Raw genomic sequence first — 71483 nt, forward strand, 5'->3', positions numbered from 1 at the left:
TGTCTTACCGGAGTCAGCCGTTTTATCCTGCCGATGTAGCGTATATCCCGTCAGTTGTATGTTGTCCATGTCGTCGTTTAGGCACGACTCTGTGAAACATAAGATATTACAGTTTTTAAAGACCCGTTGGTAGGATAACCGTAATCTTAGGTCATCCAATTTGTTCTCAAATGATTGCTCGCCGTCGTATCCTGACAAGGCACCCGACCTACGTCCACGATATCTCCGTCTCTTTCTCATGCGAATTACGGGGATTTGGACCTTGTCGGGTGTCTGTAGGATATCCTTCGCGTCCGGCTCGTTGAAGAAAAAATATTCGTCCAATACGAGGTGAGTGATCGCTGTCCTGATATCCAGAAGCTCTTTTTGGTCATAAGAGCGGTGGCAGAAACATTATGTACAGAATAAATTACAAATAACGCGAAAAAACACACATAATAGTACAATTGGTTAGAGGGCTGTAAAACGGCAGCCATCTTCTCTGGCGCCAGTATAATCTAACTGCACAGTCCAATTTACAGTAGCTATTACAGCGAAAAAATACCATGCCATTGTTTGAGGAGAGTGCACAACAACAGAAAACTTATCACAGCAACTGGTTTGATACATTCACCTCTGAAGGTAAATATTGTACTTACATTCAGTAATCTTGCTCTGATTTGTCATCCTAAGGGTCTCAGAGATAAAATGTAGCATAGTTTTGTTTGATAAAATCAATTTTTATATTCAAATGTAGGAATTGGGTTCTACAGTTTGAACCCCTGCTGTCTTTCGCTCCACACCCACCCAAAAACGACCATCTAGATGTGTGAAAGTTAGTGTATAAGCTAATGATCCATCATGTATGACATTCCTTGGAGTGTGTAAACTTACATTTTGCATTACCATATCATTTTTGTATGTTCTCTGTAGTTATGTACTTGAAAATATATCAATTGATACAAAATAGTCCAGTATTGCAATGCTTCACTGGATTAATCTGAATCTTTGCACACACACTGCTGCCATCTATTAGCCAAAATCGAAATTGCGCCTAAACTGCAATATTATATTGTGGCCTTTCTCTTGCATTTCAAAGATGATGGAACAAAACAAAAATTTGAAAACGCAAGTTATTTTTGTTGTTGTATTATCTTTTACCAGATCTAATGTGTTATATTCTCCTACATTAATTTCACATTTCCACAAAATTCAAAGTGTTTCCTTTCAAGAATATGCATATCCTAGCTTCAGGTCATGAGCTACAGGCAGTTTGATTTGGGTATGATATGCCACACCTGTCAGGTGGATGGATTATCTTGGCAAAGGAGAAATGCTCACTAACAGGGATGTAAACAAATTTGTGCCCAAAATTCAAAAATAATAATATTTTTGTGCATATGGAACATTTCTGGGATATTTTATTTCACCTCATGAAACATGGGACCAACACTTTACATGTTGCGTTTATATTTTTGTTCAGTGTATTTGTCATTAGGCTATGTCCTTTGCTAGCAAAAACATTCCCCCTGGTCGTCACTAATTAACACAGCCACAAAGTAATAATTATGTCTAAACCCTGCCTATTTCCGCAATGTATCTTCTTAAAATTTGATTTGAAAGCTAACTCAAACTAATGATGGCTAAGTTTGATGCGCTGGTCCACCAGACCTGCTGTGCATTTGGGCTAACATTTGACTAACATGACTTCACTTTAGAGTGTATGCCATCCTTCAGCACAAGTCACCCTTTATAAAACACATGTTTATATCATATTCGATATAGTGGGTTATGTCACATTTGACATTGGTAATTATGTCACACAGTTATGCCACATTTAAGAACCCTTTATAAAGCACATTTATAGGCTGAACATTTATGTAGTGCTTAAGAAGGCTTTATAAAGCCTTTATAGGCTGAACATAATTTCAAGCAGGACCCCAGAATCAATAGCTATTGTCATAGAACTTACTCCATTACACACATAGATTGCCATATTATTTCTGACTTAAAACCCTGTTAAGAACAAACTATCTGCTACATGCTACTAGGATCCTGACTATGGACAAGATATTTGAGAGTGGATCCAATCATAACCAGGATCTTGCCTAGTATCTTGCTTCTTATTAGAATCTTTGCAGGATCATTAAAGACCCAACCTACAGAATCCTGGGAAAGATGTCCAGAGGAGGCGGAGGGACCTCCCGCACCTAAGACTCCTGGAGCGGACCAGCCACCACCGGCCTGAAGAGAGACACATGAAACGAAGGGTTAATACGGTAATCATGGGGGAGTAATAACCTATAGGTAACCTCATTGATACTCCTCAGGACTTTGAACGGCCCCACAAACCGCGGGCTCAGCTTCTGGCAGGGCAGGCGGAGAGGCAGATTCCGGGACGAGAGCCAGACCCGATCACCCGGTACGAAGACCGGGGCCTCACTGCGGTGGCGGTCAGCGTTGGCCTTATGACGATGCACGGCGCGTTGGAGGTGGACGTGGGAAGCGTCCCACGTCTCCTCAGCGCGCCGAAACCGGTCATCCACAGCAGGAGCCTCGGTCTGGTTCGGTGCCAGAACCAGTTGGTGACCTAAAACACATTGGAATGGCGTTAGGTTAGTAGAGGAGTGACGGAGAGAGTTCTGGGCATATTCGGCCCATGGCAAGAACTGGCAGTAGGACCGCAGGAACCTACCCACATCCTGATTTACCCGTTCCACCTGCCCATTAGACTCGGGGTGGAAAACAGAGGTCAGGCTGACCGAGACCCCCAGACGTTCCATGAACGCCTTCCAGACCTTGGATGTGAACTGGGGACCCTGGTCAGACACTATATCCTCTGGTAACCTGTAGTGCCGGAAGACGTGTATAAACAGGGCCTCCGCAGTTTGCAGGGCCGTGGGGAGACCGGGCAGAGGAAGGAGGCGGCAGGCCTTGGAAAAGCGGTCCACAACGACCAGGATGGTGGTGTTACCTTGGGAGAGGGGAAGATCGGTAAGGAAATCAACACTCAGGTGAGACCATGGTCGTTGTGGAACTGGTAAAGGTTGTCACTTACCCGCTGGGAGGTGCCTAGGTGCCTTACTCTGGGCGCACACCGAGCAGGAGGAGACATACACCCTCACGTCCTTAGCCAAGGTAGGCCACCAGAACTTTCCGGTCAGGCAGCGCACTGTACGACCGATACCTGGGTGACCAGAGGAGGGTGACGTGTGTGCCCAGTAGATCAACGATCACGGATAAGAGCAGGCACTTACTGCAGCCCAGCTGGACACTGAGGTGGAGATGGCTCTGTGTGTAATGCCTGCTCTATATCCGCATCCATCGCCCATACCTCCAGCGCCACAATGCAGGAGGCCGGGAGTATGGGGGTGTTGTCTCTGGCCTCTCCTCTGTGTCATACAGCCGTGACAATGCATCTGCCTTCACGTTCTTCGTACCCAGGATGTATGATAGTGTGAAATCAAACCGGGTGAAGAATAGGGCCCACCTGGCTTGGCGAGGATTCAGCCTCCTCGCTGCCCGGATGTACTCCAGGTTACGGTGGTCCGTCCAGATGAGGAAAGTGTGTTTCGCCCCTTCGAGCCAATGCCTCCACACGGTCAGTGCTCGGACAACAGCCAACAGCTCCCGATCACCAACGTCATAGTTCTGCTCCGCCGAGCTGAGCTTCTTAGAGAAGAAGGCACAGGGGCGGAGCTTGGGTGGTATACCCAAGTGTTGAGATAGGACAGTGCCTATCCCTACTTCGGATGCATCCACCTCCACTACGAACTGTAGTGATGGATCGGGGTGGGCCAGTACCAGGGCTGAGGTGAAAAGACCCCTCAGGTTACTGAAAGCCCTGTCAGCCTCAGAAGACCAGAGGAGACAGGATGGCCCACCCTTCAACAGATGTAATGGGAGCTGCGACCTTGCTAAAGCCCCGGATATACATCCGATTGTAGTTAGCGAAGCCAAGAAAGCGCTGCACCTCCTTAACCGTGGTTGGAGTCGGCCAATTACGCATGGCTGAAATGCGATCTCCCTCCATCTCCACACCTGAGGTGGTAATGCGGTATCCGAGGAAGGAGACGGACTGCTGGAAAACAGACATTTTTCTGCCTTGGCATAAAGGTCATTTTCTAACAGTCGGGCCAGCACTTTGCAAACCAGGGACACATGCTTGGCGTGCGTAGTAGAATACACCAGAATGTCATTGATATAGACCACTACACCGCGACCAAGCATGTCCCGAAACACCTCGTTCACAAAGGACTGGAAGATGGATGGAGCATTCATCAAACCGTAGGGCATCACCAGGTATTCATAATGCCCCGTGGTTGTGCTGAATGCTGTCTTCCACCTCTCGGACATGCACCAAGTTGTACGCACTCCGGAGATCTAATTTGGTGAAGAAGCGCGCCCCATGCATTGACTCGATCACTGAAGGAATGAGGGGGAGAGGATAACTAAATCGTATCGTCTCCTTGTTCAGTGATTGATAATCAATGCAAGGGCACAGACCGCCATCTTTCTTCTTCACAAAAAAGAAACTCGAGGAGGCGGGTGAAGTAGAGGGACGTATATATCCCTGGCGCAGGGACTCGGTGACGTATGTTTCCATACACATAACTCTTGGGAGGCACAGCGTCTACCCAGAGGTTTATTACGCAATCTCCCGCCCGATTAGGTTGTAACTTGGTCGCCTGCGTTTTGGAAAACGTGTGCGCCAAATCGAAGTATTCGGGGGGAATGCGCACGGTGGAGGTACTGTCTGGACTTTCCACCGTGGTTGCACCAACGGAAACACAGAGACACCTACCCTGACACTCTCGCGACCACCCCATGAGAACCCTCTGCGGCCATGAGAATGTGGGGTTGTGGAGTGCTAACCAAGGGATACCTAGTACCACAGGGAAAGCAGGAGACGCAATAATAAAAAATGTGACTTGCTCGCAATGAGTCTCGTGGGTAACCATGGTTATTGGTGCGGTAACTTCCCTAACAAACCCGGACCCTAATAGTCGACTGTCAAGTGCTCTGATGGGGAGTGGAATGGATAGGGGAACCATTGAAATACCTAGACTGTGTGAGAATGCCCTGTCCATAAAGTTCCCAGCTGCGCCTGAATCGACTAGCGCCTTACACTGGGGAACTACAATGTGATCAGGAAAGTGGATGGGTAGGGTACAGTGCGCAGCAGAGGGCTCTGAACAAGTGTGGGTGTTCGATACCTGGGGTGATGCGAGAGTGCCATGCCTGCCCCTCCAGACCCAAAATAACGCTGACGACAACGTGCAGTGTAATATCCCTTCGTGCCACCAGAGTGACACTGGCGCTGTCATCCTCCGCTCTCTCGGATCGCGGTTCCACCCAGCTCCATGAGCTCATGATCCGAGTCGGCCAGGGTGGGAACGGGCAGACCCCCTCCAGGACGTCCTCTGCCGCCAGCAGGTTGTCCAAACGGATGGCCATGTCCACCAGATTGTCCCGGCAGGCTAGCTCCCTTCGGACGTCTTCCCGCAGATGGCACCGGAAGTGGTCGATAAGGGCCCGCTCGTTCCACCCGGAACCAGCTGCTAGAGTCCGAAACTCCAAGGCGAAGTCCTGCGCAGTCCTCGTCCCCTGCCTCAGGTGGACCAGCCGCTCGCCCGCCTCTCGACCTTCGGGTAGGTGATCGAAGACAGCCCGAAAGAGGCGAGCGAACTCCCGTAGTTTTCCAACGCAGCTCTTCCTTCGTTCCAGACCGCGTTGGCCCACTCCAGGGCTTTCACCGAGAGGCAGGAGACGAGGGCGGACACCTTCTCCCGCTCCGATGGGGCCGGCCTGATGCTGGAGAATTAGAGCTCCAGTTGGAGGAGGAATCCTTGGCAGAGAGCAATTGTCCCGTCGAACTCCCGTGGTATGGATCCCTCTGGGTGCTGGGGTGTGGGTGGCTGGATCTGGTTGCCCAACTGGTCTCTCCAGGCGTTGGACGACCTGGAGAACCCGATCCATCGCTTCTCCCAAGCTGGCTAGCATTGTTGAATGCTCCTGGACCCGTGCCACGACTCCAGGCATGCACTCCTCTCCCGCTGACTCCATAGTTAGGTTGGGTGATTCTGTAATGCGTGATTTGAAGGAGTCAAGCGCAGGAAGGTAAATCACAGTATACAGAGTTCATTCAGTAATCCAGCATAACCAGTCCAGTGCGTAAAACAGGCACACTGGAACAAACATGCACACGGGGAAAATACCCCGGCAATACAAAAGACTGAGCTCAACCGAGCTACTAATCCTCACAAAGAACAATCACCCACAAGGACAAGGGGGGCAGAGGGAACACTTAAACACATACTAATGAGGGGAATATGAACCAGGTGTGTGTAATTGACAAGACAAGACAAATGGAATGATGAGATATGGAGCGGCAGTGGCTAGAAGGCCGGTGACGACAAACGCCGAAGCCTGCCCGAACAAGGAGGGGAGGAGCTGTCTCATTGCTTAGAACGCTGCTGTAGTCTTTGTTGTGACTGACTGACTGTACTGCACTTTTCCACCCCAATCTCTTGTAGGCCCATTTGATCAATCCATTAAGCAATGCTCTCCCTCTGGCAATCTGCTCCAAGTGCTGGGCTCAATGGGGGAAGCTGGCTCTGGGGTCAACCCGCTTCAGTTTGGGGGGGGGGGGGGGGACAGAGGGATGAACAACCGCCTCATCAAACTGTCCAAAGGTGATGATGACGTTATAACCACAGAAGTCCTGGAATAAGATATGTGTAGATATACTATTTGTAATACTATAGTTATAATATTACATTCTGTGCCACAGCCACGCTTCCAGAATGCCATTCCCATTAAGGTTCTGGTAATTATATTTCTATGGCCATTCATAGAATATGGTGATACCTTTCAATAAATTAACATAATGCTATAGCCATGGTGTGATCCATGTTATATAACCTCTACTGTATCTGTGATGCATATCTGTATTCCCAGTCATGTGAAATCCATAGATTAGGGCCTAATACATTTATTTCAATTGACTGATTTCCTTATATGAACTGTAACTCTGTAAAATCGTTGAAATTGTTGCATGTTGCGTTTATATTTTTGTTCAGTATAATTTGCTAGCAGAGAGGGTTGCATGATGTAATCTTTTCGTGGGCTGTGGAAGATGCACTCTCTTGAGACTATTCTACTCCGAGGCTGTTCGTTCACACTGACATATGAGATATTGAGATGCTTTTAAATGCACACTATTATAAATTCCTTGTGCCTGGTTAAACTAAAATACACACATTTAGTGTAGTGTGAGGTTAGCACATCTGAACAGTAATAATTTGGCCGGTGTTCTCAATAGCTGCTATAGTTTTATTTTTTTTGCTCTCTCAAAAGCAACACAGGCTTAATATGGTAGATATTTAGTTGCATGCTATTTTATGTCAATCATATTGCTGTTTGTAGCCTATAACTAACTGAAAGATCATCTTCAGAAAATGGTCTTATGCTTTGTGGTCTTATGCTGCCATCTATTGGAAATATTTTACAATAGCAGTATATTTACCTTGATTTTTTAAGCCCCTAGAGTCGATGTCTTTGCCCCCGCGGAAATCTAATTAGCATAATAATAATCCCTATCAAAATCCGTCAGTTTAAGGTAGAGCTATCTGTTTTTAGCAAGGGCTTCGTCTCAGTCCACCACATCCGCCGATGTTGCCCTTCTGCATTTGTGGTTAAAGGTGGCAGAGCTAGAGCGGTTTTTGTGAGACCATGAGGCATCCCAAAAATTGGTCTTCTCATGTAAATGCCTGTAGCCGGTTTGGCTTTTAAAAATCTCACAAACACAAGAGTGTGACAAGACTAGTCTGAAGCTAGCCAGGTACCAGTTTAGAAAACGAATGGAAGTATTTACAGTTGTAGTCGGAAGTTTACATACACTTAGGTTGGAGTCATTAAAATTCGTTTTTCAACCACTCCACAAATTTCTTGTTAACAAACTATAGTTTTGGCAAGTCGGTTAGGACATCAACTTTGTGCATGACACAAGTAATTTTTCCAACAATTGTTTACAGACAGATTATTTCACTTATAATTCACTGTATCACAATTTCAGTGGGTCAGAAGTTTACATACACTAAGTTGACTGTGCCTTTAAACAACTTGGAAAATTCCAGAAAATGATGTCATGGCTTTAGAAGCTTCTGATAGGCTAATTGACATCATTTGAGTCAATTGGAGGTGTACCTGTGGATGTATTTCAAGGCCTACCTTCAAACTCAGTGCCTCTTTGCTTGACATCATGGGAAAATCAAAAGAAATCAGCCAAGACCTCAGAATTTTTTTTGTAGTATATATATATATATATATATATATATATATATATCGACATAACCTGAAAGCCCACTCAGCAAGGAAGAAGCCACTGCTCCAAAACCGCCATAAAAAAGCCAGACTACGTTTTGCAACTGCACATGTGTCACACCCTGGCCATGAGAGCCCGAGAGCCCTGTTGTCTTTAGTTGGTTTGGTCAGGGCGTGAGTTTCTATGTTATATATTCTATGTTTATGATCTAGTTAGTCTATTTCTATGTTGCAGTGCTAGGTTGTGTTTCTAGGTTTGGCCGGGTGTGATTCCCAATCAGAGACAGCTGTCGCTCGTTCTCTCTGATTGGGGATCATACTTAAGTAGCCCATTGCCTACTGTGTATTGTGGGATCTTGTTCCTGTTAGGCTGGTATGTGTATAGCCCTTTGTGCTTCACATTACATTGTTTTCTTGTTTTGTTGTATATTTATTTGAGTTAATAAACATGTACGCTTTTCACGCTGCACCTTGGTTTGACCCGTCTCTCAACGTTCGTGACAGAAGCAACAGGAGTAACAGACACCCTGGACACAGGTGGGGAAGTCATTTTGGACTTGGGAGGAGATATTGGCTGGTGGAGGACCCTGGGCAAAGGAGGAAGCCCAGACAGGAGAGGAGAAACGGCGACCCAAAAGGACTCGGTCACGGAGAAAGCCCGAGAAGCAGCCCCAATAATATTTTTTGGGGGGGCTAAAGGGGTGGTCGGGGATCGAGAGAGAAGAGCCCCGACCACTGCATCCGGTGGGGTTCCAGTTGGAGTCCCTACGACCATGGGAGCAGGAATGGGAACAGTTTTACACTGAGGGGTCGGAGGATGACGACGACGAGTTTCTGTTCCCTAACTCGTGGGGGCTCCCAGAGGAGTCCTCACTGGAGGAGGATTGGGAGCGGAGAGAGAAGGACTGGAACAGTCGTACATCTCCAACGCCAGTTCCCAGCCCGGTACGCCCCGTGCCTGCTTCTCGCACCAAGCCAGTGGTGCGTGTTCCCAGTCCAGCACGGTCCGTGCCTGCTCCTCACACCAAGCCAGTGGTGCGTGTTCCCAATCCGGCACAGCCTGTGCCTGCTCCTTGCACCAAGCCAGTGGTGCGTGTTCCCAGTCCGGCACGGCCCGTGCCTGCTCCTCGCACCAAGTCAGTGGTGCGTGCTCCCAGTCCGGCACGGCCCGTTCCAGGACAGAAACACGCACCTAAAATGGAGTCAGCAGGTACAGTCAATCCGTCCGGATCTTTGGAGGAACGTATCCAATGGCAGGCGAGCAGGATCCAGGTGCTCGGCAGCGCAATGGAGCGCGTGGTGAGTACATTGGAGCGATGGGAGAGAGGTGGCATTTCTACACCTCCTCCAACCACACAACTCACCCGACCTCCAGCGACGGTCCCCTGCAGGGAGCACTTTAGCGTGTCGGTGCCCAGTCTGGGGCCGGCAACCAGCCCAACTACAGGGTTTGAAACAACCTCTGTGTCGGTGCCCAGGGTGGGCACGAAGTACAGCCCCGTTTTGGAGCAGGAGCTCCTAAACGTGTCGGTGCAAAGTCTGGGGCTGGCAACCAGTCCTATTACAGGGCTGGAATTGTCCTCTGCGTCGGTGCCCAGGCTGGGCACGGCGTTTAGTCCTGCTCCAGAGATGGGGATGGATACGGGTCCGAAAGTTTGCTCCACTCCGGAGCCAGAGCAATCCGCTCCACCGGTGCCTGATCCAGCTCCGGTCGGTTGCTCCACTCCGGAGCTAGAGCAGTCCGCCCTACCGGTGCCCAGTCTAGCTCCGGTCAGCGGCTCTAATCCGGAGCCAGAGCAATCCGCTCCACCGGTGCCTGATCAAGCTCCGGTCAGCGACTCCATTCCGGAGTCAGAGCAGTCCGCTGCACCGGTGCCAAGTCCAGCTCCGGTCAACGGATCCATTCCAGAGCCAGAGTAGTCCGCTCCACCGGTGCCCAGTCCAGCTCCGGTCGGCGGCTCCACTCCGGAGCCAGATCAGTCTGCCCCACCTGTGCCCAGTCCAGCTCCGGTCAGCGGCTCCACTCCGGAGCCAGAGTAGTCCGCTCCACCGGTGCCTAGTCCAGCTCCGGTCAGCGACTCCACTTCAGACCCAGAAGTCAGCCCCTCTCCAGGTTCGGGGCCTCCCACACCAGGGTCCAGACAGGGCTTGGTGCATCGCGGGAGGATTGCCGATCCAGGCCCAGACGTCAGCCCCTCTCCAGGTTCGGGGTCTCCCACACCAGGGTCCAGACAGGGCTTGGTGCATCGTGGGGGGATTGTCGATCCAGGACCAGACGTTAGCCCCTCTCCAGGTTCGGGGTCTCCCACACCAGGGTCCAGACAGGGCTTGGTGCATCGTGGGGGGATTGCCGATCCAGGCCCAGACGTCAGCCCCTCTCCAGGTTTGGGGTCTCCCACACCAGGGTCCAGACACGGCTTGGTGCATCGTGGGAGGAAGGAGAGGGGAAGCATCGCGCCGAGGTCCAGACCAGACCAGGGGCGCAACGGGGAGGCAGAGTGGAATAAGTCGTCATGCCCGGAGCCGGATCCACCTCCGGGGCTGAAAGCCCACCTGGACCCTCCCCTAATTAGTCAGGTTGGTGCGGCCGGAGTACGCACCTTTTGGGGGGGGGGGGGGGGTACTGTCACGCCCTGGCATTGAGAGGCCTGTTGTCTTTAGTTGGTTTGGTCAGGGCGTGAGTTTCTATGTTATATATTCTATGTTTATGATCTATTTAGTCTATTTCTATGTTGCAGTGCTAGGTTGTGTTTCTAGGTTTGGCCGGGTGTGATTCCCAATCAGAGACAACGAGCGGCCCATTGCCCATTGCCTACTGTGTATTGTGGGATCTTGTTCCTGTTAAGCTGGTATGTGTATAGCCCTTTGGACTTCATGTATGTTTGAGTTAATAAACATGTACGCTTTACATGCTGCACCTTGGTCTGACCCGTCTCTCAATGTTCATGACAACATGGGGACAAAGTGTCCTCTGGTCTGATGAAACAAAATTAGAACTGTTTGGCCATAATGACCATTGTTATGTTTGGAGGAAAAAGGGGGGTCTTGCAACCCGAAGAACACCATCCCAACCGTGAAGCACGGGGGTGGCAGCATCATGCTGTGGGGGTGCTATGCTGCAGGAGGGACTGGTGCACTTCCCAAAATAGATGGCATCATGAGGAAGGAAAATTATGTGGATATATTGAAGCAACATCTCAAGACATCAGTCAGGAAATTAAAGCTTGGTCACAAATGGGTCTTCCAAATGGACAATGACGCCAAGCATACTTCCAAAGTTGTGGCAAAATGGCTTAAGGACAACAAAGTCAAGGTATTGGAGTGGCCATCACAAAGCCCTGACCAGGAGGATATTCACCCAACTTATTGTGGGAAGCTTGTGGAAGGCTACCCGAAACGTTTGACCCAAGTAAAAAAATTTAAATGCAATGCTACCAAATACTAATTGAGTGTATGTAAACTTCTGACCCACTGGGAATGTGATGAAAGAAATAAAAGCTGAAAGAAATCATTCTCTCTACTATTATTCTGACATTTCACATTCTTAAAATAAAGTGGTGATCCTAAATGACCTAAAACAGGGAATTTTTACTAGGATTAAAAAACGTAGTCTAAATGTATTTGGCTAAGGTGTATGTAAACTTCCGACTTCAACTGTATGTTGATAGTTTAGTGCCTAAAATAAGGGGATAAATAGGTTCATTTTCTTTCTTATAAATTATCTCTCAGATATAGTAGAGAAACTTCAGAACACATTTCCTTTAGATTTCTTTTACTATCTGTTATCCATGTATGAAGCTGTTATTCAATACGCTTATAAGGGCTAATAGCAGTAAGGCCAAATTCAATGTTTCATTAAATAATTTGTTTATTTATTTTTTGATACCTTAGGGGTCCTAAAATTCTAAATCAAATAGCTAAATTATCCTTGGTATGACAATCTTAAAACAATTCCATATGTTAGCTTAGTCTGAGGAATGGACTTGTGAATATTGAAAAGTTAATAATTCACAGCACACTGTAAAGATATTGGGGAGGCAGCTGAGAAATAAAGTATATTTTTCTTACTAATTCTAGAGATTAGTCTATAAAATAATAAAATGTGGCTGGTTTATTAGAAGTGTTCTGCCTTGCATTAATAAATACCATAAAATAAAAAGTAATAAAACAAAAACAGCAAATACTTGCATAGGTTTTGATTTATTTATTCTTACAATTAAAATGCTATTTAGTACTATAATGGTATTTACTAACATATTTTTTTTACTACATTAGCCAACTGGTTAGACAATGGGCAACAATGACTGGCGACTGGTTCATTTTCAGACAAATATTTTCAACTCATCGTTAGTAGTAATTCACTGGCCACAGCATTTAGGAGGATAGCTAATTACTGAAATGTAGCTACAGTGAGGGAAAAAAGTATTTGATCCCCTGCTGATTTTGTACGTTTGCCCACTGACAAAGACATGATCAGTCTATAATTTTAATGGTAGGTTTATTTGAACAGTGAGAGACAGAATAACAATAAAAAACTCCAGAAAAACGCAATTCAAATATGTATGTTATGAATTGATTTGCATTTTAATGAGGGAAATAAGTATTTGACCCCTCTGCAAAACATGACTTAGTACTTGGTGGTAAAACCCTTGTTGGCAATCACAGATGTCAGACGTTTCTTGTAGTTGACCACCAGGTTTGCACACATCTCAGGAGGGATTTTGTCCCACTCCTCTTTGCAGATCTTCTCCAAGTCATTAATGTTTTGAGCCTGACGTTTGGCAACTCGAACCTTCCGCTCCCTCCTCAGATTTTCTATGGGATTAAGGTCTGGAGACTGGCTAGGCCACTCCAGGACCTTAATGTGCTTCTTCTTGAGCCACTCCTTTGTTGCCTTGGCCGTGTGTTTTGGGTCATTGTCATGCTGGAATACCCATCCACGACCCATGTTCAATGCCCTGGCTGAGGGAAGGATGTTCTCACCCAAGATTTGACGGTACATGGCCCCGTCCATCGTCCCTTTGATGCGGTGAAGTTGTCCTGACCCCTTAGCAGAAAAACACCTCCAAAGCATAATGTTTCCACCACCATGTTTGACGGTGGGGATGGTGTTCTTGGGGTCATAGGCAGCATTCCTCCTCCTCCAAACACGGCGAGTTGAGTGGATGCCAAAGAGCTCGATTTTGGTCTCATTTGACCACAACACTTTCACCCAGTTCTCCTCTGAATCATTCAGATGTTCATTGGCAAACTTCAGAAGGGCCTGTATATGTGCTTTCTTGAGCAGGGGGACCTTGCGGGCGATGCAGGATTTCAGTCCTTCACGGCGTAGTGTGTTACCAATTGTTTTCTTTGTGACTATGGTCCCAGCTGCCTTGAGATCATTGACAAGATCCTCCCGTGTAGTTCTGGGCTGATTCCTCACCGTTCTCATGATCATTGCAACTCCACAGGTGAGATCTTGCATGGAGCCCCAGGCCGAGGGAGATTGACAGTTCTTTTGTGTTTCTTCCATTTGCGAATAATCACACCAACTGTTGTCACCTTCTCACCAAGCTGCTTGGCGATGGTCTTGTAGCCCATTCCAGCCTTGTGTAGGTCTACAATCTTGTCCCTGACATCCTTGGAGAGCTCTTTGGTCTTGGCCACGGTTGAGAGTTTGGAATCTGATTGATTGATTGCTTCTGTGGACAGGTGTCTTTTATACAGGTAACAAGCTGAGATTAGGAGCACTCCCTTTAAGAGTGTGCTCCTAATCTAAGCATTACCTGTATAAAAGACACTTGGGAGCCAGAAATCTTTCTCATTGAGAGGGGGTCAAATACGTATTTCACTCATTAAAATGCAAATCAATTTATAACATTTTTGACATGCGTTTTTCTGGATTTTTTTGGTTTTATTCTGTCACTCACTGTTCAAATAAACCTACCATTAAAATTATAGACTGATCATTTCTTTGTCAGTGGGCAAACGTACAAAATCAGCAGGGGATCAAATACTTTTTTCCCTCACTGTAGCTACATTTCAGTAATTAGCTATCCTCCTAAATGCTGTGGTCAGTGAATTACTACTAACGATGAGTTGAAAATATTTGTCTGAAAATGAACCAGTCGCCAGTCATTGTTGCCCGTGTCTAACCAGTTGGCTAATGTAGTAAAAAAAAATATGTTAGTAAATACCATTATAGTACTAAATAGCATTTTAATTGTAAGAATAAATAAATCAAAACCTATGCAAGTATTTGCTGTTTTTGTTTTATTACTTTTTATTTTATGGTATTTATTAATGCAAGGCAGAACACTTCTAATAAACCAGCCACATTTTATTATTTTATAGACCAATCTCTAGAATTAGTAAGAAAAATATACTTTATTTCTCAGCTGCCTCCCCAATATCTTTACAGTGTGCTGTGAATTATTAACTTTTCAATATTCACAAGTCCATTCCTCAGACTAAGCTAACATATGGAATTGTTTTAAGATTGTCATACCAAGGATAATTTAGCTATTTGATTTAGAATTTTAGGACCCCTAAGGTATCAAAAAATAAATAAACAAATTATTTAATGAAACATTGAATTTGGCCTTACTGCTATTAGCCCTTATAAGCGTATTGAATAACAGCTTCATACATGGATAACAGATAGTAAAAGAAATCTAAAGGAAATGTGTTCTGAAGTTTCTCTACTATATCTGAGAGATAATTTATAAGAAAGAAAATGAACCTGTTTATCCCCTTATTTTAGGCACTAAACTATCAACATACAGTTGAAGTCGGAAGTTTACATACACCTTAGCCAAATACATTTAGACTACGTTTTTTAATCCTAGTAAAAATTCCCTGTTTTAGGTCAGTTAGGATCACCACTTTATTTTAAGAATGTGAAATGTCAGAATAATAGTAGAGAGAATGATTTCTTTCAGCTTTTATTTCTTTCATCACATTCCCAGTGGGTCAGAAGTTTACATACACTCAATTAGTATTTGGTAGCATTGCCTTTACATTTTTTTACTTGGGTCAAACGTTTCGGGTAGCCTTCCACAAGCTTCCCACAATAAGTTGGGTGAATTTCCTCCTGACAGAGCTAGTGTAACTGAGTCAGGTTTGTAGGCCTCGATCGCACACGCTTTTTCAGTTCTGTCCACAAATGTTCTATAGGATTGAGGTCAGGGCTTTGTGATGGCCACTCCAATACCTTGACTTTGTTGTCCTTAAGCCATTTTGCCACAACTTTGGAAGTATGCTTGGGGTCATTGTCCATTTGGAAGACCCGTTTGTGACCAAGCTTTAATTTCCCAAGTTGTTCAGTGATGCTTAACAGAGCTCCACAGCGGAGGTGTCATAATACCCATAACACCTAGCAATCAAACAGGGAAATGGTTCCAATTGTTTTTCCACCATTCATTTTTCCCATAGGGGATTTTAGAAACACTTAAAATAAGGGCTGTGTTTCGTGTAGGCTTACCCTGGCGTTACATGGTTTTGATAACCATGTAAATCTCTCTCGGACAAGGTGACTTTTATCCGCCATCTTTCCTCCTCACACCTCAGTCAGCTCAGGATCAAAACTCTGAACAGTAATATTGCGCTGCTCTGTCATTTTGTCAACAAGGCAGCATGGTGGATCGTCCAGAAACATACAACATATATTTTCCATGAAATAAATGTTTGATTTTTCTAATTCCTTTTCATTGGAAATGCAGATAAAGCGTTTTTTATCAAAAGCAATCCGTTTTGTAAGGGAAAACACAGAATCCTAGTAATTACTCCACGTGCTTAATTATGTCACTTTCTCTCCTCTTTCTAGAGCTCTGTCTTTCCGACCATAAGATCACTAACGTCACGATATGACCTAGGTTTTTTTTCGAGTTCCCAGTTGTCGTGAACGTACCACTAGAAAGAGGCTCGAGTTCCCGAGTTGGAATTCCGATTTGATGGCCGTTCAAAACGATTTTTCCCAGTCGGAGCTCGTTTTTTTACTCCGAGTTCCCAGTTGCTTGAACGCACTGAAGTCAAAGATTTCCGAGTTCCCAGTTGTTTTGAACGCGGCAATTATAACCAAAGATGGTGGCACAAAGAACGTCAACAGTGACGTAAATGGTCCTAAAAAATAAGGCTTGAAAAAGCGCCTATTTGGTTGGATGTATGTGCATAACTTTATGAGGTCTTTCAATTATTATGCATGTAAAAAAATATTGGTGATGGAGATGCCTAACTGGAATCAATATTTGTTCGAAACAATGGTGATAATTTCAAAATCATGGGTCAATCCAATCCAGGCTTATGTTTAGACAGCATTATTTCAGGCCCAAGTGTTTTGGCGTCGTTCAATCATGGCGGAATGGAAGATCTATTGAACTGAGGTGGATCCTCTGTAAAGAAAAACATGTATTTGTCATTTTGGTGGGTGCAACTTCCTTTGGAATAATATGTAGCTAATCTCTTGATCCTGTAAATCAGGATCATAACGACGTTGTACTCATCTCAACACTACATGGTAAGTTGGAAGCTTACTTGCTCCATTTTCCTGGGGGATGCTTGCACAATTTTAAATGCTTGACAACAACAGCTATGCAAACACTGTTTAACTTTCATGTTAGCAAGATAATATACGAATATACATATACTGAGTTACACCCCCCTTTGTCCTCAAAACAGCTTCAATTAGTCAGGGCATGGACTCTACAAGGTTTCGAAAATGTTCCACAGGGATGCTGGCCCATGTTGACTCCAATGTTTCCCACAGTTGACTAGTTGGCTGGATGTCATTTGGGTGGTGGACCATTCTTGATACACACGGAAAACTGTTGTGTGAAAAACCCAGCAGTGTTGCAGTTCTTGACACACTCAAACTGGTGCGCCTGGCATCTACTACCATACCCCGTTCAAAGGCACTTAAATATTTTGTCTTGCCCATTCACCCTCTGAATGGCATACATACACAATCCATGTCTCAAGGCTTAAAAGTCATTCTTTAACCTGTCTCCTCCCCTTCATCTATACTGATTGGAGTGGATTTAACAAGTGACATCAATAAGGGATCATAGCTTTCACCTGGTCAGTCTGTCATGGAAAGAGCAGGCGTTCCTAATATTTTATACACTATGTATATTTGCGGTAATGTTGTTAGTTAGTAAGTAATATATGGCACCTTATAGCTTCGGACCGCAATTTGGATCTAGACTAGGTAGCTAGCTACAGTCATAACGGGATATGTGATTCTCCATATCGCAGTTACAGCTTCGCTAGTGTAAAGTTTAGCAAGGAATTTTTCAACTAATCTCTTCTTGTCTGGCAGCTAAAATGGCGAGAGAACTCATCTCTCAGTGCAAAAGGTGGATATAATATCTTTCTGAATTCATTATTATTTTTATTTATTTATTTTTTAGAGCCACCTGCAACTGGACACGGACATTTATGATACAATTTTCTTCTGACTCGAGAAACGACAAAAGTAAGTTTCAAGTTTTAATGTCACATGCACAAGTACAGTGAAATGCCTTTCTTGCAAACTCAAAACCCAACAATGCAATAATAAATAATAATGTATTACTAGAAAAAACATATGTCTGCTGCTGATGTTCGTGTTTACATGGCTAGATCTTGATGGGACATTGAGCTTAAGTGTTTATTTTTTATTTTTTTATTATGATTATTATTTTAAAGAAAATTTAAGGGGTAGATCAGCTTTAATATTGCAGATAGATTGTAACTTCCATCAATGTAATTGTCTGCATCACTTCCAATCCCCCATGTTTTTTTCTTTCTCGCAAATATGTATACATACATATACACACATGCATACATATAAATACATATCCTTTAAAAAAATATATTTCCCTTTATTACTTTCCAACCCCACCACCCCTTCCCTAATTGGAGTAAACTAGTGAACAACAATGCTTAGGCCTCTACTTCCAGCTTATACATACTATATACATTTTATGGACACAGTCAATTTTACAATAATTCTATTTTGTTTGTTTTTACTCCTGAACTTCCTCTACCCTCAACCTCTCCGATCATTTTCATGATGTCCATCCCATTGGGCTTAAGTTAGATGGATTCTTAGCTCTAGTTTGTCTTCCATACAGGGTTCTAGAGCGATGTGCCCAGAAGAGCGTTGCACTACAAGTCTACTTGTAAAAATGTCCATTCTTTAATGCTTTCCTTGTAACTATGTTTGTCTTGTGTAACTGCATGCTTTTTTTAGTTGCTGAAATCTGTAGTTATTTAGTTATTTTAATTTTAACATTTGTCAAACTGCGCCCCATAATCCACTGTTTTCCAATGCAATAGAGTAGGAAGGTAGGACTGCAAGCGTTCACTACCACTCAATACTTGTATAAATGTCCATTATTTAATGCTTACTGTGTACCTGTGCTTGTCCTGTTCGTTATAGAGTTGTCGGTTGCATTCTTTGCGTCCCCTGTCAAAACAAAGCAATGACGGGCTTCTCCTTCTTCATCAACAAACAACGGCTCCCTTGGCAGAGGTCACTTAAAATGCTACTTTTATAAAAAGCTACGGATTTCAGCACCGAAAGAAAAGTTTGCAGTTACTTAGGACAAACATAGGTACAAGGAAAGCATGAAAGAATTGACATTTTTACAAGTATCGACTGATAGACTCGATGTAGTCGGTGGTACACTCCACCGACACTCATCGCAACTAAACTCCGTTGGAAGGAGTTGAGTTTACTAAGCTAATGGATCCTAAACCCAATGTTCCGTCGATCCTATTTGTGGTCCGAAGCTAGGCACCCGTAGGCTAGACCCGTAGGCAAAGTTAAACAAACCATACAACAATGCACAAGGACTAATTTTAACAATTTCCACTGAACATTTTATGAAACACATTTATTTGAATAACAGTGCAGATGCAAAGTTTGGTAACATAATGACTGCACCAACAGCACATACTGTCTTACTTAGCATCTGCACGGTTCTTCAAGTAAATGTGTTTTTGTAAAATTTTCTGTGGAAATTGATAGAATTATTCGTTGTGCATAGAGTTGTATGGTTTGTTTAACTTTGCAATCATTGGTTTTTGTTTGGCATACATTTTAAAGGGGAAAATCAGAAGCTCAGCCTCACTCTGTTACTGTGTTATTGCCCCTAGGCTCCTGAAAGTGTTATTTAACTAGCTATGCCAATGACGTCTAGAAGGTAACCATATAGCTAACCCTCATTTTTGGAGGCTTATTTAAACCTCTTACTGAAAGCAGGTTCCAACTCAGGGAATAAGCGTACTCATAACAGACCTTAGGTTAGTTAGCTTGTTTCAATCTAGCTTCGGACAGCAACTAGGATCTTGATGGGACATTCTGTGCCCAATATCCCGTCAAGATCCTTGTTGCAGTCTGAAGCTAGTATCAATCCTGATTTGGAAGCTGCTGGCCGTGCTTGTTTATGGTAACATCCAGAGTTGAAGAAACTCATTCATATTTCAAATGAAGGATTTGTAGTGTATGGATAATCTACAACAGTGTTTTCAACCCTGGTCCTCGAGTACCCTCAACAGTACACATTTTTATTTTAACCCTGGACAAGCACACCTGATTCAACTTGTCAACTAATCATCAAGCCCTCAATGAGCTGAATGAGGTGTGTTTTTCCAGGGCTACAACAAAAATGTGTACTGTTGGGGGTACTGGAGGACCAGGGTTGGGAAACACTGACCTAGAAGATGACATATTTGCCATGTCCTCTCCTCTTCTGCTCACTCTAAATGTAGTTGATGATTCAGCAGGTGAAACCGCATCTGGCTGTCACCATGCCTGTGGTGTGGCCCACCCTCCTTGACCTGGGCAGGGATGAGTGTAAGAGAATCCTCCGTAAACTTGGTAAGACCCTTTCAACTTCTCCGGCTTGCCTCTTGCATTAAGTTACTTTTTTTTAATTATTTTTTTATTTAACCTTTACTTAACTAGGCAAGTCAGTTAAGAACAAATTCTTATTTACAATGACGGCCTACCCCGGCCAAATTGTGCGCCGCCCTATGGGACTCCCAATCACAGCCGGATTGTTATACAGCTGGAATCGAACCAGGGTCTGTAGTGACGCCTCTAGCACTGAGATACAGTGCATTAGACTGCTGCGCCACTTGGGAGACCTGTCACTTTCAAAGAACCCAAAATGTTACTGATGTTTCAGAGTGAAAGCGAAGTTGTTTTTAATGATAGCCCGTATTGTTTCAACAGAGCTGGAGGCGTACGCCGGCGTAATCAGTGCTTTGCGAGCCCAAGGCGACCTCACCAAGGACAAGAAGGACCTCCTCGGAGAACTCACTAAAGTCCTCAGGTAAACCACCGAAGTCACTGTATTTTTTCCATAGCTAGAGGAACCTAGGGAATATGGGGCCCTTTTCTTTGTAAAAACAAACTTTGCCTGTTACTTAATTGCTCATTCTTACTTTGCTAATTGTGTGGTTGTCTCCCACAGCATTTCAACAGAGCGTCATCGTGCCGAGGTCCGTAGGGCCGTCAATGATGAGCGCCTTACCACCATTGCCTATCAGTAAGTCATGTTACCTCCCCAAGATTATCAATACTGAAACTACATACACATTATGAACTACTACCAAATACTAATACACGCATCAGTCCCTCAATGTACCATCAATTTACCCTGACAATTCTCTCTTGTCACAGCATGTCAGGTCCCAACAGCTCCTCAGAGTGGTCCATCGAAGGACGTCGGCTGGTCCCCCTGATGCCCAGACTGGTCCCCCAGACGGCGTTCACCGTGACGGCCAACGCAGTGGCCAGTGCCACAGCCAATCAGAATGCCTCCCTCTTGCTGCCTGCCAAAACAGGAAATAAAGAAGGTAAGATCACCGACAGCTCAAGGTGGAAACTGCCCTTAACCACAGATCTAGGATCAGATTACTTTACTCCTAATCATAACTGGAGGGATTTTGGAGATTAAAAAATATCTGACCCTGTATCAGTGGTTAGGGGTAACATGCTACCTGCAGCATCAACGGAAGACCGAGGAAGACCATAAAGTATCACTTGACATGTCTCGTTATAGTGTCTTTATATGAAGTATGGTTATTTGTTTGCAGTGGTTGTTTGCTACTCCTACACAAGCACCACGTCCACCCCCACCAGTGCCACGGCGCCCAGCGGCAGTGCAGCAGCCACAGTGAAATCCCCCCGTCCGGCCAGCCCTGCCTCCAACGTGGTGGTGCTGCCCAGCGGGAGCACCGTCTATGTGAAAAGTGAGTGTCAGAACAAAGATTCCATGTTTGTTTATTCCTTTACTTCGGAAAGAAAAATAAGTGTTAAGAGCATTGCATTGGTTAAGGGATCTCCGGTGTAACACTCCTTAAACAGAACCTGCAAAATGGAACAAGGCAAACCTCTTAATGTATCACTGCATTTTTTGTCTCAATTTACATTTGTCTCTGTCTGAATGTTTAGTTTTTCTCTCCCTCTGTCATTCTCTCGCTCACAGGCGTGAGCTGCTCTGACGAGGACGAGAAGCCGCGCAAGCGGAGGCGGACCAACTCCTCGAGCTCCTCCCCCGTGGTGCTGAAAGAGCTTGCCAAGGTGGCCCCTCCCTTGTCCAAGACCATCACCGTGCCAGTAAGCGGTAGCCCCAAGATGAGCAACATCATGCAGAGCATCGCCAACTCGCTGCCATCGCACATGTCCCCCGTCAAGATTACCTTCACCAAGCCCACCACCCAGACCACAAACACCACCACGCAGAAGGTGAGCAGGAGAGAACCAACCGGAATTCGTAAGAAAGCCTCTTGTTCTATAGGCAAAGAGTCAATATACTGAGGTGTGAGACAAATAGTATAGGAATGGTTGAATATGTTTGTATGATCGTAAATTATTGCATACTGTCTGCAAATTTGATTGCAAGGGATTGTGTACATGAACTCTATTTTAAGTGATTGTGTGTATATACAGTGGGGGAAAAAAGTATTTAGTCAGCCACCAATTGTGCAAGTTCTCCCACTTAAAAAGATGAGAGATGCCTGTAATTTTCATCATAGGTACACGTCAACTATGACAGACAAATTGAGAAAAAGAAATCCAGAAAATCATATTGTAGGATTTTTTATGAATTGATTTGCAAATTATGGTGGAAAATAAGTATTTGGTCACCTACAAACAAGCACGATTTCTGGCTCTCACAGACCTGTAACTTCTTCTTTAAGAGGCTCCTCTGTCCTCTACTCGTTACCTGTATTAATGGCACCTGTTTGAACTTGTTATCAGTATAAAATACACCTGTCCACAACCTCAAACAGTCACACTCCAAACTCCACTATGGCCAAGACCAAAGAGCTGTCAAAGGACACCAGAAACAAAATTGTAGACCTGCACCAGGCTGGGAAGACTGCATCTGCAATAGGTAAGCTGCTTGGTTTGAAGAAATCAACTGTGGGAGCAATTATTAGGAAATGGAAGACATACAAGACCACTGATAATCTCCCTCGATCTGGGGCTCCACGCAAGATCTCACCCCGTGGGGTCAAAATGATCACAAGAACGGTGAGCAAAAATCCCAGAACCACACGGGGAGACCTAGTGAATGACCTGCAGAGAGTTGGGACCAAAGTAACAAAGCCTACCATCAGTAACACACTACGCCGCCAGGGACTCAAATCCTGCAGTGCCAGACGTGTCCCCCTGCTTAAGCCAGTACATGTCCAGGCCCGTCTGAAGTTTGCTAGAGTGCATTTGGATGATCCATAAGAGGATTGGGAGAATGTCATATGGTCAGTTGAAAACTTTTTGGTAAAAACTCAATTTGTCGTGTTTGGAGGACAAAGAATGCTGAGTTGCATCCAAAGAACACCATACCTACTGTGAAGCATGGGGGTGGAAACATCATGCTTTGGGGCTGTTTTTCTGCAAAGGGACCAGGACGACTGATCCGTGTAAAGGAAAGAATGAATGGGGCCATGTATCGTGAGATTTTGAGTGAAAACCTCCTTCCATCAGCAAGGGCATTGAAGATGAAACGTGGCTGGGTCTTTCAGCATGACAATGATCCCAAACACACCGCCCTGGCAACGAAGGAGTGGCTTCGTAAGAAGCATTTCAAGGTCCTGGAGTGGCCTAGCCAGTCTCCAGATCTCAACCCCATAGAAAATCTTTGGAGGGAGTTGAAAGTCCGTGTTGCCCAGCGACAGCCCCAAAACATCACTGCTCTAGAGGAGATCTGCATGGAGGAATGGGCCAAAATACCAGCAACAGTGTGTGAAAACCTTGTGAAGACTTACAGAAAACGTTTGACCTGTGTCATTGCCAACAAAGGGTATATAACAAAGTATTGAGAAACTGTTGTTATTGACCAAATACTTATTTTCCACCATAATTTGCAAATAAATTCAATAAAAATCCTACAATGTGATTTTCTGGAATTTTCTCTCATCTTTTTAAGTGGGAGAACTTGCACAATTGGTGGCTGACTAAATACTTTTTTTCCCCACTGTATATACTGATCAAAAATATAAACGCAACATGCAACAATTTCAACGATTTTACTGAGTTACTGTTCATATAAGGAAATCAGTCGATTGAAATAAATTCATTAGGCCCTAATCTATGGATTTCACATTACTGGGCTGGGGTGCAGCCATGGGTGGGCCTGGGAGGGCATAGGTTTTTCCCCACAAAATGGCTTTATTACAGACAAAAATACTCCTCAGCACCCCCTCCCCTCAGACAATCCATATTTTATTTCAGCTCATGAAAAATGGGACCAACACTTTACATGTTGGATTTATATTTTTGTTCAGTATATGAACTTGATTCTACGTGGCTGTATAACTTACTGTATAATGTATGATTTGTCAGGTAATCATTGTGACGACCTCTCCAAGCTCCAACTTCGTGCCCAACATCCTGTCCAAGTCTCACTCCCACAACTACGCGGCGGCCATGTCAAAGCTGGTTTCCACCTCCATGCTGACCTCGGCCAGCCAGAAACAGACGGTGTTCATCCCGGCCAGCTCAAGTCCCTCCTCGGCCCCCTACACGGTTGCTGTGACCACCGTGGTCTCCTCCAGCCCATCTGTGCTCATGTCGACCATAGCGCAGAGTAGGTTTGAGAGTCCCGCAATAGACAAAGATGTTAGATGTGTTCCTTCCAGCAGTGTTCAACAGATGTCAGATATTTTACTCAGGATTTATTACCAGCCTTCGCCCAATTAGAGACAGAGTTTGTCTTGTTGTAGCTACCAAGACCTTATATATATATATATATATATCATACATACATACTTTTTTCCCTCACTGAATGTATGTATTTGATCCCCTGCTGATTTTGTATGTTTGCCCACTGACAAAGAAATGATCAGTCTATAATTTTAATGGTCGGTTTATTTGAACAGTGAGAGGCAGAATAACAACAAAAAAATCCAGAAAAACGCATGTCAAAAATGTTATAAATTGATTTGCATTTTAATGAGGGAAATAAGTATTTGACCCCCTCTCAATCAGAAAGATTTCTGGCTCCCAGGTGTCTTTTATACAGGTAAATGAGCTGAGATTAGGAGCACACTCTTAAAGGGAGTGCTCCTAATCTCAGCTTGTTACCTGTATAAAAGACACCTGTTCACAGAAGCAATCAATCAATCAGATTCCAAACTCTCCACCATGGCCAAGACCAAAGAGCTCTCCAAGGATGTCAGGGACAAGATTGTAGACCTACGCAAGGCTGGAATGGGCTACAAGACCATCGCCAAGCAGCTTGGTGAGAAGGTGACAACAGTTGGTGCGATTATTCGCAAATGGAAGAAACACGAACTGTCAATCTCCCTCGGCCTGGGGCTCCATGCAAGATCTCACCTCGTGGAGTTGCAATGATCATGAGAACGGTGAGGAATCAGCCCAGAACTACACGGGAGGATCTGGTCAATGATCTCAAGGCAGCTGGGACCATAGTTACCAAGAAAACAATTGGTAACACACTATGCCGTGAAGGACTGAAATCCTGCAGCGCCTGCAAGGTCCCCCTGCTCAAGAAAGCACATATACAGGCCCGTCTGAAGTTTGCCAATGAACATCTGAATGATTCAGAGGAGAACTGGGTGAAAGTGTTGTAGTCAGATGAGACCAAAATTGAGCTCTTTGGCATTAACTCAACTCGCCGTGTTTGGATGAGCAGGAATGCTGCCTATGACCCCAAGAATACCATCCCCACCGTCAAACATGGAGGTGGAAACATTATGCTTTGGGGGTGTTTTTCTGCTAAGGGGACAGGACAACTTCACCACATCAAAGGGACGATGGACAGGGCCATGTACCGTCAAATCTTGGGTGAGAACCTCCTTCCCTCAGCCAGGGCATTGAAAATGGGTTGTGGATGGGTATTCCAGCATGACAATGACCCAAAACACACGGCCAAGGCAACAGGAGTGGCTCAAGAAGAAGCTTATTAAGGTCCTGGAGTGGCCTAGACAGTCTCCAGACCTTAATCCCATAGAAAATCTGTGGAGGGAGCTGAAGGTTCGAGTTGCCAAACGTCAGCCTCGAAACCTTAATGACTTAGAGAAGATCTGCAAAGAGGAGTTGAACAAAATCCCTCCTGAGATGTGTGCAAACCTGGTGGCCAACTACAAGAAACGTCTGACCTCTGTGATTGCCAACAAGGGTTTTGCCACCAAGTACTAAGTCATGTTTTTGCAGAGGGGTCAAATACTTATTTCCCTAATTAAAATGCAAATCAGTTTATAACATTTTTGACATGCATTTTTCTGGATTTTTTTGTTGTTATTCTGTCTCTCACTGTTCAAATAAACCTACCATTAAAATTATAGACTGATCATGTCTTTGTCAGTGGGCAAACGTACAAAATCAGCAGGGGATTAAATACTTTTTTCCCTCACTGTACATACATACATACATACATACATACATACAGTACCAGTCAAACATTTGGACACACCTACTCATTCCAGGGTTTTTCTTAATTTTTTACTATTTTCCTCATTGTAGAATAATAGTGAAGACATCAAAACTATGAAATAACACAAATGGAATCATGTAGTAACCAAAAAAGTGTTAATTCAAATCAAAATATATTTGAGATTCTTCAAATAGCCACCCTTTGCCTTGATGACAGCTTTGCATACTCTTGGCATTCCATCAACCAGCTTCACCTGGAATGCTTTTCCAATAGTCTTGAAGGAGTTCCCACATATGCTGAGCACTTGTTGGCTGCTTTTCCTTCACTCTGCGGTCCAACCCATCCCAAACCATCTCAATTGGGTTGAGGTCGGGGGATTATGGAGGCCAGGTCATCTGATATAGCACACCATCACTCTCCTTCTTGGTCAAATAGCCCTTACACAGTCTGGAGGTGTGTTGGGTCATTGTCCTGTTGAAAAACAAATGATAGTCCCACTAAGCCCATATCAGATGGGATGGCGTATCGCTGCAGAATGATGTGGTAGCCATGCTGGTTACAGTGAGGGGGGAAAAAGTATTTGAACCCCTGCTGATTTTGTACGTTTGCCCACTGACAAAGAAATGATCAGTCTATAATTTTAATGGTAGGTTTATTTGAACAGTGAGAGACAGAATAACAACAACAAAAATCCAGAAAAACGCATGTCAGAAATGTTATAAATTGATTTGCATTTTAATGAGGGAAATAAGTATTTGACCCCGTCTCAATCAGAAAGACTTCTGGTTCCCAGGTGTCTTTTATACAGGTAACGAGCTGAGTTAGGAGCACACTCTTAAAGGGAGTGCTCCTAATCTCAGTTTGTTACCTGTATAAAATACACCTGTCCACAGAAGCAATCAATCAATCAGATTCCAAACCCTCCACCATGGCCAAGACCAAAGAGCTCTCCAAGGATGTCAGGGACAAGATTGTAGACCTACACAAGGCTGGAATGGGCTACAAGACCATCGCCAAGCAGCTTGGTGAGAAGGTGACAACAGTTGGTGCGATTATTCGTAAATGGAAGAAATACAAAATAATTCTCAATCTCCCTTGGCCTGGGGTCCATGCAAGATCTCACCTCGTGGAGTTGCAATGATCATGAGAACATAACTTTTTTCCCTCTCTGTAAGTGTGCCTTGAATTCTAAATAAAACAGTGTCACCAGCAAAGCACTATTACACCTCCTCCTCCGTGCTTCACGGTGTGAACTACACATGCGGTGATCATCCGTTCACCTACACTGCGTCTCACAAAGACACGGCGGTTGGAACCAAAATCTCAAATTTGGACTCCAGACAAAAGGACAGATTTCCACCGGTCTAATGTCCATTGCTCATTGCTCGTGTTTCTTGGCCCAAGCAAATCTCTTCTTCTTATTGGTGTCCTTTTAGTAGTGGTTTCTTTGCAGCAATTCGACCATGAAGGCCTGATTCACGCAGTCTCCTCTAAACAGTTGATGTTGAGATGTCTGTTACTTGAGCTCTGTGAAGCATTTATTTGGGGCTGCAATTTCTGAGGCTGGTAGCTCTGGGTCTTCCTTTCCTGTGCCTGTCCTCATGAGAGCCAGATTCATCATAGCGCTTGATGGTTTTTGCGACTGCATTTTAAGAAACGTTCAAAGTTCTTGAAATTTTCCGGATTGACTGACCTTCATGTCTTAAAGTAATGATGGACTGTCGTTTCTCTTTGGTTATTTGAGCTGTTCTTGCCATAATATGGACTTGGTCTTTTACTAAATAGGGCTATCTTCTGTATACCAACCCTACCTTGTCACAATACAACTGATTTGCTCAAACGCATTAAGAAGAAAATAAATTCCACAGATTAACTTTTAAGGCACACCTGTTAATTGAAATGCATTCCAGGTGACTACCTCATGAAGCTGGTTGAGAGAATGCCAAGAGTGCGCAAAGCTGTCATTAAGGCAAAGGGTGGCTACTTTGAAGAATCTCAAATATAAAATATTTTGATTTGTTTAACACTTTTTTGGTTACTACATGATTCCATTTGTGTTATTTCATAGTTTTGATGTCTTCACTATTATTCTAAAATGGTGAAAATAAAGAAAAACCCTTTAATGAGTAGTTGTCCAAACTTTTGACTTGTACTGATATATAAACTCAGCAAAAAAAGAAACATCCTCTCACTGTCAACTGCGTTTATTTTCAGCAAAATTAACGTGTAAATATTTGTATGAACATAACAAGATTCAACAACTGAGACATAAACTGAACAAGTTCCACAGACGTGACTAACAGAAATTGAATAATGTGTCCCTGTACATAGGGGGGGTCAAAAGTAACAGTCAGCATCTGGTGTGGCCACCAGCTGCATTAAATACTGCAGTGCATCTCCTCCTCATGGACTGCACCAGATTTGCCAGTTCTTGCTGTGAGATGATACCCCACTCTTCCACGAAGGCACCTGCAAGTTCCCAGACATTTCTGGGGATTAATGGTCCTAGCCCTCATCCTCTGATCCAACAGGTCCTGGATGTGCTCAATGGGATTGAGATCCGGGCTCTTTGCTGGCCATGGCAGAACATGTCATGTCAGGATGAGCCTGCAGGACGGGTACCACATGAGGAAGGAGGATGTCTTCCCTGTAACGCACAGCGTTGAGATTGCCTGCAATGACAACATGCTCAGTCCAATGATGATGTGACACACCGCCCCAGACCATGACGGACCCTGCACCTCCAAATCGATCCCGCTCCAGAGTACAGGCCTCGGTGTAACGCTCATTCCTTCAATGATAAACGCAAATCCGACCATCACCCCTGGTGAGACAACACTGCGACTCGTCAGTGAAGAGCACATTTTGCCAGTCCTGTCTAGTCCAGCGACGCTGGGTTTGTGCCCATAAGCGATGTTGTTGCCGGTGATGTCTGGTGAGGACCTGCCTTACAACAGGCATAAAAGCCCTCAGTCCAGCCTCTCTCAGCCTATTGTGGACAGTCTGAGCACTGATGGAGGGATTGTGCGTTCCTGGTGTAACTCGGGCAGTTGTTGTTGCCATCCTGTACTTGTCCCGCAGGTGTGATGTTCAGATGTACCGATCCTGTGCAGGTGTTTTTACACGTGGTCTGCTGCTGCGAGGACGATCAGCTGTCCGTTCTGTCTCCCTGTAGCGCTGTCTTAGAAGTCTCACAGTACGGACATTGCAATTTATTGCCCTGGCAACATCTGCAGTCCTCATGCCTCCTTGCAGCATGCCTAAGGTACGTTCACGCAGATGAGCAGGGACCGTGGGCATCTTTCTTTTGGTGTTTTTCAGAGTCAGTAGAAAGGCCTCTAGTGTCCTAAGTTTTCATAACTGTGACCTTAATTGCCTACTGTCTGTAAGCTGTTAGTGTCTTAATGACCGTTCCACAGGTGCATGTTCATTAATTGCTTATGGTTCATTGAACAAGCATGGGAAACAGTGTTTAAACCCTTTACAATGAAGATCTGTGAAGGTATTTGGATTTTTACGAATGATCTTTGAAAGACAGGGTCCTGAAAAAGGGACGTTTTTTTCTTTGCTGAGTTTATATATATATATATATACACACAGACATTACCAAAAGTATGTGGACACCTGCTCGTCGAACATCTAATTCCAAAATCATGGGCATTAATATGGAGTTGGTCCCCCCTTTGCTTCTATACCAGCCTCCATTCTTCTGGGAAGGCTTTCCACTAGATGTTGGAACATTGCTGCAGGGGCTTGCTTCCATTCAGCCTCGAGCATTAGTGAGGTCGGGCACTGACGTTGGGCGATTAGGCCTGGCTCGCTGTCAGAGTTCCAATTCATCCCAAAGGTGTTTGATGGGGTTGAGTTCAGGGCTCTGTGCAGCCAGTCAAGTTCTTCCACACCGATCTCAACAAACCATTTCTGTATGGACCTCGCTTTGTGCACGGGGGTACTGTCATGCTGAAACAGGAAAGGGCCTTCCCCAAACTGTTGCCACAAAGTTGGAAGCACAGAATTGTCTAGAATGTCATTGTATGCTGTAGCGTTAAGATTTCCCTTCCCTGGAACTAAGGGGCTTAGCCTGAACCATGACAAACAGCCCCGGACCATTATTCCTCTTCCACCAAACTTCACAGTTGGCGCTATGCATTGGGGCAGGTGGCGTTCTCCTGTCATCAGACAAACCCAGATATGTCTGGCAGATGGTGAAGCATGATTCATCACTTCAGAGAACGCGTTTCCACTGCTCCAGCGTCCAATGGCGGCGAGCTTTACACCACTCCATCCGACGCTTGGCATTGCGCATCGTGATCTTAGGCTCAACCATGGAAACCCATTTCATGAAGCTCCCGACGAACAGTTCTTGTGCTGACGTTGCTTCCAAAGGCAGTTTGGAACTCGAGTTTTGCAACCGAGGACAGACTATTTCTACGCGCTTCAGCACTCGGCGGTCCCGTTCTGTGAGCTTGTGTGTCCTACCACTTCGCGGCTGAGCCGTTGTTGCTCCTAGACGTTTCCACTTAACAATAACAGCACTTACAGTTGACCGGTGCAGCTCTAGCAGGGCAGAAATGTGACGAACTGACTTGTTGAAAAGGTGGCATACTATGACTTTGCCACGTTGAAAGTCACTGAGCTCTTCAGTATGGGCATTCTACTGCCAATGTTTGTCTATGGAGATTGCATGACTGTGCTCGATTATAATTTTTTTACACCTGTCAGCAACGGGTGTGGCTGAAATAGTCCATTCCACTAATTTGAAGGGGTGTCCACATACTTTTGTATCCATCTATTAAATATACATTTTAAACTGGAATTGTGCGTATGTAATTGGGCCACTATTTCCTGTCCTCTCCCTGTGCCAGGTGGCTCGTCGGCGGGTGTGAAGGTGGCCTCTGCCAGGCTCCCCTCTCCTAAGACCATGGTGGGGTCTCCCACCCAGATTCTGTCCCAGTTCCCCAAGCAGCACCCGCAGTCCCCCAAGCAGCAGCAGCAGGGCTCCCCCATGGGGACCGGCGCCATGGGCCAGGCCTCCAACACTCCCCCCAGCTCCAAGCCCATCATTCAGATCAAGGAGGAGTCAGGTGAGCACAGGGTGTAAACCCGAAACCCACTGGTGTTAGTACTCTACCCTGAGTTTCCCCATTATTGTTTTTTTAATGAGTGTGCAATGTTTCATTTTCTGGACCTTCTCACCTGAACTTGGTTAAGTGTACAGAAAATCTGGGGGTGAACAAATATGTGACCTATGTAATTACTTAACGATTTGTCTAATTGTTCCTATAGGTGTGAAAATCATCACCCAGCAGATGCAGCCCAGTAAGATCCTGCCCAAGCCCTCCTCTGCAGGCATGCCCAGCAGCAGCTCCTCCCCCATCATGGTCGTCAGTAGCAACGGGGCCATCATGACCACCAAGCTGGTGTCCCAGCCCACAGGTGTAACTTCTCATAGAAACTCCCTAAACAGACAGAACTGTCGTCCAAGCATGTATATAATACACAAAGACAGCAGATGGCAGCACTGGTTTGGACAATAGTTTGATTTAAGTTAATTGTTTAGGCATTGTTCTGTGTGCTTTTATCCTTTATTCTATCTGTAGATATTGATATGGAGAAAGAAAACTGTGCTAAGTGAGGACCTGTCAATTGTTTTAATTTAAATTGAGGAAAAGCATTGTTTTTGTGCAGGCACCCAGGCCACCTACTCGAGGCCCACCGTGAGCCCCACTATTGGAGCCAGGATGGCGACGTCGGCCAGTGGTGCCACCTACGTCAAGACCACCAGTGGCAGCATCATCACGGTGGTCCCAAAGTCTATGGCCACATTGGGCAGCAAGATCATCAGCAGCAACATTGTGTCTGGTGAGACTGGTGTTATTTTTCTACACTTCTGTAGTGTTTAGGGATGTGAACGTTTAAACGTTAAAACATCTAAACAAAATTGGGATCATTAACTAAGAAATAATCCTAACCAACAATTTTTTTTTTTTTTACAACACATTTTTTTTGCAGTGCAGTTATCACAAAACTACCATAAAATGGGTCATGATCAACATCATAAAGTAAAAAAATTAAATAAACAAATACTTAACCCAACAAAGCTGTAACGTTAGGATGAGAATATTATTATTATTTTAGCTGCTTTATTAACCGGATCTGTAATGCAGGGCTAATTGAGACTACATAACTGTAACTGTGCACATTATCCCCTTCCTACAGTAAATAACGTTCACCTTATTAAAGGGGAATAACGGCACATTTTGAAAATGTGTTTGTTCCTAAACCCCTCTGACTCGTTGTTGGACTGTCTGTCAAATTGCGCAACTCTCTCACTCAGGGAGAGCGAGGTAGAGCTAGAGCGAAAGCTACGTCACAGGGTTATACAGCCCCCCACTCACTGCAGCACTAGATAGAACTTTGTGGAATAACGCAAATCAACAAAAAATATATACGTTCTGTCAGAGCGATAGGGCTGACCCCATGTCGATAGGCTGTTGGTCGACTGAGATTTCTTTAGTCGAGCAGTAGCAAAAAAAATATAATAAAAAATATCATGGTGTACAAGACACCTGTGTGATTCACGCCTGTCTGAGTGGACTGATCAGTTGTGGAGGCCGTTGGGATGGCACAGTCCATCAGTTGACCGAGATTTATTTAGTTGAGCAGTGGAATATTTTTTTTTTTATATATATATATATATATATACACACACACACACACACACAGTGCATTCGGACCCCTTACCCTTTTCAACATTTTGTTACATTACGGCTTTATTCTAAAATGTATTAGATTTTTTTCATCATCAATCTACACACAATACCCCATAATGACAAAGCGAAAATAGGTTTTTAGACATAAAAAGAAAAAAGGAAATACATTATTTACATAAGTAGTCAGACCCTTTGCTATGAGACTCAATTGAGCTCAGGTGCATCCTGTTTCCGTTGATCATCCTCGATGTTTCTACAACTTGATTGGAGTCCACCTGTGGTAAATTCAATTGATTGGACATGATTTGGAAAGGCACCCACCTGTCTATATAAGGCCATAAGGTCGATGGAATTGTCCGTAGAGCTCCGAGACAGGATTGTGTCGCGCCACAGATCTGGGGAAGGGTACCAAAACATTTCTGCAGCATTGAATATCCCCAAGAACACAGTTGCCTCCATCATACTTAAATGGAAGAAGTTTGGTACCACCAGGACTTTTCTTAGAGCTGGCCGCCCGGCTAAACTGCGCAATCAGGGGAGAAGGGCCTTGGTCAGGAAGGTGACCAAGAACCCCATGGTCACTCTGACAGAGCTCTAGAGTTCCTCTGTGGAGATGGGAGAACATTCCAGAAGGACAACCATCTCTGCAGCACTCCACCAATCAGGCCTTTATGCTAGAGTGGCCAGACGGAAGCCACTCCTCAGTAAAAGGCACATGACAGCCCGCTTGGAGTTTGCCAAAAGGCACCTAAAGACTCTGACCATGGGAAACAAGATTCTCTGGTCTGATGAAACCTGGTACCATCCCTACGGTGAAGCATGGTGCTGGCAGCATCATGCTGTGGGGATGTATTTCAGCGGCAGGGACTGGGAGACTAGTCAGGATCGAGGGACCGATGAATGGAGCAAAGTACAGAGATCCTTGATGAAAACCTGCTCCAGAGCGCTCAGGACCTCAGACTGGGGCGAAGGTTCACCTTCCAACAGGACAACGACCCTAAGCACACAGCCAAGACAACGCAGGAGTGGCTTTGGGACAAGTCTCAATGTCCTTGAGTGGCCCAAACAGAGCCCGGACTTGAACCCGATCAACCATGTCTGGAGAGAGGATCTGCAGAGAAGAATGGGAGAAACTCCCCAAATACAGGTGTGCCAAGCTTGTAGCGTCATACCCAAGAAGAGACGTTGATTCAACAATACTGAGTAAAGGGTCTGAATACTTATGTAAATGTGAAATTTCTGTGTCTAAAAACCAGTTTTTGCTTTGTCATTATGGGGTATTATATGTAGATTGATGAGGGGATAAACTATTTAATCCATTTTAGAATAATGCTGTAACGTAACAAAATGTGGAAAAAGTCAAGGTGTCTGAATACTTTCCGAATGCACTGTATATCATGGTGTACAAGACACCTGTCTGATTCGCGCCTGTCTGAGTGTTCTGATCCATTGTGGAGGCCGTGGGGATGGCACAGTTCTTCAGTCAAACACGTGCTTCTGAAATTGTATATGGTTATATTTCATAAGAACAATAGTGCAACACTAATAACAAATAATATTATTTAATAACAAATACGCTTTCTCCCGAGTTGGATAGTGGTCGCTGTCCGCGGTTCAGAAACACATAATTGCGCTGTTGAATCCTTTTCGTAGACCATGTTGCTGCAGTTGAAGTCGGGAGTTTACATACACCTTAGCCAAATACATTTAAACTCAGTTTTTCACAATTCCTGACATTTAATCCTAGTAAAAATTCCCTGTCTCAGGTCAGTTAGGATCAACACTTTATTTTAAGAATGTGAAATGTCAGAATAATAGTAGAGAGAATAATTTATTTCAGCTTTTATTTATTTCATCACATTCCCAGTGGGTCAGAAGTTTACATACACTCAATTAGTATTTGGTAGCATTGCCTTTAAATTGTTTAACTTGGGTCAAGTTTTTCGGGTAGCCTTCCACAAGCTTCCCACAATAAGTTCGGTGAATTTTGGCCCATTCCTCCTGACAGAGCTGATGTAACTGAGTCAGGTTTGTAGGCCTCCTTGCTCGCACACGCTTTTTCAGTTCTGCTCACACATTTTCTATAGGATTGAGGTCAGGGCTTTGTGATGGCCACTCCAATACCTTGACTTTGTTGTCCTTAAGCCATTTTGCCACAACTTTGAAAGTATGCTTGGGGTCATTGTCCATTTGGAAGACCCATTTGTGACCAAGCTTTAACTTCCTGACTGATGTCTTGAGATGTTGCTTCAATATATTCATATAATTTTCCTTCCTCATGATGCCATCTATTTTGTGAAGTGCACCAGTCCCTCCTGCAGCAAAGCACCCCCACAGCATGATTCTGCCACCCCCGTGCTTCACGGTTGGGATGGTGTTCTTCGGCTTGCAAGGTACCCCCTTTTTCCTCCAAACATAACAATGGTCATTATGGCCAAACGGTTCTATTTTTGTTTAATCAGACCAGAGGACTTTTCTCCAAAAAGTACGACCTTTGTCCCCATGTGCAGTTACAAACCGTAATCTTTTGGAGCAGTGGCTTCTTCCTTGCTGAGCGGCCTTTCAGGTTATGTCTATATAGGACTCGTTTTACTGTGGATATAGATACTTTTGTACCTGTTTCCTCCAGCATCTTCACAAGGTCCTTTGCTGTTGTTCTGGGATTGATTTGCACTTTTCGCACAAAAGTATGTTAATCTCTAGGAGAAAGAACGTGTCTCCTTCCTGAGCGGTATGACGGCTGCGTGGTCCCATGGTGTTTATACTTGCATACTATTGTTTGTACAGATGAACGTGGTACCTTCAGGCGTTTTGATAATTGCTCCCATGGATGAACCAGACTTGTGGAGGTCTACAATTTTTTTTCGGAGGTCTTGGCTGATTTCTTTTGATTTTCCCATGATGTCAAGCAAAGACGCACTGAGTTTGAAGGTAGGCCTTGAAATACATCCACAGGTACACCTCCAATTGACTCAGATGATGTCAATTAGGCTATCAGAAGCTTCTAAAGCCATGACATCATTTTCTGGAATTTTCCAAGCAGTTTAAAGGCACAGTCAACTTAGTGTATGTAAACCTTTGACCCACTGGAATTCTGTTATAGTGAATTATAAGTGAAATAATCTGTCTGTAAACAATTGTTGGAAAAATTACTTGTGTCATGCACAAAGTAGATGTCCTAACCGACTTGCCAAAACTATAGTTTGTTAAGAAGAAATTTGTGGAGTGGTTGAAAATGAGTTTTAATGACTCCAACCTAAGTGTATGTAACCGTTTACTTGACATGTCATTGCATGAGGCTTGGTGGTCGCGGGACCGAGACCGAGACATGAAAAATGCCAATTCAAGATCATGATTGTAATTCTGTCAAATCACCACCATAGTAAGAGTTCAAAATGTCCAGTATTTCTGTGTTCATATTTCAGAACAACATATGGAGTCTTTAGATATTCAGAATAGTGAAAAAATGAATGCTGAGCGAAAATAGAGCCACTCTACAAATTATTACTAACCCAAACACAGCGGGGGAAAATGGGCCTTCTACGCCTTCAGAGAAGGGCTAAGGATTTCTAAAATAATAATAATAAGAATTATTATATTATTATTTTCAATGATGTTCTGATGTAATCTCTTCAGTTTTTGTTGGAAAGGAAAGACTTAATACTGAAGAGAAAAAAAGATCCAATCAGGCTTTTTCTTTGCTGCTCTCTGGGGAGGTACAGTGGGGAAAAAAAGTATTTAGTCAGCCACCAATTGTGCAAGTTCTCCCACTTAAAAAGATGAGAGAGGCCTGTAATTTTCATCATAGGTACATGTCAACTATGACAGACAAAATGAGAAAAAAAAATCCAGAAAATCACATTGTAGGATTTCTAATGAATTTATTTGCAAATTATGGTGGAAAATAAGTATTTGGTCAATAACAAAAGTTTCTCAATACTTTGTTATATACCCTTTGTTGGCAATGACACAGGTCAAACGTTTTCTGTAAGTCTTCACAAGGTTTTCACACACTGTTGCTGGTATTTTGGCCCATTCCTCCATGCAGATCTCCTCTAGAGCAGTGATGTTTTGGGGCTGTCGCTGGGCAACACGGACTTTCAACTCCCTCCAAAGATTTTCTATGGGGTTGAGATCTGGAGACTGGCTAGGCCACTCCAGGACCTTGAAATGCTTCTTACGAAGCCACTCCTTCGTTGCCCGGGCGGTGTGTTTGGGATCATTGTCATGCTGAAAGACCCAGCCACGTTTCATCTTCAATGCCCTTGCTGATGGAATGAGGTTTTCACTCAAAATCTCACGATACATGGCCCCATTCATTCTTTTCTTTACACGGATCAGTCGTCCTGGTCCCTTTGCAGAAAAACAGCCCCAAAGCATGATGTTTCCACCCCCATGCTTCACAGTAGGTATGGTGTTCTTTGGATGCAACTCAGCATTCTTTGTCCTCCAAACACGACAAGTTGAGTTTTTACCAAAAAGTTCTATTTTGGTTTCATCTGACCATATGACATTCTCCCAATCCTCTTCTGGATCATCCAAATGCACTCTAGCAAACTTCAGACGGGCCTGGACATGTACTGGCTTAAGCAGGGGGACACGTCTTGCACTGCAGGATTTGAGTCCCTGGCGGCATAGTGTGTTACTGATGGTAGGATTTGTTACTTTGGTCCCAGCTCTCTGCAGGTCATTCACTAGGTCCCCCCTTGTGGTTCTGGGATTTTTGCTCACCGTTCTTGTGATCATTTTGACCCCACTGGGTGAGATCTTGCGTGGAGCCCCAGATCGAGGGAGATTATCAATGGTCTTGTATGTCTTCCATTTCCTAATAATTGCTCCCACAGTTGATTTTTTCAAACCAAGCTGCTTACCTATTGCAGATTCAGTCTTCCCAGCCTGGTGCAGGTCTACAATTTTGTTTCTGGTGTCCTTTGACAGCTCTTTGGTGGAGTTTGGAGTGTGACTGTTTGAGGTTGTGGACAGGTGTCTTTTATACTGATAACAAGTTCAAACAGGTGCCATTAATACAGGTAACGAGTGGAGGACAGAGGAGCCTCTTAAAGAAGTTGTTACAGGTCTGTGAGAGCCAGAAATCTTGCTTGTTTGTAGGTGACCAAATACTTATTTTCCACCATAATTTGCAAATAAATTCATAAAAAATCCTACAATGTGATTTTCTGGATTTTTCTTTCTCATTTTGTCTGTCATAGTTGACGTGTACCTATGATGAAAATTACAGGCCTCTCTCATATTTTTAAGTGGGAGAACTTGCACAATTGGTGGCTGACTAAATACTTTTTTTCCCCACTGTAATTGTCGATCTGATCAGAAACACGGCGCTCACAACCTTTATCTCCTAAATTATGTCGCCGGTGTATTTTGTTTACATTTTGGAATATATTACGCAATAGGTTATGAGGTTTATACCTGGCGTGAGTACATCCAGACTCGATTCCTGTGCGCAAAACAACACACAACGAGCTCGACAAATGTATACTGAAGCAAAGTTTTATCCACATTTTAGATAAGAAAATATCCACCTACCTTTCTGTAATGTCAACCATTCAAATCAAATAACTCCATATGTCAGCCTTTGTCTTTATAAACTTTAACCTAGCCTGCTCCATGATATGGGTAATCCAATGAGCAACACTGCAGCTGTTGATTTCAGTGATCATCATTCATCACGTATGTGACCGACCGCCTCGATTCGGTCTTATGTACCAAAATTTGAAATTGTGTTTTTTACATTAGATAAAAGTAGGGACTCGGAGCTAGAAAATGGTATATCATACACTGCAGTCGAGGAACAATGGGGGAAGTAATTCTGCTTTGAAAGTTGATAAACTTTTGAGAAAATGGCCCTTGAATGTTTTGGTACACCTACTGGAGAGCTCTTCTTTGTCTACACCCATTCAGCATCGTTCACACCCTCTTAAGCCTTAGCCCCACCAACCTCTTTAAGGCTTGACATGTGAGCCAATGTGCTAAACAGAGTGAGTAGTTTTTAGTAAACAACCAAAGATTTCAAGACTAAAAGTGGTAAAAGTAGTAGCCTACAATAAGGAAAAACTCCAGGTAAAAATATGCTATCTAGTCCTTGGCCTATATCCTAATCTGACTTTGGTGCAGGTCATGTTGTTGTTCACATTACCATCTCTGGTAAACACGCATTATATCAAATCAAATCAAAGTTTATTTGTCACATGCACAGGATACAGAATGGTTATGTGAAGGAAATGCTATAACCACCCCTCAGCCACATCTAGCTAAGTGGATGGGTCACTATTGTCTAGACATGAAATACAATAGATGGCCGTAATCACCCCCAGACACACCTGGCTAACTTGATGGGTCATGTAATCATCTGGAGAAGTTTATACATGTAGCTAGCTAGCTAAACAATGAACCGGCATAATCCCAACTCGTACTACTACCAATACAAACATTGTCATAGCTGTATTATGAATCTGCAGGTAGCTAAAGCTACCAACTAGGTTCAATGTTAGCTAGCTATCTATAACTAGCAAAGCAAATGGTTTCTGATTTTGAAAAATATTACTACACAGATCATACACGTAACGTTCGCTAGCTAGCTAACAGTATGCTTTAACTTGTAATGAAAACGACTTTCTGACCAAATTAGAAACGTATATCTGAAAATGTAGCTAGACTCTTACCCGTATACATGGATGAACGCTGCAGTGAGTGGGGGGCTGTATAACCCTGTGACGTAGCTTTCGCTCTAGCTCTACCTCGCGCTCCCTGAGTGAGAGGGGTGTGCACTTTGACAGACAGTCCAACAACGAGTCAGAGGGGTTTGGAGGACAAAGAATGCAGAGTTGCATCCAAAGAACACCATACCTACTGTGAAGCATGGGGGTGGAAACATCATGCTTTGGGGCTGTTTTTCAGCAAAGGGACCAGGACGACTGATCCGTGTAAAGGAAAGAATGAATGGGGCCATGTATCGTGAGATTTTGAGTGAAAACCTCCTTCCATCAGCAAGGGCATTGAAGATGAAACGTGGCTGGGTCTTTCAGCATGACAATGATCCCAAACACACCGCCCGGGCAACGAAGGAGTGGCTTCGTAAGAAGCATTTCAAGGTCCTGGAGTGGCCTAGCCTGTCTCCAGATCTCAACCCCATAGAAAATCTTTGGAGGGAGTTGAAAGTCCATGTTGCCCAGCGACAGCACCAAAACATCACTGCTCTAGAGGAGATCTGCATGGAGGAATGGGCCAAAATACCAGCAACAGTTTGTGAAGACTTACAGAAAACGTTTGACCTGTGTCATTGCCAACAAAGGGTATATAACAAAGTATTGAGAAACTTTTGTTATTGACCAAATACTTATTTTCCACCATAATTTGCAAATAAATTCATTAAAAATCCTACAATGTGATTTTCAGATTTTTTTTTCTCATTTTGTCTGTCATAGTTGACGTGTACCTATGATGAAAATTACAGGCCTCTCATCTTTTTAAGTGGGCGAACTTGCACAATTGGTGGCTGACTAAATACTTTTTTTCCCCACTGTAACTTTTAGTTTTGTCATTTTATTTTCATCTTCCATTGATTAGCCTAGATATCTCCTAATAACTTAACACAGAGGCTCTAGCTCTATGAATGTAGCCTAGTGCCGATTTGATGACTTGTGATTGGACGACAACAGTAACAAGCTACAAGGATCACTCTCGTGAAAAACGAGAGCAGCAGCATAAATTATAAAATGTTATCTTTCTCCGCGCGATGTAGATCTTCTGCATTGTGAATTCAGGTTTAATTTAATGTTTTTTCCCCTTATCGTTTTAAAGGAAAATAACGTTTTAAAAAATTGTCAATTTCCTTAGTAGTGTTACTGGAGTTGCAAAGAGGAGCAATATAACCGGTAACGTTCTAAATTGACCAGTAAACTACAGAATTTTGGAAGCTTTCAAGGATTTTGGGTAGTTGTCATAACATGTAAAATATAACATGTTTTTAATATGAAAAATAGAATCACAAAGCTGTGAAACATTATCTTACGTATAATCCGTTACCATTGCTGTTTAATATGAAGATTTCTGCATGTCATATTTTTTCAATGTTATTTTTTTATATCATAACTTTGTTGTAAATGTTTTGGGGCCGAACTGGTGTAACTTGTGAAAAAAGTCAGTAGTTGAAAGAAACTCATGGACAACATGGACACAGATATATAAAAATATATGAATACATATTTTAAAATTAAAGTATAAATTACCAACGTTTACATAGATTACCAATATCTGTTAATGACCAAAAACGAATTTAAATGTTGGTAACATTGATAAATTACCGGGTGTTTTGCAACCCTAAGTGTTACCAATTTTGACTGAACATCTAGTTGCAGAATTGTCCAATGATAGTGACTTAAAAACCTTTAGATCTTCTTTGCCCCTCCATTGCAGGTACAACAACTAAGATCACCACCATTCCCATGACGTCCAAGCCCAACGTTATCGTGGTGCAGAAGACCACTGACAAAGGAACGACCATCCAGGGTCTGCCTGGCAAGAATGTGGTCACCACGCTATTGAACGCAGGGGTCAGTTCAACATTGTTTTTTATTCTTAATTAAGCCATTTTGTGATGTTACATTTCATTTATCTAGATTGTAATTAATTATTTCAGGATCTTTCAGATGTATTGACCCAACAACTTATTTTAGGTTTATGGGTAGTTCTAGTTTAGCCTTTCCGTCTGATCAGTCTATTGCATTTAGCTTCATATTATACGTCACAAGTTTAAAATGTTGTCATTTAGCAGACGCTATTATTCATAGCGACTTACATTAAGACAACCACATATCACAGTCATAGTAAGTCAGTGCTAGTAAGAAAAGACCCCTGCAAGTGTTGGTGCAAGAAAGGCAAATGACTATGGTAGCGTCAGAAATGGCACCCTATTCCTGTTGTAGTGCACTACTTTTGACCAAGGCCCATTGGGCTCTGGTCAAAAGTAGTCCACTATATAAGGAATAGGGTGGCATTTGGTATGTATCCTAATTAGGGCTGTCAAAGTTAACGCTAGCGTTTATGCATATCATTTTTAATGCCGTGAATTTTTTAAAAGCCGTTAACGCATTTTCTTAGTTTGACCCCCTGAACCATCCATAGTTCAAATTCAAGCCCCGGCAGCCGATGCGCTAGTTTGACAATTAGTTTACTAGCTAGCTACTTGTATGACTGAATTATGGATAATGCTAGTAAGGGGCTTTTAAATGGCAAATTCGATTTAAAACCCTCCCAGATGGCTCTCTGGATAAAACCAAAATAATTTGCATCTACTGCAAGGCTGATTTTGTTTATCACCGAAGTACATCGAGTCTTCGTTATAATTTACAAGCGAAACAGGCGCCGGGCAATACAAGTAATGTTACTAGTAGCAATGTAGGACATCTTCGGCAGGCTAAGCTAGAAGAGTATGCACGCAGGAGGCCTATGGACAAGTCGACGAGCAGCACACAAGCAATAGCCAAGGGGATAGCTACAGCTTGCAGGCCAGTCCACATTGTGGAGGACGAAGGCTTGAGGGATATAATTCGGATCTCATCGAACGACTCAACGTATGAGTTACCCTCGAGAGCCACCGTCATTACAAGAATACACGAGCTGTATGAAAGCGAGAGGGCTACGAAAGCGGAGGAGTTGAAACATGCAACAGCTGTTGCTCTTACGGGAGACCACTGGTGAGTAACCACAACTACCTTGGGGTTACTGCGCACCACATCGATGAAAACTGGAAACTGCATTCACACGCTCTGGCCATAATGAAGACAGAAGAGAGGCACAATGCTGAAACGTGCACTGAGCATTTCATGGATGTAGCAAAGCAGTGGAACATTGAAAACAAAGTTACCACACTTTGCACAGACAGTGCATGGGACATGATTGCAGCTGCGAGACATCTGCCTTTTGAACACCTGGTTCAAAAGGTCCATCACAGTGTCCCTACAGAACAGCGGGTTCGACAATGCCCTAGCCAAATGCTGAAATGTTGTTGAGCATTTCAAACACAGCCCACCAAACGTTACAGAGCTAGGACAACAGCAAGTTGCAAATGGGCAAAAGAAGTCACTTGCACAAGATCAAATCAAATCAAATTGTATTTGCCACATGCGCTGAATACAACAGGACCTTTACAGTGAAATGCTTACTTACAAGTAGGGGTGTAACGATCCATCTACTACATCGATGTATCGATTTATATTCCTATGATCCAACTACATCGATCTGTGCTCGGCGAGTTGGCCTTTTGGACAACATATATCAATCTAACATCGTTTTAAAATGTAATAAATCGATTGTATCGATACTAGGAAATAACCCATTGGATTTAAGCACGTCAGACTTTATATGGATGTTTTTTCTTAGCACTTTTAATGATAAAGGCTTTAAACATTACTCGATTCAGTCTGCCTATCCGTGACGTCATCGCCCCGCGCCAGCAGCAGCGCAAAGGCGCAAAGACAACAAAACATAGCATGGCGGACGACAGAGGAGAAGCCGACGAGCGAGAAATTATCAAGCCACCATTGCGGTCCTTACAAGAAACAGGAATCTAGGAAACTTCACCTGCACTGTCCAGTATCCAGGTATTTATTTCAGTCACACTGGTTGAATTTTTGGCTAAAAGGTTACTGAATCGATTTCAAGTCACTGAATCGTTTCGGATCGTATCGTTCTAAATGAACCAATATCGACCTTGAATCGTATCGACAACCACGAATCGTGATACATATCGAATCGTTGTTAAAACGAATCGTTACACCCCTACTTACAAGCCCTTAACCAACAATGCAGTTTTAAGAAAAATAAGTGTTAAGTAAAAAATAGATAAGTAAAAAGTAAAACGAACAAATAATTAAAGAGCATCAGGAAAATAAAATAACAGTAGGGAGGCTATATACAGGGGGAACCGGTACAGAGTCAATGTGCAGGGGCACAGGTTAGTCGAGGTAATTGAGGTAATATGTACATGTGAATTAAAGTGACTATGCATAGATAATAAACAGAGTAGCAGCAGCGTAAAAGGTGGGGTGGGGTGGGGGGGGCAGTGCAAATAGTCCGGGTAGCCATGATTAGCTGTTCAGGAGTCTTATGGCTTGGGGGTAGAAGCTGTTAAGAAGCCTTTTGAACCTAGACTTGGCGCTCTGGTACTGCTTGACGTGCGGTAGCAGAGAGAACAGTCTATGACTAGGGTGGCTGGAATCTTTGACAATTTTTAGGGCCTTCTTCTGACACTGCCTGGTATAGAGGTCCTGGATGGCAGGAAGCTTGGCCTCAGTGATGTACTGGGCCGTACGCACTACCCTCTGTAGTGCCTTGCGGTCGGAGGCCAAGCAGTTGCCATACCAGGCAGTGATGCAACCAGTCAGGATGCTCTCGATGGTGCAGCTGTATAACTTTTTGAGGATCTGAGGACCGATGCCAAATCTTTTCAGTCACCTGAGGGGGAATAGGCTTTGTCGTGCCCTCTTCACGACTGTCTTGGTGTGTTTGGACCATGATAGTTCGTTGGTGATGTGGACACCAAGGAACTTGAGCTCTCAACCTGTTCCACTACAGCCCCGTCGATGAGAATAGTGGCATGCTCAGTCCTCTTTCTTTTTTTTCCCTGTAGTCCACAATCATCTCCTTTGTCTTGATCACGTTGAGGGAGAGGTTGTTATCCTGGCACCACACGGCCAGGTCTCTGACCTCCTCCCTATAGGCTGTCTCATTGTTGTCGGTGATCAGGCCTACCACTGTTGTGTCGTCGGCAAACTTAATGATGGTGTTGGAGTCGTGCCTGGCCATGCAGTCATGGGTGAACAGGGAGTACAGGAGGGGACTGAGCACGCACCCCTGAGGGGCCCCCATGTTGAGGGTCAGCGTGGTAGATGTGTTGTTACCTACCCTTACAACAAGATGGAATTCCACTCTGGAAATGGTAAAGCTTGTCCACAGAAACCAACAATTACTGAGAGATGCTCTGGCCCAACAGAAAACGAGCATCACCATGCCAACCACAGCTGAACTGGAGAAACTGCAGAAACTGGAGACACTACTGGAGCCCTGCAGGTAATCTTCTTTATCTCACTATTAGTGTTAGAATAATATTTTTTGCGTGTGTCTGTGTATTATAAGTCTCTCACAATTGACTGAAGTGATTTTGAATGATCTTCCATTGCAGGCACTTGACTGAACTTCTGGGAGGAGAGAAGTACATTTCATGCTCAGTGGTGTTGCCTGCTTTGTGCCATCTCTTTCGGGTGATGGAGAGCTCTGATGATGACCCTGCCTAAGTGGTAAGATTCATGCTGACATTCACAACAGACCTGGAGAAACGCAAGGAAAACACCAACCTCATATGGCTGAAGATCGCCACAGCACTCGACCCAAGGTTTAAGGACCTGAAGTGCCTTCCCAGACCTGAGAGGGGTGAGGGCTTTGGTCAGCAACTTGCTGAAGGAAGAGAGGCCTGCACAGCAACCTGGTAAAGCAACAGAGTCAGAGCCAACAAAGAAGAAAGCTGCCCTTTTTCTTGAGTTCGTATGGGTCTGATGAGGAGGAGTCCATTGAGAAATGTGTGGAGCGTAACAAAGCAGAGCCCAGCATCAACATGATGGACTGTCCACTACAGTTGTGGTCACAGTATGCAGGGGCACACACCAGGCTAGCCTGCATTGCACAAAGGTACCTGGCAACGCCTGCCACTTCAGTACCCTGTGAGAGGTTGTTTTCACTCTGGGGGTGTATCGTACAAAAGAAGAGAGCAGCTTTATCATCTGAAAATGGCAACAGGCTTGTTTGTCTTTGCACCGGCTCAGTGAAAATAAATAGGAGGACGTCTGAAGTGTATGGTCACAGGTTTATGTTTTGTGGAATTCATGACATTGTTGGACAGGTGATTGTCTTTGTTCTTTGTATCCATAGAGCCCGTTTTGTTTTTCTTAGAGCCAACCCTCCAATCAGTAATTGTGAATGGCTGATGCTTTAATGTGTGTGTGTGTGTGTGTGTGTGTGTGTGTGTGTGTGTGTGTGTGTGTGTGAGAGAGAGAGAGAATTTGAGGGAGCATTAGTAGGCCTACTGGGAGCATTAATAAGTTACAGGACTTTTGTATTGCTTAACTTGTTTATGGTGAATATGCCATTAAAAACATTCTGATACAGAATATGTTTTGTGTTTCAGTCCCTACATGCCTAGAACTCAATACACTGCTTTTTTTTTTAATGGAAAAATCTTTATTTAGCACCAAATTTGAGCAAATAAGAAATGAACGATTAATCGCGACTAACTACAGAATTTAATTGAGATTCATTATTTAAATTGTTTGACAGCCCTAATCCTAATATGAATGCTTCTGTGCCTTAGGGTGAGAAGACACTGCAGGGTGTTCCGGGGTCCAAGCCAGCCATCATCACAGCCTCCAGACCCATCACCAAGATGATCGTGACACAGCCCAAAGGCATGGGTTCCGGGGTGCAGCCCACCACCAAGATCATCCCCACCAAGATAGTGTACGGCCAGCAGGGCAAGACCCAGGTTAGTACCAGGCCAGTGCTGTCTCAGCCGGTGTAGGGTGAAGTTGCCCCTTGACGCTGGGTCTTGGGTCAGTTTTGTCTTTCTCCCACTAATGGTTAGGGTTGGGGGAGGGGAAGCTGATCCTATATCTGTCTGTACCCTGGGGAAACTTCACCCCGTAGAAGTGTGGAGATCAATTTGTACTCAAAGCTCTTTGTCTTGGATATATTTAAACCTCTGTCTTGAATTACCAATGCATCAAGTCAGTGGAGCTATAATTTAACAAATCAATGTTGTAGCTTTAAGATATTTTTAGAATGGCGCCGAAGAAGATGGCAGCCATTTTACAGCCCTCTAACCAATTGTACTATTATGTGTTTCTTCGCGTAATTTATACTGTACATAATGTTTCTGCCATCGTCTCTTATGACCAAAAAGAGCTTCTGGATATCAGGACAGCGATTACTCACCTCGTATTGGACGAAGATTCTTTCTTCAACGAGTCGGATGCGAAGGATATCCTACAGACACCTGACAAGGCCCAAATCCCCGTCATTCGCATGAGAAAGAGATGGAGATATCGTGGACGTAGGTCGGGGTGCCTTATAAGGATCCAACGGCGAGCGATTTAAACTGCCTCTTCCATCAATCCTATTAGCCAAGGTTCAATCATTTTAAAATAAATTAGACGACCTAAGATTACGGTTTTCCTACCAACGGGACATTAAAAACTGTAATATCTTATGTTTCACCGAGTCATGGCTGAACGACGACATGGATAACATAAAGCTGGCGGATATACGCTACATCGGCAGGATAGAACGCTGACTCCGGTAAGACAAGGGGTGGCGGTCTGTGTATATTTGTAAACAACAGCTGGTGCACAAAGTCACCTAAGGCACTAAGATTGCACTCAATGAGCTGTATAAGGCCATAAGTAAACAGGAAAACGCTCATCCAGAGGCAGCGCTCCTAGTGGCCGGGGACTTTAATGCAGGGAAACTTAAATCCGTTCTACCTCATTTCTACCAGCATGTTAAATGTGCAACCAGAGGGAAAATAACTCTAGACCACCTTTACTCCACACACAGAGACGCGTACAAAGCTCTCCCTCGCCCTCCATTTGGCAAATCTGACCATAACTCTATCCTCCTGATTCCTGCTTATAAGCAAAAACTAAAGCAGGAAGCACCAGTGACTCGGTTAATAAGGAAGTGGTCAGATGACGCAGATGCTAAGCTACAGGACTGTTTTGCTAGCACAGACTGAAATATGTTCCGGGATTCTTCCGATAGCATTGAGCAGTAAACCACATCAGTCACTGGCTTCATCAATAAGTGCATCGATGATGTCGTCCCCACAGTGACCGTACATACATAACCCAACCAGAAGCCATGGATTACAGGCAACATCCGCACTGAGCTAAAGGGTAGAGCTGCCGCCTTCAAGGAGCAGGACTCTAACCCGGACTCTTATAAGAAATCCCGCTATGCCCTCTGATGTGCCATCAAACAGGCAAAGAGTCAATACAGGACTAAGATTGAATCGTACTACACCGGCTTTGACGCTCCTCGGATGTGGCAGGGCTTAAAAACTATTACAGACTACAAAGGGAAGCACAGCCGTGAGCTGCCCAGTGACACAAGCCTACCAGACTAGCTATATCACTTCTATGCTCGCTTCGAGGCAAGTAACACTGAAGCATGCATGAGAACATCAGCTGTTCCGGATGACTATGTGATCAAGCTTTCTGTAGCTGATGTGAGTAAGAGCTTTAAACAGGTCAACATTCACAAGGCCGCAGGGCCAGACGGATTACCAGGACGTGTACTCCGAGCATGCGCTGACCAACTGGCAAGTGTCTTCACTGACATTTTCAACATGTCCCTGACTGAGTCTGTAATACCAACATGTTTCAAGCAGACCACCATAGTCCCTGTGCCCAAGGACACTAAGATAACCTATCTAAATGACTACCGACCCGTAGCACTCACGTCTGTAGCCATGAAATGCTTTGAAAGGCTGGTCATGGCTCACATCAACACCATTATCCCAGAAACCCTAGACCCACTCCAATTTGCATACCGCCCCAACAGATCCACAGATGATGCAATCTCTATTGCACTCCACACTGCCCTTTCCCACCTGGACAAGAGGAAAACCAATGTGAGAATGCTATTCATTGACTACAGCTCAGCGTTCAACACCATAGTGCCCTCAAAGCTCATCACTAAGCTAAGGATCCTGGGACTAAACACCTCCCTCTGCAACTGGATCCTGGACTTCCTGACGTGCCGCCCCCAGGTGGTAAGGGTAGGTAACAACACAAATGCCATGCTGATCCTCAACATTGGGAACCCTCAGGTGTGCGTGCTCAGTCCCCTCCTGTACTCCCTGTTCACCCATGACTGCATGGCCAGGCACGACTCCAACACCATCATTAAGTTTGCTGACAACACAACAGTGGTAGGCCTGATCACCGACAATGATGAGACAGCCTATAGGAAGGAAGTCAGAGACCTGGCCGTGTGGTGCCAGGATAACAACCTCTCCCTCAACGTGCTTAAGACAAAGGAGATGATTGTGGACTACAGGGGGGAAAAAAGAGAACTGAGCACGCCCCCATTCTCATCGACGGGGCTGTACTAGAACAGGTTGAGAGCTTCAAGTTCCTTGGTGTCCACATCACCAACAAACTATCATGGTCCAAACACACCAAGACAGTCGTGAAGAGGGCACAACAAAGCCTATTCCCCCTCAGGAGACTGAAAAGATTTGGCATGGGTCCTCAGATCCTCAAAAGGTTGTACAGCTGCACCATCGAGAGCATCCTGACTGGTTGCATCACTGCCTGGTATGGCAACTGCTCGGCCTCCGACTGCAAGGCACTACAGAGGGTAGTGCGTATGGCCCAGTACAACACTGGGGCCAAGCTTAATGCCATCCAGGACCTCTATACCAGGCGGTGTCAGAGGAAGGCCCTAAAAATTATCAAAGACTCCAGCCACCCTAGTCATTGACTGTTCTCTCTGCTGCCGCACGGCAAGCAGTACCGGAGCGCCAAGTCTAGGTCCAAAAGGCTTCTTAACAGCTTCTACCCCCAAGCCATAAGACTCCTGAACAGCTAATCATGGCTACCCGGACTATTTGCATTTTTAAACTGCATTGTTGGTTATGGGCTTGTAAGTAAGCATTTCACTGTCTACACCTGTTGTATTCGGCACATGTGGCAAATAAAATTTGATTTAATATTAAGTGCATACTACTTTATATAGGCACATTAATTAATAGTATGATGTAAAAAGGAACACCAACCAGGACACTTGACAATGGTCTCAGCTCTGCTTTACATTATGGAAAAAGTCAAATAAAAAAAGATTTCCCTGTTGCCATTCACTGAGACTGTTCTACGTGTGTAATATCAAATAACATTAAACATTTTATGCCCCTCCAGGTGCTGATCAAGCCCAAGCCCATCTTCCAGACAGCGGTTGTGAGCGAGCAGACCAGGCAGCTGGTGAGCGAGACCCTTCAGCACACATCCCGGGTGGCCGATGCGGGTCCGGCTTACGCACAGGAGAGGGCGCACAAGGAAGAGTCAGGTGCCATCGCTAAGGGCAGGTCCCCGCCCGCTGAGGGCTCCCACGGCATCGGTCACAGTACGTTGCATCACTCCACATCACAGAGCAAAAAATCCATAATATAGTCTGCAGGCTAATTACGGGAACATAAATCATGGTCAAGTTAAAACTGCTGTGTATTGCTCTTGCATTGTTGTCTCACACAGCCGTTGACTACTTCAAATCAAATTGTATTTGTCATATGCGCCGAATACAACAGGTGTAGACCTTACCGTGAAATGCTTACGTACAAGCCCTTAAGCAACAATGCAGTTCAAGAAATGGTTAATAAAATAAAAAGTAACACAAAAAGATTACATAACAATAATGAAGCTATATACAGGGGGTACCGAGTTAATGTGCGGGGGTACAGGTTAGTCGAGGTCATTTGTACATGTAGGTAGGGGTAAAGTGACTATGCATAGATAATAAACAGCGAGTAGCAGCAGTGTAAAAACAAAGTAGGGGGGGCAATGCAAATAGTCCGGGTGGCCATTTGATTAATTGTTCAGCAGTCTTATGGCTTGGGGGTAGAATCTGTTAAGGAGCCTTTTGGACCTAGACTTGGCGCTCCGGTACCGCTTGCAGTGCGGTAGCAGAGAGAACAGTCTATGACTTGGGTGACTGGAGTCTTTGACCATTTTTTGGGCCTTCTGCCGTAGTACGAAAGTGTATCTATTCTCACTAGTATTAAGCTAAGTATAACATTTCCCTTAACTTTCAAGTTTCAAATGGTACAAAGTTCCACTCGCATAATATAATTGTTTCAATTTCCTTCTACTTGAATGCCATGCCTAAATCAACTGGAATCGAAAGGGAATCAGCCCAATTTTATATACAACATGAATTGTTATGGTTGTCGTCTTCGGTCAGACTCCCAGTCCGTAGTGCACATCATCTCCTCCAGGGGGCAGGAGTGGGCCGAGCAGCACGAGGTGTCGGTGAAGTCCAGCCCTACCATAATCTACCAGGACGTGTCTACGGGTGACGTGTCCCAGTCGGCCACCTCGACCATCAAGGCCCTGCTGGAACTGCAGCAGACAACAGGTGACTGACAGACTGACCGTCGTCATCATGGCAACTATCACGCCACTTACCAGGTCAATTCCATTTCAATTCAGAAACTGAATTTACTGAATTGAAATGGAATTGACCCTAACCCTGCCACTAACTCTTCTCTCTCTCATGTGAACATTACATTTTAGTCATTAAGCAGACACTCTACAGAGCTCGACATTATGGCTTGTCATCCGGGGCAAGTAAAAAAATTGTCGGACAACCAGAATATATATTTCAGTTGTCTGGATGGACAGGTATAAAAAATTGATCGCACAAAAATCACTATCAAACAATTACTCCGATCAGAATTGGATCAGGCAGCGCACATCAGGGGAGTGCATGGTCGACATTGAGTAAATTGCTTATATTCCTATTCGCTATTGCCTATTTCATTAAATACGTTATATTAACACAAAGCAAGAGAACAATGTAGACGGAGCTAAGAGTCTTACCAAAGCAGCGCAAAATATCTGTTCAGAAAATGTTGAGACATTTTCATTCGCTAAATTAAATTTGATCTGTCTTTTTAATTGTGTGCTCCGTATTTAGTTTAAGATGGGTTATAATTATGTCTGTTGTAAAATAAGTAACATCAGCCTATTTCTGTCATTTGTTAGGTAGGGTAGGCACTTGCTGCCATATACTGTATCCTGTTCAGAACGTTTGTGAATGTTTAAACCATATTTCATTCTGTTGAGACATTTTGTTTGGCCAAATTAAGTTCCAACTGTCATGCTGTGTTTGCGCAATATAATAGCCTGCTCCTATATTCCTTATAAACAATGGATTTACTTACTTTTGATATTACCCTAATAAAGTTCAGAAACTTTTGTGAACGTTTGGTATGGTGTGACTATTATTAAGCTTTAGCTACTGCAAGCCTATGATATGAAGGCAGTGAGCACCAGCGCTCCCAATTGACTCCGACAGTTGAACTTGAAGTGAGGAAGAATGTTTCAGGCCTACCAGAGTTACTCCTATAATCGAACAATATAATACTTATCTTTATACAAAATATTCTGATTTGAAAATTGTGTAATTAACCTCCTGTAAGTTTATATCTGTATCGCAGACGCAGTAGCCATCTGACATAAAGAAATGCATGTCGGTGTCATAGCATGTCGCTGGCATATCCATCTCTCTCTCTATGGGGATAGGCCTAAGCTTCTCTTCCTTTTTATTTATTTATTTATTTATTTATATATATATACACACACACACAGTACCAGTCAAAAGTTTGGACACACCTACTCATTCAAGGGTTTTTCTTTATTTTTACTATTTTCTACATTGTAGAATAATAGTGAAGACATCAAAACTATGAAATAACACATATGGAATCATGTAGTTACCAAAAAAGCTTACACAAATCTTCAAAGTAGCCACCCTTTGCCTTGATGACAGCTTTACACACTCTTGGCATTCTCTCAACCAGCTTCATGAGGTAGTCACCTGGATCCATTTCAATTAACGGGTGCCTAGTTAAATATTAATTTCTTGAATTTCTTTCCTTCTTAATTCGTTTTTTATTTTAATTTTTTAAAATCTTTTTTATTTTTGTCATTTAGCAGACGCTCTTATCCAGAGCGACTTACAGTTAGTGAACACATATATTATTTAATTTTTTTGTTTTTGTTTTTTATTTTTTCTGTTATTATTTTTTATTTATTTTTTATTTTTTTATACTGGCCCCCCGTGGGAATCGAACCCACAACCCTGGCGTTGCAAACGCCATGCTCTATCAACTGAGCTACATCCCTGCCGGCCATTCCCTCCCCTACCCTGGACCAATTGTGCGCCGCCCATGAGTCTCCCGGTCACGGCCGGCTGCGACAGAGCCTGGATTCGAACCAGGATCTCTAGTGGCACAGTTAGCACTGCGATGCAGTGCCTTAGACCACTGCGCCACTCAGGAGTACACCATTTGAGCCAATCAAGTTGTGTTGTGACAAGGTAGGGGGGGTATACAGAAGATATCCCTATTTGGTAAAAGACCAAGTCCATATTATGGCAAGAACAGCTCAAATAAGCATAGAGAAACGACAGTCCATCATTACTTTAAGACATGAAGGTCAGTCAATCCGGAACATTTCAAGAAGTTCCAGAGTTACCTCTGCTGCAGAGGATAAGTTCATTAGAGTTAACCGCACCTCAGATTGCAGCCCAAATAAATGCTTCAGAGTTCAAGTAACAGACACATCTCAACATCAACTGTTTGTAGGAGACTGCGTGGATCAGGCCTTCATGGTCGAATTTCTGCAAAGAAACCACTACTAAAGGACACCAATAAGAAGAAGAGACTTGCTTCGGCCAAGAAACATGAGCAATGGACATTAGACCGGTGGAAATCTGTCCTTTGGTCTGATGAGTCCAAATTTGAGAATTTTGGTTCCAACCGCAGAGTAGGTGAACGGATGATCTCTGCATGTGTGGTTCCCACCGTGAAGCATGGAGGAGGAGGTGTTATGGTGTGGGGGTGCTTTGCTGGTGACACCGTCAGTGATTTTATTTAGAATTCAAGGCACGCTTAACCAGCAAGGCTACCACAGCATTCTGCAGCGATATGCCATCCCATCTGGTTTGCACTTTGTGGAACTATCATTTGTTTTTTGACAGGACAATGACCCAAAACATACCTCCAGGCTGTGTAAGGGCTATTTGACCAAGGAGAGTGATGGAGTGCTGCATCAGATGACCTGGCCTCCACGGTCACCCGACCTCAACCCAATTCAGATGGTTTGGGATGAGTTGGACCACAGAGTGAAGGAAAATAAGCCAACAAGTGCTCAGCATATGTGGGAACTCCTTCAAGACTGTTGGAAAAGCATTCCTCATGAAGCTGGTTGAGAGAATGTCAAGAGTGTGCAAAGCTGTCATCAAGGCAAAGGTTGCTACTTTGAAGAATCTCAAATATAAAATATATTTTGATTTGTTTAACACTTTTTTTGGTTACTACATGATTCCATGTGTGTTATTTCATAGTTTTGATATCTCCACTATTGTTCTACAATGTAGAAAATATATATAGAAAAACCCTTGAATGAGTAGGTGTGTCCAAACTTTTGACTGGTACTGTATATATTAGTTATACTATTTTGATATTGATTACTGCACTGTTGGGTAGAGTATGCAAGTTAAGCATTTCACTGTACTTGTGCATGTGACAATAAAACTTGAACTTGGGAGGAAAGCCCCAGCTCCCGACACCTGAGTTTTCAGACTGCTCCGAACTCTAATTCACATATAAGCGACGGTACTTTGTCACCCCACTTCCTTCCAATATAAATGGAGTAGTTGTTTATGAGAGGATTGATAGTGACAATCTCTATTGCCCTCACAGTGAAGGAGAAAGGCGAGGCCAAGCCTAGGCAGCAAACCATAGACCTGAGCCAGATGGCCGTTCCCCTTCAGATGGCCCAGGACAAGAAGCAGCAGGCCTTAAGCTCCTCCGAGATGTCCACTGTAGAGACTGAACCACCCATCGAATATGTCACTGACGGTACGTGACCGGACCACTCCAAGTGTGTCCCAAATGGCACCCTATTCCCTATACCAGGGCTGCCCAACCCTCTTCCTGGAGATCGTGGTCTCGTGTAGCTCAGTTGGTAGAGCATGGCGCTTGCAACGCCAGGGTTGTGGGTTCGATTCCCACAGGGGGCCAGTATGAAAATGTATGCACTCACTAACTGTAAGTCTGCTAAATGACTGAAATGTAAATGTAATCTACCGTCCTATGGGTTTTCAGTCCAACCCAATTAAACAGACCTGATTCTACTTATTAGCTGCAACAAGACCTTAACAAGCTGAATCAGATATGCTAAATTAGGGTTGGACTGAAAACCTACAGGACAGTAGATCTCCAGGAAGAGGGTTGGGCAGCCCTGCCCTGTACAGTAGTGCACTATATCGAGCAGGGCTGTTCTGTTTTTTGTTTATACCTGGTAGTTAATTGCACTCACCTGTTGTCCCAGGTCTGAATTAGTCCCTTATTAGAAGGAGAGGATGAAAACCAGAAGTGTTTTGGCCCTAAATGGATATGTTGCTCACTTCCTTTTCATAATGTGTTGTTGCTAAGTACATTGAAGTATATCATACTTGGTCACCACTTAATAATGATATTACACCATGGATGTAAAATAATGCACTTTTCTGCTCATGTATTCTTCAGGGGTTTACACACAACTGTAGCCCCCGCCCTAACCAGGCTGAATAGAGCAAAGTGAAAAAACAGCTGGCTGTTCGATACTTCCCCATGCTCACTAAAGAATGGCTCAAAGTAATGCAGTTCGTGTCGACCCCATAGTGTAAATAGTTTTATTCCATGTCTATGACTGTCTAATTTTGTGCAGGTAAAGCAAGCAGGGCCGGACCATCCTCTGTAGGCGTGGGGGACGTGGGCATATCCGCTAGCCAGCAGCAGGGGGCACCCTCGCAAAACACCAGCCACACCCCCGTGATGGCCAAGTCCATCCCCACCTCCTCTGCAGTCACCGTCACACGCATTGTCCAACTGGTGAGAGAAATGCCTACCTAGAATGCATGCCCTTGTCAGTCTTTGTATTCTTCTTCACCTATGTTTTATCAAAGTATTTTTTCTAATTATATAGTTTATAGATAGTGCATGTTATACTCCATTATCTCACTGTCATATGATCTCACTGTTCATTGGGTAAGTGTTCCAGTGTATCAATATGCACCAATATACACTGCTCAAAAAAATAAAGGGAACACTTAAACAACACAATGTAACTCCAAGTCAATCACACTTCTGTGAAATCAAACTGTCAACTTAGGAAGCAACACTGATTGACAATACATTTCACATGCTGTTGTGCAAATGGAATAGACAACAGGTGGAAATGATAGGCAATTAGCAAGACACCCCCAATAAAGAAGTGGTTCTGCAGGTGGTGACCACTGACCACTTCTCAGTTCCTATGCTTCCTGGCTGATGTTTTGGTCACTTTTGAATGCTGGCGGTGCTTTCACTCTAGTGGTAGCATGAGACGGAGTCTACAACCCACACAAGTGGCTCAGGTAGTGCAGCTTATCCAGGATGGCACATCAATGCGAGCTGTGGCAAGAAGGTTTGCTGTGTCTGTCAGCGTAGTGTCCAGAGCATGGAGGCGCTACCAGGAGACAGGCCAGTACATCAGGAGACGTGGAGGAGGCCGTAGGAGGGCAACAACCCAGCAGCAGGACTGCTACCTCCGCCTTTGTGCAAGGAGGAGCAGGAGGAGCACTGCCAGAGCCCTGCAAAATGACCTCCAGCAGGCCACAAATGTGCATGTGTCTGCTCAAACGGTCAGAAACAGACTCCATGAGGGTGGTATGAGGGCCCGACGTCCACAGGTGGGGGTTGTGCTTACAGCCCAACACCGTGCAGGACGTTTGGCATTTGCCAGAGAACACCAAGATAGGCAAATTCGCCACTGGCGCCCTGTGCTCTTCACAGATGAAAGCAGGTTCACACTGAGCACATGTGACAGAGTCTGGAGACGCCGTGGAGAACGTTCTGCTGCCTGCAACATCCTCCAGCATGACCGGTTTGGCGGTGGGTCAGTCATGGTGTGGGGTGGCATTTCTTTGGGGGACCGCACAGCCCTCCATGTGCTCGCCAGAGGTAGCCTGACTGCCATTAGGTACCGAGATGAGATCCTCAGACCCCTTGTGAGACCATATGCTGGTGCGGTTGGCCCTGGGTTCCTCCTAATGCAAGACAATGCTAGACCTCATGTGGCTGTAGTGTGTCAGCAGTTCCTGCAAGAGGAAGGTATTGATGCTATGGACTGGCCCGCCCGTCCCCAGACCTGAATCCAATTGAGCACATCTGGGACATCATGTCTCGCTCCATCCACCAACGCCACGTTGCACCACAGACTGTACAGGAGTTGGCGGATGCTTTAGTCCAGGTCTGGGAGGAGATCCCTCAGGAGACCATCCGCCACCTCATCAGGAGCATGCCCAGGCGTTGTAGGGAGGTCATACAGGCACGTGGAGGCCACACACACTACTGAGCCTCATTTTGACTTGTTTTAAGGACATTACATCAAAGTTGGATCAGCCTGTAGTGTGGTTTTCCACTTAAATTTTGAGGGTGACTCCAAATCCAGACCTCCATGGGTTGATACATTTGATTTCCATTGATAATTTTTGTGTGATTTTGTTGTCAGCACATTCAACTATGTAAAGAAAAAAGTATTTAATAAGATTATTTCATTCATTCAGATCTAGGATGTGTTGTTTAAGTGTTCCCTTTATTTTTTTGAGCAGTGTATATCTATCTACAGTATACCAATACATCGATATACCAGTATCACATGTTCTAGTATGCATTAGTTTCTTTGACTTGTGACACTAGTCTCATTGATAGTACATTGTTATTCCAGGCTTCGGCAGGCCAACTGATCCACAGTAAGCATGCGGAGGAGACTGTGATGGAGGAGGGCGAACTGGAGGGGGACACCCTGGACCCCCAGACGGGCCTGTTCTACCGCTCCATCCAACCCGCTGCAGTCCAGCCCCCTGCCCCCCATCACCAAAGCCAGTCACACTCGGAGCCCCAGTCGGAGCAGGGCAGACACATACCCCACTCCACCCAAACCCCACCCCAACCCCCACAGCTACACTGCAAGTCCCAGATGAGCCTGCCTTCCACCGCCACCTTGGCAAAGGAGCCACCCCAGCTCCAAGAGCAATACCAGCCCAAGCCCCAGGCTCCAGGGCAGAGCCTGAAGGAGAGGCCCTCCTCTGCCTCGGGATCCCCCCAGCTGGCGGGCCTGGGCACCCCCACCAAGCCTCCCTCACTCACCCCCCAGCTCCCCAAGTTGCAGCAGGCGCCCACCTCCCACCACAGGCCCATCCACACACAGCTGTCCCAGCCACCGCCACTACAGGCCCACCACCCGGTGGGTGCAGACAAGACTCCTGCCACAAGCCAGGTGAGTACCCTCCCTCTTTGATGCACATCCAGGGTCAGGTGCCTATTTGATTTATTTGGACATTTATTTGTCCGGGACAGATCCGGTTGACACAGTGAATCATCAATAGTAAAATGCATTGTGCCATAATGCTTTAGAATAGAACTTCATTTAAACTTTATTTTCCCTCAAGATGGATTTTGTCCTGCGCATTTAAAATAATTTGCAATACACAAACATATGTACATAGTTCACATTCCATACAGAAATAACACGTGTAAATCTTGTGCTTATACACAGCACCTGTCCTTTGGTAGGCCTTTAAGATCAAGGAGATAAGACGGAGCTCTGGGCACCGTGCCTCAATGCTCAATTCCCTTCCAATCACATCAGCGTTATTTGTACAGCAGCGCAGGGAGCCTGACAAAACCTTCAAAGCCCTCCACTTATGACCACCTGAAAAAAAATTCCCATTGTTTTTCTTTCAAAAGGAGCACCTGGGTTTTAGAGTTTTCCCATGCCCTACTCTAGTTTCAACCATAGAAATATAATTACTAGAATGGGAAAAGCCCTTTCAGACCATGGCAATTTGACTGTAACACTCTTGGGTACATTCAATATGGCTGCATGTCCACTTATTACAAAATGTTGACATGAATGGCAATGTCCGTTTTAGTCATTCTATTTCTATGGTTCCAACCATATCTGTTTTTCCCTCTCTCTCCTGACACAGGCGCCAATCATCACCCAGGGCGCCAGCATCACCAAGATCACCTTTGGCGGTAGCAGCAGCCACCAGTCCCTGCCCGTGTCCAGCAGCGGCGAGGCCACTGCCAAGCTGGTCCCTGCCGAGCCCAGCAGCTCGGGCTCGTCCGGTGGCGAGAAGCCCTCCGTCTCGGACATCCTTAAGATCTCCATGATGGAGGCAGAGATCGACCCCAGTGCTGAACCCATGGTGGTGGACTCGTCCAGTGACTGCAGCCCTTACGTAAAGGCCCTGGACTTGGGGGCGCTGGGGGGCTCAGGTCCGGTCATCAGCAGCTCAGGGGCCTCCCTGCATCACTCGTCCCACTCCAAGCCCCAGCATGACCAGTTTAGCCGCATCCAGGGCCTAGCGGCCAAGAGCAAAGAGGACCTGGATGTCATTGAGGTAAGTTGCTGTGAGCCATATGATAAACAGTTCTTAAACATAGCTTTTTAATAGAACACAACTGATCTCTGCTTTTAACATCTATCAACAAGAAAAGCTAAACATGCATTACGCCACTCCCCAGGTAATTCCTCAGTACTCCATCATGCCAGACTCCAGTCAGTCCAATGTGGTGATGGAGCCCAGCGGCTTCCTGGAGATCACAGACTACACCAGCCAGCGGCTGGACGAGGAGAGCGTCATGGAGCAGGAGGTGGACAGCAGCAACGATGAGGCCACCGCTGTCAGCCCCATGGAGGAGGGCTGCCCTGACCAGTCCCAGTGACACCATCACGTGTGACGGGAATGACTTTGTGGCTTTGGTGTGAAGGGGATGATCTTGGTGTGACAGGGTAGATATGGAGATGATCATGACTGTGTCATCATGGTTACCTCCTGATGCAGTTGGAACCCTAAGGACTAAACGGCAAGCGGACACAAATGTGTGATAACTGCGTAAGGACTTTTCTTCTGTTTTTATTTATTTTTATTTCATTGAGCACCAACTTCATAAATATGCCTGGATGATGTTAGATAAGGCCTTATGAAGAACTTAAAGGCCTGGAAAGAAGGAACATGTTTAAAAAAAAAAAAAAAGAGAGACATTTATAAAAAGAGTGCAAGGGAATCAAAGAGAGACCTAAGTCAACCCTAGCCTTGTGTACAGGTGAAGTTGACCAGGAACTGCATCCATGGAAGAAAAAAAAAGGTTTTTAGATCATTTCAAAGTGGACATTTTGTATTCACTGAATTAGCAGTTTAGTAAAGCAATCTTGTGTTCAGGAGCTTAAAATATTGCCGTGGCTCTTTAGGTCATTTATTTAATATTTTATTTAACACTTTTATAGCAAGGCAATATTAAAACTGGAAGTAGGACCTGGACTGAAACATGGCCACATTTTAAGAACTTCATCTCCTTAACTCAACAAAATAAGTAGAGCACATTGGACTGACCTTGCTGTAATTATGCTGATTTAAATTGCTTGCATAACAGTATTTGTTGAACACCATTTTTGATTTGCAAAACCTTTTGTTGTTTTTTAAGGTACATTTTAATACATAACGTAATTGTACTCGTACAGTTTGTTTATAGTGGGCACCTGCATGCTAAATAACTCAAACGTAAATGATAAAGTGCTTGTAGTAAGCCTTGAGGAATTAGCACTTTGTAGTTGAAACTGTTGGTAAGAACATTGTTGGAAGAAAAAAGAGAAATTTCACCCGTGTTCCTTCAATGTTGTTTTTGTTTTGTGTTCTCTCTTTGTGTAACGTTTAGAATTTCAACTGTATAAACTTTTATACAAAAGCTTAAACTGTTTTTCTGTTCTCTCATTTACCTTGACTCCACTCTTTAACTGAGTTTAAAGAAGGACTGCACACAATTTTGCATTCCTTTTGTGAATTTCATTTTGTACATAACCCGGGGACCTGCAGTCCATATTATTGAAACGACCTGTCAACATGAGGAAATCACCAATGTTTAAGCAAAATGTTTTTTGGGGGACTGAATGTATTTTTTTAATGTCACTGTTTACCATAATGCATCATATAGGGGTAAAAATAAAGCATCAACCGAGAGCTTTATGTGGGCAGTGGTGGAGGGTAGATGTACGCTATACAGTTTCTAGCCTAATGGGGGGGGTGTGTGTGCGTTTGGAACTTTCAGTGGATACCAGCACCCTTATGTTAGTGCCTTAATAGTTTGGGTTGTATAATGGCAAGCTATACAGGTTTTGTTTACACCACGTTGTTGGGCTAAGTGCTATGTAATCAGCGATTGCCGTTAGGCTTGCCAGTGTACAGCTGGCTCAAAGGGGATGTCTGTTTGTCATTCATTATAGGGTGATTTTACTATCTCACCGGGCTTCTGCAAATCTTCCCATGTAAATCTAGGGACTTTCCATATCCGGATATCACTGAAGCGTATTCCACTGGGAGTATACCCAGGGCAGGATGACATAGGCCTAGAACTAGCTCTCCCCTCATTAACTTCGTTGAGGAGTGGTCAGCATTGTGTGCTAACAAACAACATCAAAAGATGATTCAAGTGGTTCATTTCACAATCTTTCTGGATTAAGATTAGGACATTTTGGGCTTTGCTTTGAGGATGTCTGTCTGAACATGTGACAAGCGCCTGTTTTGCAAAAAAGTAATTAAATGATACCTCAAAATTCACATTAATTCTAGCAGCATGCTAATCGTACCTCAAAGCCTTTGGAAAACAAAGTATGTAAGCATACCGTAATAAAACAAGTGTGTTTGGTTTTGTAAGAATGGGGGACCACAGTCATAATCATTATTGTCCTTTTGTTTAGGAATACAATAAATGTTTTGAATGTGTCTGTCTTTTACAGAAAGAGCACACACTTCATCCAGGTTTAATTACAAAGTAGATATTTGTCAAATCTGGACTCAAAAGTTTGTAACAGGCCCACAATGTGGTTACTAAAGTACGATTTGGATATATTTGGCTGTTTTTGCTGCATAACATTTAAAAGTTGTCCCTTTTCAGGTTTAGAAGAAGTGACCGCTAAACGCTAACTCCCATTCGTATAAGATGATGGCATAGACAAATCGGTGGTGGTAATCAGTCATTTTGAACTGTAATGCAGTTGATTGGGGACGATGACATGAACATGTATTGGGGTTTACATCCATACAAACATAATGCTCAGATTGTTACCTCAACATAGTGTGAAATACACATATAAACAGTAGCCTAAACGTGGGCTAATTTTGCTGGGGGATAATGAGGAGATTCTGGATCTTTCCCCCACGCATATCAATGCATTTCCATTGTTTTGATCGAGTTCCATTCCTCTTTACCACATCAATGAGCAAGCTCTGGCCTTCATGTATTGTTTGCAGCACATGTTTTTCAACTCTGTTTACCCATTACAGCTAATGAGAAACTGCACTCACTCACTCTGTCTGACAACAATAGTACTATTAAGCCTTGTTCACATTGGCAGTTTGAAGTAACTCAATTCCTATTTTTTGCATATCCGATTTGAATATGTTATTTTTGCTGCAGTCTGAACAGCCAAAAAGCACATGGAATCGGATATTTCAAACCACCTTCGTAGGATCTATTTGCCCTCAATTGGTTTTAAGACTGTTATTTAGCATATATTGTTGCTTGCTAGCTACTCTGTTGACAGTTTGACAAGAATATGTGTTAGCTAACTAGCTTGTTAATTGTTTACAAACAAATGAGTGAATGTGTTAGAAAGCTAAACAGCCAGCTAGTTGATTGCTGTGGCTAGCCAAAAATGACTCATTTGAAAGTTGGATCATCTTATCCTTTTTTGAGGCTTTAAACGTGTTTATTACACTATGATTTTGAACATTCAAAGCAACTGAGAAACGTCCATGGCAGGCACCTTAGCTTGACAGGCACTTTAGTCACCTAGCTTGCTACATTACTTCTGAGTGATAGGAAGCACCACCACCAATCAGCCTACACCACTGTGCACACACCCGTCATTACTATTTTACCTAACCCTGCTGACCTCAAACCATACTGTACTGGCTCAGATATTTTCATTTCACTTTGTCCTTTCCAGTGCGATTCCAGCAACTCTGGTGGATGCGTAAACAGGCCAGCCCAATACAGTGTGGCTTGTCCGGTTTTGCTTAGCTCAGTAGTGTGCATTTATTTCACTCACACATAGATCATTTTTCTTTAGGTTCAGATAATTGAACTTACATTCACTACAAGGTACAGTGAGCTCCAAAGGTATTGGGACAGTGACACATGATTATTATTTTTGGCTCTGTACTCCAGCACTTTGGATTTGAAGTTATACCATGACTATGAGGTTAAAGTGCAGACTCCGTATCGGGTGAACCGCTTAGAAATTACAGCACTTTTTGTGCATAGTCCCCCCATTTTAGGGGACCAAAAGTATTGGGACAAATTCATCTATGTGTACTAAAGTTCTCAAAAGTTTAGTATTTGGTCCCATATTCCTAGCATGCAAGGATTACATCAAGCCTGTCCTTTTAAGACATCCACTGGCAGCTCTAGAAGAAGAATTCACATAATACAAAATCCACCAGCTGGGTATTCATGAGGGGAGTGAGTTCAGATTACCCTGCTGGTTTGCTCCTCTATAGCCCGTCTACACATTCAGGTTGTACATCTGATGTACGATGCATTTGATACAATGGTTGTGATACAATAGTTTGTGTGCACAAACAAGTTTACACAGCAATTGTCCTGTCTACCCACAATGTTTGTGTCATTGCTTTTGTGCAGAAACACTCCATTGTATCACAACCATTGTGCCAAATGCATTGTACCTCAGTTGTATAACTACAGTGTATATGGGGCATCCAGAATCTTGTTTGTGGTAAGACTCCTGGTTAACCTTATCCCAGGGCTTTAACACTTTCACTGTGGTGTCCGCGGAGGGAGTTGACTGGGCATCTGGGGCTGTATGTATCAAGTAGGAGTAGGAATGCTGATTTAGGGTCAGATTTTCCTTTTAAATCACAACTAATAAGACCACATGGACAGGGTGGACCTGATCCTAGATCAGTACTCCTACTCTGAGACGCTTGATGTATACAGACCATGATATGATATCCCACCCTGTATACTTCTGCTCTGGTAGATTCGGGGGTGTCACCGTTTTTGTACCCTCATATCGATGTTTGTTCGGGCTTAGAGGAGCGGCTCCTTTGGCAGTGACTGGGCCTCTGGGTATCCCGGTATGCACTGTCCTGGCCCGCATTGTGGTCTGCCTCTCCCCTGCTTTGGAAGTGAAATCCTGGGTTGAGGGTTGAGTATGTCCTCCTGGGGCTGAGATCCAGCCGGCAGCCCAGACATAGTTGGAAGTGGCCCCAGGAAGTGTGGCTCTATTTAGGGGCAAGCTGACTTACCGTTCCCCCTCTTGTCCCCCACAGTCACTCCTCAACCTGTGATGAATGTGCCAAGTCCCAGTGTGTGACACGGCTTTCCTCGCTTCGCTGGCTCACCCAGGTGAAAGAGACACACTAAACCCTCATCTGGCCTTCTCTCTCTCTCTCTCTCTCTCTCTCTCTCTCTCTCTCTCTCTCTCTCTCTCTGTCTCTCTCTCTCTCTCTTTATTTGCATGGTATAACAGGAATATCTTAAATGGAAATGAATCCCAGACGTTGTGTATGTGTGTGTATGTGTGTCCGCACGTGTGTGTGAGAGAACACAGGCAGGCCCTTGGTTTATGTAGATTAAGATTTTGCTGGGGTCAGCAGATTAAGAGGGTTTGTCATATTTATGTTCCCCCTCCAAAGGAATTTCCAGCTGTAACTCATAGCTTTTCTTTGGTTGAGTATGTCTGTGTGTGTGATTGCGTGCGTATATTTCTGTATTTGTGTATTTCTATGTGCATGCAGCTAGGTGACAACTCCCATCTTCTCCTGTATAACATTGAAAATGCAGAACACCACCAAGGTTCTTGTCAACATGTGAAGTGTGTGCCAACATCTGTCACCGAGATGTATTGGGCTGGTGAGGTAAACATATCTACAGAGCATTTTAAAAGCCCTTTTCTGTTTTTTTATCACTTTAATGCTCCAATTGAAATAATTGAAATATTATTGTTATAACACGTCCTGATTCATGTCAATTCCAAGTGAATGAGACACATTGCTGGACAGAGCAGCCAAAGCCATTAACACTTAAGATAAAGTTTTATACCTCATCAGCGTGGACAGCTATTGTAGCGCCCATTTATAACACAATCTATCAACAGCTAACCATTATCAGACAGTGTGTCAATGCCTATAATGTTTAAAGGCCTCAAACCCACGTTGGTCCAACATTGAGGCTCTCTGTAGCAAACTCTTTTAGACTACTTTCAGTAGGCAAACGTTGTGGAATGCCGCAGTTAGAAATGTCATAAATAAGCTGAGTTGATTCTTTATTCTACTGTCGAATCGGGTGAATGCTGGCAATTATTGCTGATGAACAAAGAGTCCGCTTAGGCTGCACCGTGATTAGAGGCTTTTATTAATATCACACGTTTACAGTATAAGTTACAGACCCGTGGTGTCTGGAGAAGCCCCGTCCCAAATTAATCTGAATGCTTCTGACCGCTCTTCGTCTAGGTCCTACTTATAAACAATGGCAATAAATGGGTTGCTCCCTTTTTCGTCCAATCACCTATCCCCCCTGGGGCGTCACCCTCCAACTGCTATATTTGAACTAAGATAAACAACATTCCATTTCTTCATGAAAAACATTTAACAAAGGCATAATCCTAATACACGACACTACATGTCAGAGAAGCATGTTTATTCGATATAATATTTTTCTAACTGAACAAGTTTTGCACCGCTGAACACAGACTGCCCTAGATTGGTCAGAGAGAGAGCATGCTGGTTTGGGGAATGGGGCTGTGCTATGCTGCACTCCCACAGTGAACAGAGAGGGGGAGGGAGAGAGAAGGAGGACAGAGAAATCAGGAGGATGGGGAGGAGTAGGGGGAGAGGAGGAGGGGGATAGGAGGAGGGTGAGGGGAGAGTAGCAGGAGGGGAGGACGTGGAATGGAGAGGAGGAAGGAGAGATGGGGAGAGGAAGAGGAGGAAGGGAGATAAAGACAAGGAGAGGGAGGGGTTGGAGGAGAAGTAAGGGGAGGATGAGGAGAAGGAGGAGGAAAGGAAGATGGAGTGGAGGGGGGGATGGACTGACCTCTGGAAAGCATTTGCTGAAGAATAGCGAAAAAAGGGCCAAAGCGAGTCTACCTGGGAAGGGAAGCATCAGAGGGCATAAATAACTCTGTCTGAAGGTCACCTTTGACCTGTTGGTTTCTCATGTTCCCTCCCAGAGACAGACTCAGCTCCTCACTGTCATATATTCTGAGGTTGTAAGAGGTCAGACAGTCAGCAGTGTTTGATAAATGTGAATGGACATTTTCCATGTATTTTGTTTAGATTCTTCCATCATATCTCTATTGTCTCTTGTTTTATGGCGACATTGTATGGTCATGTCTTTATTTTGCCTTATGTCAATTCGATAAAATGCCATAGCTTGTCAGCGGGTCTTTGACAGAATTGTCAATTGACAGAATTTAACCTTGAATATTTGAGAAAACGAACATCTTGAATGATTTCCTCCATCTCTGGTAGTGTGTGTTTGTGTTATTTACTGTCTGTCTTATGATTATACTGTAGCAACTTCCTCAACTCTCTCAAGTGTCCCATTATTGTTTTGAGGGGGAGGTGGGAGATCTCTGCCAAAGAGGTAGCAATTGTCAGTAAGTTAGTTCATTGAGTTCAGTCCGCTTAGGAAGAATACCCTTGTATGTTTATTTGGATCCCCATTAGCTTTTGCAAAGGCAGCAGCTTTTCTATCTGCTATCCACAAAAAACACAAAACATGAAAATTAACAAAACACTGATACACTGATAGACAAGGACAGACACACAAAACAAGGACAGTCACACAAAATCCTATGGGCCCTGGTCAAAAGTAGTGCAGTATGTAGGGAATAGGGTGCCATTGACGTTTAACAATGAGGAAGTTGTGAGAAATGCCCTTCACACAAAGCTATCAGGTTCCCCCTCTCCCACACACTCAATAAAGGCCACAGACAGAGGGGCGGTACATTCTACGTAGCCAGATAGTGGGTGTAACTTTCACTTCTAGTGAATAGCCTAGTGGAACAAAGTTAGGGCCAGTACCTGCGAAAGAGAAGCAAAATATCAATGATGCAGCGCTTCTGTGAACTATGACATAGCAAAAAGAGTGTTCTATATATTTTTCACCACATCCCCATCTGCCGATTGAATGTTAATGTCAAAATATTTCCACATTGATGTCTGTATGCCTCAAGACCGCTATCAAAAACATTAAGGACAATGTTAAATGACAACAACAAACAAAGACTTACGAGTCTTCATAAGCACTACTTAAAAAGAAGCTTCACAAATCAAACAAAGTCATACTACATAAAGGTCTGGAACTTTGCCAAATGTGGCATAAACCTTTTGCCCACCCTTAGACCTAATACAGTGTGAAGGAAGGACCTTCACCTAAAGACATTCATTGTACAGTATTTAATTATTGCACATTAAGCAGACAATGAAAGCTCTTACAATATTCGATGATTACATTTCTCTAAAACAGGCTATAGGCTACATGTGCCTCACTAACAGCTAACAGCTTACTACACAACATACACTAAGTATTACTTTCTTAGCTACAGTATACATATCTCCCTGGCATATTACATCATTTGCATACAAAACATTATTGGACTCACCTTGTTGTGCTGTGCTCACTTGAACAGGAAGGTGGTGCGGCGGTCCTTCGTGGGCAAATTCTGTCATCAAACTTTGTCATCAAAGTCTGGCATTCTCTGGATTTATGGTGCTTTGAAAATGATTTGCCAGTAGATTGTCGACTTGATCCATGATGATGACTGCTAGCTTGCTAGCTAAGATTTTGAAAGTATGATGTGACATGATGAGTCCAATCAAAGCTACGGTAGGTATAACGTGATTAGATGTCATTTTATCTGTGGCCAATGACCTTGAGCCTTCTTGGATGGGCACTTCTAATGTAACTTTATGGCAGTACCCAAGGGGCTTGAATTTTCGAGCTCTCCCCATAGATTTTGTGGTGATGTAGTGTCCACATGAGTGACAGAACACTGAGCAAATCACGGCGCAACTAGAGAACATTACCAACCCCTACGCTCCATATTTTCCACCACCACAGAAAGCACTGAGCTAGGCTGAAACATCTGCATTTTGAAGCTGCCTTACTCAAGAAAGCAACAAAGAGACCATGTTTGTATGCGGCTTTATTAACTCAAAGATTTTTTTTTAAACATTGTTTGCAAACTGATATGTGACATGTATTAATGCCAAAATAAAATGCAAAACAGGCAACAAAAAAAGGCTGTGGGAACCTTGACTGTATACAAAAAGGAGTTAACCACGTGTCCTTGGTTTTGATATTACATGCCTCTCTTATGTCCAAGGTCTTATAGACACCTACTAGAAGGAGGATACAGTAGGCCCAACTATTTGGCCTCTATCTGCTCCTCGCCCTATCTGAGCTGCCTAACCAACCTATGAGCTGCTAGCAGGGTCCTGCACAATGTCCAGCAGGGTCCTGTACCTGTCAGCCGACAATTTGTAAACACGATCCAGCTATCTATCGCCCTGCTCTTCACAGAGTTTTGTAAGTATATCTACAGTTGAAGTCGGATGTTTACATACACTTAGGTTGGAGTCATTAAAACTCATTTTTCAACCACTCCACAAATTTCTCGTTAACAAGCTATAGTTTTGGCAAGTCGGTTGGACATCTACTTTGTGCATGACACAGGTAATCTTTCCAACAATTGTTTACAGACAGATTATTTCACTTACAATTCACTGTACCACAATTCCAGTGGGTCAGAAGTTTACATACACTAAGTTGACTGTGCCTTTAAACAGCTTGGGAAATTCCAGAAAATGATGCCATGGCTTTAGAAACTTCTGATAGGATAATTGACATCATTTGAGTCAATTGGAGGTGTACAGTGGGGAGAACAAGTATTTGATACACTGCCGATTTTGCAGGTTTTCCTACTTACAAAGCATGCAGAGGTCTGTAATTTTTATCATAGGTACACTTCAACTGTGAGAGACGGAATCTAAAACAAAAATCCAGAAAATCACATTGTATGATTTTTAAGTAATTAATATGCATTTTATTGCATGACATAAGTATTTGATACATCAGAAAAGCAGAACTTAATATTTGGAACAGAAACCTTTGTTTGCAATTACAGAGATCATATGTTTCCTGTAGGTCTTGACCAGGTTTGCACACACTGCAGCAGGGATTTTGGCCCACTCCTCCATACAGACCTTCTCCAGATCCTTCAGGTTTCGGGGCTGTCGCTGGGCAATACGGACTTTCAGCTCCCTCCAAAGATGTTCTATTGGGTTCAGGTCTGGAGACTGGCTAGGCCACTCCAGGACCTTGAGATGCTTCTTACGGAGCCACTCCTTAGTTGCCCTGGCTGTGCGTTTCGGGTCGTTGTCATGCTGGAAGACCCAGCCACGACCCATCTTCAATGCTCTTACTGAGGGAAGGAGGTTGTTGGCCAAGATCTCGCGATACATGGCCCCATCCATCTTCCCCTCAATACGGTGCAGTCGTCCTTTCCCCTTTGCAGAAAAGCATCCCCAAAGAATGATGTTTCCACCTCCATGCTTCACGGTTGGGATGGTGTTCTTGGGGTTGTACTCATCCTTCTTCTTCCTCCAAACACAGCGAGTGGAGTTTAGACCAAAAAGCTCTATTTTTGTCTCATCAGACCACATGACCTTCTCCCATTCCTCCTCTGGATCATCCAGATGGTCATTGGCAAACTTCAGACGGGCCTGGACATGCGCTGGCTTGAGCAGGGGGACCTTGCGTGTGCTGCAGGATTTTAATCCATGACGGCGTAGTGTGTTACTAATGGTTTTCTTTGAGACTGTGGTCCCAGCTCTCTTCAGGTCATTGACCAGGTCCTGCCGTGTAGTTCTGGGCTGATCCCTCACTTTCCTCATGATCATTGATGCCCCACGAGGTGAGATCTTGCATGGAGCCCCAGACCGAGGGTGATTGAACTTCTTCCATTTTCTAATAATTGCACCAACAGTTGTTGCCTTCTCACCAAGCTGCTTGCCTATTGTCCTGTAGCCCATCCCAGCCTTGTGCAGGTCTACAAATGTATCCCTGATGTCCTTACACAGCTCTCTGGTCTTGGCCATTGTGGAGAGGTTGGAGTCTGTTTGATTGAGTGTGTGGACAGGTGTCTTTTATACAGGTAATGAGTTCAAACAGGTGCAGTTAATACAGGTAATGAGTGGAGAACAGGAGGGTTTCTTAAAGAAAAACTAACAGGTCTGTGAGAGCCGGAATTCTTACTGGTTGGTAGGTGATCAAATACTTATGTCATGCAATAAAATGCAAATTAATTACTTAAAAATCATACAATGTCATTTTCTGGATTTTTGTTTTAGATTCCGTCTCTCACAGTTGAAGTGTACCTATGATAAAAATGACAGACCTCTACATGCTTTGTAAGTAGGAAAACATGCAAAATCGGCAGTGTATCAAATACTTGTTCTCCCCACTGTATAAGGTGAGTCAAAACACACAACAATAATTTACAAGGGCTACATAGCGAACATAACAAATACGAATGTTTATCATGACAATTAAAGTTGTCATACGCTACACAGTGTATGTGAATTGACGCTCTCTACTCTCGCACGCAAATTTGGATGCCATTGATGGTGTCTCTCCATGTGATTTCAACTTTACAGACAAGTTAATCTCTATTTACACACTTAGGATCACTGACAGTCTTATCAGCGTGGGTTAACGGTGCACACTAACCAGCTATGGCTGACTCAGAATATATGTTTTAGCTAGTGCACATGAAACCAGTTAAACCAGTCAAAAGGACTTCATGGGAAACTTTCAGAAAAATGTCAGAACTGGAAATGTATTGATCATCCTGGAGAGGAAACAAGGCTATGTCTGCATCCTAAATGGCACCTTATTCCCTACGTAGTGCACTACTTTTGACCAGAGCCCTACAGGCCTTGTCAAAAGTAATGCAGTACATTGGTTTAATGTGCGCTATGGGCCCCGGTCAAAAGTAGTGCACTACATAGGGAATAAGCTGCCATTTGGGATGCAGCCTCTGTCGGTCATATGCAAACATTTAGACTCTCATCTCCGCCCAGGGGCCCTCCTAGATCACTAGAGAGCCGTGGAGCAGAGCTCTGACGGCCACTCTTTAGACCAGGGACGGGCAACTTTGGTGGGGGTGGGGGCCACAAGAAAAAGGAACTCATCATGAGGGGCCGCAGTGGCTCGTGGTTCTGCGTACTCACATCCATGGCCGCTAGACTAATTTACCAATCTAAGCTGACATGGGCTAATTAAGTGACTGCTGATGCACAACCAATTTACACCTTGTGTATTCTATTATTCTAACTCTCAACAGTAAAGTTGAGACCCCAAAACATTTTTGAAAAATATAATGTACATAGTTATTGGGACAGTGAATATTGTATTATTCTTTTGGCTCTATACTCCAAAAGGTAGGATTTGAAATCAAACAATGACTATGAGGTTAAAGTGCAGATGGTCAGCTTTAATTTGAGGGTATTTTCATCCATATCGGGTGTACATCACTTTTTGTACATAGAAAAAGTATTGGGACAAATTCACTAATGTGTATTAAAGTAGTAAAACGTTAATTACGGGGGCGGCGGGGTTGAA

General features: G+C 44.0%; 1 protein-coding gene across 1 annotated transcript; it reads left to right on the plus strand.

Moving 5' to 3' along the window:
• The first annotated feature begins 16391 nt into the window (after window positions 1–16391).
• Window positions 16392–60522, plus strand: LOC311135720 (BRCA2-interacting transcriptional repressor EMSY-like). Its single transcript, XM_084169746.1, has 21 exons — window positions 16392–16801; window positions 17694–17758; window positions 20053–20149; window positions 20507–20606; window positions 20748–20822; window positions 20957–21132; window positions 21373–21528; window positions 21765–22024; window positions 24128–24371; window positions 31046–31264; window positions 31467–31616; window positions 31869–32042; window positions 41327–41463; window positions 46275–46445; window positions 49879–50083; window positions 50918–51091; window positions 54444–54602; window positions 55453–55616; window positions 57493–58044; window positions 58757–59173; window positions 59298–60522. The coding sequence occupies exons 3-21, from the start codon at window positions 20080–20082 to the stop codon at window positions 59496–59498; spliced, it is 3804 nt and encodes a 1267-aa protein (XP_084025872.1). The 5' UTR covers window positions 16392–16801; window positions 17694–17758; window positions 20053–20079; the 3' UTR covers window positions 59499–60522.
• Window positions 60523–71483: the final 10961 nt, after the last annotated feature.

The sequence above is a fragment of the Coregonus lavaretus genome (assembly GCF_964263955.1).
Source record: "Coregonus lavaretus genome assembly, chromosome: 10".
Lineage (NCBI taxonomy): Eukaryota > Metazoa > Chordata > Actinopteri > Salmoniformes > Salmonidae > Coregonus > Coregonus lavaretus.

Bases quoted from the DNA above. Each gene is read 5' to 3' on its own strand.
- LOC311135720 (XM_084169746.1), top strand. From the start codon at position 20,080: ATGCCTGTGGTGTGGCCCACCCTCCTTGACCTGGGCAGGGATGAGTGT. The intron at 20,150-20,506 runs GTAAGACCCTTT...TTGTTTCAACAG, and splicing joins GAGAATCCTCCGTAAACTTG to AGCTGGAGGCGTACGCCGGC. The intron at 24,372-31,045 runs GTAGGTTTGAGA...TCCCTGTGCCAG, and splicing joins CATGTCGACCATAGCGCAGA to GTGGCTCGTCGGCGGGTGTG.